The 72,089-nt window shown below is 41.8% G+C and overlaps 1 protein-coding gene across 1 annotated transcript; it reads right to left on the bottom strand.

Annotated features, from left to right (window-relative positions):
* Positions 1-19,278: 19,278 nt before the first annotated feature.
* Positions 19,279-44,881, bottom strand: LOC131231338 (uncharacterized). The gene is made up of 7 exons (XM_058227509.1): positions 44,540-44,881; positions 22,631-22,688; positions 22,248-22,553; positions 22,117-22,165; positions 21,940-22,034; positions 21,215-21,336; positions 19,279-19,589 (listed from the first exon to the last, which is right to left on the bottom strand). Exons 1-7 carry the CDS (start codon positions 44,692-44,694, stop codon positions 19,529-19,531), a joined length of 846 nt encoding a protein of 281 aa, XP_058083492.1. The 5' UTR covers positions 44,695-44,881; the 3' UTR covers positions 19,279-19,528.
* Between the last annotated feature and the right edge of the window lie 27,208 nt (positions 44,882-72,089).

A 72,089-nucleotide genomic window follows, 5' to 3' on the forward strand; every position in this document is an offset into this window, starting at 1 on the left:
AACATCACAAGGAACTCGTAGTGCCCAAAGCTGGTTCTGAACGCTGTCTTCTACACGTCCTCATCCCTAACGCGCAACTGGTAATACCCTGACTGTAAGTTGATCTTTAAAAAATACTATGCCCCTTTCAACTGATCAAACAGGTCATCTATCCTGGGCAAAGGATACTTGTTCTTCACTATGACTTGGTTCAACCTACGATAATCAATACGCAATCGCAGTGATCCATCTTTCTTCTTCACGAACAACACAAGTGCTCCCTAAGGAGCAGGCTAGGCCGTATGAAACCCAAATCTAGCAGATCATCGATCTGTCTCCTCAGTTCCTCCATCTCAGACGGAGGCATGCGATACGTCGGTAGGGAAATGGGTGTCGCACCAGGCACAAGGTCGATGGTAAAATCGATCTCACGCTGAGGAGATAATCCAGGTATTGTCCTGAACACATCCATGAAATCCTGAACTACTGGCGTGCTCCCAAGTGTCGGACCACCAATATTCTCTAACAAAGCAGCATAGCAACTAATGCGGTAGTATCAACTGACCTGAACTGGGAAAGTAAAGGTCGTGCCCTCAGGTCCATGGACTGTCACCACCCTAGTATCATAATCAATCTCTGCTTTCATCTCGGTGAGTCAATCCATACCGAGGATCACATCTAATGACATAGCGAGGCAATAATCAGGTCAACGAGTACTGTCCTGCTCCCTAAGTCTATCGAACAACCCTTACACACCTTGGTAGTATCTGAGAAAGTCCATGTGATGGTAAGGAGTCTCAACCCAACCATAGGACTAGTTTCCAACCCCAGGCGCTTAACTACCGCGCATGATATAATCGAAATAGTGGACCCAGTGTCCACCAATAGGAAAACTGGTGTACCTTAGATATGTGACGTGACTTTGAAAGCCAATGGTGCTGCAGTGGCTGTCTCGGATGCCTCAGCTACAAGTGAGTGCACATGAGCCTGTTGAGAACAGTTTGACTGTGATACCATAGGCCGTTGACGCGTGGCCTGTAAGAAGGTTGTGCAGGTAGTACAGAACATAGAGGTGGTGCTAAGATAGCTGGTGGCATCTGTCGGTTAATCTTCTAAGGAGGCATAAAGCCGTTGTCCCTCATCCTGCTGAAACAATAGGTGTCAGCATAGCCCAACCTTTTGCAGTAGGTGTACCATACATCAGGTCACCTCGGCTGTGTCGGTGTAGCCATAAATCGAGGAGGAGAATCTGCTCATGGCCTCTTACTGAGGAACGGTCGGCTCGGCAAGTCTGGTCGATGCCTAGGAACCATGGACACACACGTACGGGTTAACCTATCCCCATCCTGCTCAGCTCGCAGGGACATGCTCACTAGCTCAGTATAGTTGTTAATGCTAGCGCAACACATCGTCAAGCGGATCTCAGGCCGTAAACCCTCAAAGAATCGTTGCATCTTCATCGACTCGTTTGCTAGGATCAAAAGAGGGTATCTGACCAGCTCCGTGAACCGGTTCTCGTACTCTGTCACGGTCATTCCTCCCTGTCGGAGGCAAAGGAACTCTCCCTCCTTCTCATTACGGTAGGTGAGAGGGAAATACTTCTCATGGAAGCGTGTCTCAAAGGCCTCCCATGTCCATACATACTCAACAGCCACTGTCCGTAGGATGTTGTCCCACTAGAGACTGGCCTTCTTCTCGAACATGTAGGTGACCAACTCGACCTGCTCTGCCTCAGTGCAATGTAGCGGCTTCAGCATCTTAGAGATGCGGTCAAACCAATACTCTGCCTCCTCGGGTCTATGAGTACCCATAAACGTGGGAGGCCAGAAGAGCTGAAATCGCTCAAATAGGCCGCTAGCACTCATATTACCAGCAGGGTGCATAAGTGATGCAGGTAGAACCACACTCATATTCTGGGCAAGGTGTCACGCCCCAAACCCGAAAATCGAATTCACAGGAATCCCGATTGCCGAATCTGGTACCGACAGCCTCCGTAATACCCCATTCTCGGCTCCCAGCGCTCGTATGCCAGGTTCCGATCCTGGGATCCTACAAGGAGGATTTTTTTTCCAACGTACATTTATCTCGTAAGAAGCATAACCATAAGTTTACCCAAATCACAAAAGCAACATCATCATCACATATCCACTAATATAACTAGTTGAATACAGTGATGAAAGGGAAATACATATGTCAAAAATCAAAGCTCCATAAGTCCGCTGCACGCTCCAAGCTCAATGCTCCTGCAACCTAATATTACCTGCACGCATCTATCGTGCATAAGCTTATAGAAAGCTTAGTGGGTGGTGAAAGTATGTGCACAAGGTAGTGCCAAGTAAGCAATATTAAAGTAATCAGAGTAAGCAGAAAATACTGATAAGCTCATAAATCATACCATATCAAAGTAATGCGTAAATATCCTAATAGGCCTATAAATACCATCAGCTTTAAAAATATAATAAAGATAATATCATATACTGATGAAGCAATGTAGATCAACTATGCAATGCGGAGACAGCAAACCAAATATCAGATCCGATGATACAATGCAACACGCAAATCCTAATGAATCCACAAATACCGTCAGTCGTGTCTAGGCCGTATAAATGCATAGACATAGTAACCCAAAATACCATATGCCACAGATGTAATGCAATATGCGGTGCGAATAGAATGATTATGCTAGAGTGTGAAGTCGGGATGATAGTATGTAGTATCACAGGCTATGGGGTCCAGCACAAGGGACTTCTATCCAAACCAGTCCCATACCTAAATTTGGATAGTCAGACTTAATGTGGTAAACTCCTGATCTCAGGTTAGTCGCGCACTCCAACCGAAATCCTAGCCATTGCGAAGTCACACATAATAAATAGTTGCGCACCACCAGCCCGAGTGGATAGTGAATGAATGGATGAATGAGTATGCAACTCCTACTCAATAAGTCCACATATCAGTACAGTTCATCTCTGGGATCATCACCGAGGTTTAGTACACTCCAAATGGCACTACCGCTCTCCCAGCCGCACAATCCAAGTGAGCGTAACAAACCTCACTATCCACCTGGCCAATAGTCTACCAATACCTATTCGGCACGTCGATAGCGGAGCCATTCATGAGTTAGTCAAACTCAGCCTAGTATTGCCCCCTACGCTCGGGCGGATAAGGCCACACCCCCTCCCAACCGACCAAGACACAGTGGGAGACGGGGCCTCCTGGTATTCGGTACTCGGGCGCTCATGTATCCACTCGGTCTTGACGTTGGGGCATCTCCTGTCCTTAGAGGTTTAGGGACATTCACCCACGGACATTCAAAGTACCCAGATGCTCAAACCAAACATTTTTGGTATCCCATCTAGCCATCCACGACATGTCTGTGGAGGCTACGGCCCTGATGTCGCTAGGACGTACAGTAATCACAATCACAATGTAAGATGCATGAGTCATACAATTCAGTCTTGCATCAATCCTGCGCATACCGTGCGCTCATGCGAGACAATCTCCGCCTATCAGGGAGTCTCATAACAACCTGCCCAATGACATATGCAATGGTCAACCACATCTCATAATAAACATGCAGATGATGCGTATGGGCATGTACATGATGCTATGCTATCACATACTCATGAATTGGTATCAATAATCGGCATCGACAATCGTCCTCGACAATGTGGACATTTAACCAACATTGCCTCCAAGGGATGACTCACATAGAGTCTAACGTATGGTGGACCCATGGCCTCACAAAGGGCCTAAAATACATCACAATGGGCCTTCAACATGGGCTGAATATACATCACCATGGGTCTTGTCAGTTGGCCTCGACAATCAAAATCGGCCTCGGTAGTCGGCATCGGCAGTCGAAAACGGCCTTGACAATCGGAATCGGCAATCGGCCACGGTAATCGGCCTCGATTCGCTAATCGATCAATCGGCCATGACAATTGGCAATCGGTCACGATGATCGGCCTCGATCGCTATTCGGTCAATCGGCCACGACAATCAGAATCGGTAAACGGCCACGACAATCGAAATCGATCGATAATCGGCCTTGATACTCGGAATCGGCAATCAGTCACGATAATCGGCCTCAATCGCTAATCGGTCAATCGGCCATGACAAATCAGAATTGAAAATCGCCCTCGATCGATATTCGACAATCAGCCACGACAAATCAGAATCGGTAATCGGCCTCGATCGATAATCGGCAATCGGTCACGACAAATCAGAATCGAAAATCGGCCTCGATCGATATTCGACAATCGGCCAGAATCCTATCAACGCTTAAGGGAAGGTCACAATGTGGACATCTAACCATCATTGCCCATCAATGTGGACATTTAACCAACATTTCTCCCAAGGGGGTAGTCCACATAGAACCAAACACATAGTGGCCCCACGGCCTCGCACAAGGGCCTCGAATACATCACATCGGGCCTTACCCATGGGCCTCGAATACATCACATTGGGCCTTGCCCATGGGCCTCGAATACATTAAAAAGGGCCACGCATCATGGGCCTAATACATGTCACAATGGGCCTCAGATTCAAACAGGTGGGCCCCATCATAAGGGCCTTATATATATATATATCAAAGCGGGCCTCAACAACGGTCCACAAACACATCAAGATGGGCCTAATCACATGGGCCTTATATTTATCAAAGTGGGCCATTACAAATGGGCCGAGTCAAATGGGCCAAGCCGAATGAGCCCAAACCAACCACACCATTCATTTATAGATAGAGATCTTTTTAGAGTATTATCACAAAAATGAATCATATCCAAGGATCATCTGGACCATACCACAAATGGCAGTGATAATAATGATTTCCACTATTGAATTCCAGTGGGCCCACCGTAGTATTTATTTTCCATTCAATCTGTTCATAAGGTCACAAGGACTTGAACAAGTATTATACTAGTCCAAAACTTCTGTACCCAAAGGGTTTCAATGGTAAGTGTCTAAACCCACTGTTTCTGTAGTGTGGTCCGCCTGATAATTAGATCTGTCTCATTTTATTATTATTATTATTTTTTGTCTTAAGCCTTGAGACGAACTGCCATATGGATGGATGGTTTAGATGAAATGGCGGGACCCATGAGATTTGCCACCGTGATGCAGTGGCTGGCCACTGGAATTGGGCCACCCTTTGAACGGCGTGGATACAACACATCCCCACAGCCCATGCTGCTGCTGCACATGTGGGACCCCACTGTCCAGTGATGTGGACGGTGTAGACATGACACATACACCATAGTGGGTTCCACGTGGGGCCCACCATTACCATCCAATCTGTTGGTAAGGTCACACGGAATGGAGGTAGAGAAAAAACAAATTTCATATCTGATCCAAAACCTTTGTGATAACCCAAAAAGGGTTTCAATAGCAGCCGTTCAATCCTGCTGTTCCCTGAGATGTGGGCCACCTGAGCACCACGTACGGCTGATGTTTGGGGCAGCCCACAGCTAGAAGGGAGGCCCATCAATGAACAGTGGTGATGTTCAAAACCCATCATAGTGGGGCCCATAGTTGGGACCACCGTCCTTAGCCACCTATCTCTTTTAAATGCAGAAAGCTGCATGTATAGTAGCTGATTTTATTATATATATATATATATATATATATATATATATATATATATATATATATATATATTTCTGCGGCTTTCCCTGGGTGGGGTTTGCATCAAGTGGATCCACCCCACTCATTGGACTTTACGGCTCATGATCGACCAAATGAGTCTAATAAGCGACGTGTTTTTGGCGAATAAAAGAATCAATGTGGGGTTTAACGGTAATGGCACTATTTCCTATGGTACCCGCCTGAGAACCGGATTGGTCTCAAATTTCTGCTCAACGCCTAAAATCAAGTGGGGAATGGAATGGACGGCGTGGATTGGATTGATACATCAAGGTGGGGCCTGCTTAAGTGGCCAACCCAAAGACTCTTTTTTTTTCGTTAGTACACACCTATGGCAGTACACGCACTCCATGTTGGCCACCCCCAATTGCCTTCACGTCCAGCCTCCAGGGACGCTGGACGACATGGATAAACATGGCATCATGTTGGGCCCCACATGTACGTGGCCCACATTTTAATCAAGGTGGGTCCCACATAAACGTGGCCCACATAATTGGAACCAATCTGATACTTATGTTTTTCCTTCATCTTGACCATCCAATAGACCCGCTATAAGGTGGGCCTCACGATTGGTTGGCCAAGATCGTCTTGCATATGGAGGCCACAAGACATCTCACCAAAGAAAGAGAAAGAGAGAGAGAGAGAGAGAAAGAGAAAGAGAAAACCGGTGAGATAGAGAGACCCCGCCACTATGGGCCCCTCACTACATTACATGCATCATTGTGAGTCCCACATCAAGTGGTCTCTAAATAAAATGAAATCTAACAGTCGATCACCCACCTTATTGGCCTCCTACTTGCTCCCTTAGGCTTGTAAACTCCTTGCCTTCACTTTTAATGGTGGTTGATGGGGTTTTGATGGTGGAGATGAGAGATGAGAGGGTGGGGAAAAGTGGGCCACACTTGTTGCTTGCTTGGGAAGGCTTGGACGTATGGAGCTTGGGAGAGTAGAGATAGAATGAGAGAAAGAGAAAAAGAATATTAAAGGGATGGGTGATGTGGTGGTTATAAGGAAAAGGGGATGGGAAGTAAGGTGTTGTTTGATTTTTGTAAAAAGAGGAGTGGTGAGGGGAGAGAGAGGGTTGACTTTTGAAAAGGAGGGATGAGTTGTTGTACTTGGGGCATGGTGTGTACTTGACTTGGATGATTGATTCATTGATTGATGGGACATATCGTAAAGATTCCTTCGAAATTCGCAACGAGCAGCGTTTCTTCAGAATGAACGCGGACCATATCTCCTTGCCTGGGTATCGGTTCGGTGCATGAGTCGCAGCGTTAGAACTGCGGTGACGATGCGGTCGCTAAGGTACAAGTTTCGGGTCAAGCCGACTTCAGTATGCAAGACCCGGCTTAGGCTCGCGCACGAACGTCGGATACGGGTCGAGAGTTGCCAGAATTCAACCGGGAGGACCGCGGAAGCCTACGGAACGGTACGGACTAGGACACGGGTCTTACACAAGGGCCCTAGCAATGGTGGTCCAAATCTGCTGCTGCTGCTACATAAGGAGCATCATCTGCTCTAGCCTATCAGGACGAGGAGCCGCCTAAGGCATGTGAGACATCGAGGTAGACGTACGGTTCTGCTCTGAAACCGGTGGTACAACAGGTGTTGGTTCATCAGTGGGGTCAGTGGCCGGTAGAGAATCCGGCATAGTCTCGTGATTCGGACCCAAACTGGAGTCCATATGGCTATCGCTTAAGGGAGGTATCCCGTCAATCAACTTGTTAAGTGTAAGACGTGTCGTACTCCTTGTGGCCTTAAGTGGCATTCCTTATATACAACATAGGATGCAACACGTGTAAGATTTAGCATAACAACACTCAATTCCTCAAGCATTCTACATATTTCATGACAAAAGGTGCCACATGCATTTCATTAAACCAAAATTGTCGTAATACATGAGACGTATCTTTTACATGGATCATGACAGAAAATGCATGTGAGCTAATCTAAACAAGCTTTTAAACACTAACACATGCCAACCACTCTACCATATTACTAAGCCTATCAAAGCTATAATATAAAAAACAGGAAAACAAGGAAAACTCAAAGACGGCTACAACGTGGGACTAGTCATCCGAATCTGGTGATAGTGGAGGTGCACCCTTATCCTGCATACAGCACAGGATAGCCTTCAAGGTGCAAGACACCTTCTTGAATTTCTGTTTCATGAAGGCCTGACTCTCTTCAAGCTTGGCCCGGGTCTCACTGACCTCCTGTCGCAGGGCGACTTGGCCCTCCTCAATCTGAGCCAAGCGGGCTTCTATAGCAGCCCGATCATGGTGGGGCTCAGGTGTAGCAGGTGGAGAGCCCCCATCAGAGTCTTGGGCCTCCTCTTCTTCCTCTTCCTGCTCTTCCTCTTCCTCGCTTTCTTCCTCTATCTCATCTCCACCTTCTTCATCACCTTTTTTCTCTTCACTTCCCGTCTCATCCTCACTCTCATCTAGTCAGGGTTGACATTGTCGCGGACCAATATTCGTGTTGTTGAGAGTAGTGTCGTTGATGAAATGGATCGGCGCAAGCCTTTCTGAGCCAAGTCTGTACCCGAATTCACGAGCAAGCTTGCATATAAGTCAGTCGAATGGGAGTGAAATGTCTATCCTAGGAGAGCGTGCGGTCTGAACTATCTGTAGTAGTACATATGTAGGCAGGCATAGCTTGTCTCCTTGCCCAGCTCAGTATAAGAAGTCCACCATCAAACGCGTGCATTCGAAGCGATTGCTCCATCTGGGATACACATTGTGCGTGAATATGTGGTGTAGGCAGAAGTCATGAGTCATCTTGGTCGTTAGGAGGCAGTTGCCTCGACTCTAGTGGACTAGTCGGCCACAAAGAAATCACGTGCAGCGATCTCTTTCACGCATGCTCCTGAGATTTCTCTCGCTAGCATGTACCTCTCCACGCGGCATCCCCATGATTCGGGCTATCAAGTCCACATTGACAATGGCTTCCCGGCTTCCTATGAGGATAGAGGACTGTAGAGGCTCCAGCAGTGGGTCTCGTATATGGGCGTAGAAGGCTTGGACAGTACCCTCATTCGCACGAGACTTGCCCTCAAATATGGGACCCCACCCGGCGTCCAACAGGAGATCCATCGTCAGATAAAGCCCAAATAGTTTCTCGTCCATGTGTGCTTCAAAGAGGACCCTACGGCCTTGAAACCTTCCATGTGTCATATCCGCCAATGGAGCTCTTTCGATAGGAAGCTGGGGATCGAGATCTCACTTCATCCTTAGCTCCAATCGACGCTTATGCTAGCCTTGGTGGCTTTTTACATCCTTGAACGGGTAGGGTGGCTAGGCCCGGCTTCATCCATGGGAGCCCTCTTCTTTCCCATGAGGGAAAGAAGTGTGGAAAGGGAAAATATAGCCGCCATAAGCTCAAAAAGAGCCATGAGGGTGAAATAAAATGGAGGGATAGGATGGGTTGTTAGACCTTGAGATTTTTGAGACACAAAAGAGGGTTTGTGTGCTCAAATGGGAGGAAATGAGGGAGATAGATGGGTTTGAAAGGAATGGTGGGAGGTAGGTAGGTAATGAAGAAAATGAAAAAGATAAGAGAATGGAGGAGGATTTGAGAGAGAAATCAAAGTTTTGGAGGGGTTGGAAAGGCTTATACTCTAGGTGGGGGTAAAATGAAGCAAAAAGGGAAGAAATAGGGGTCCCCACATGAAAAACATGGCCCCACATGTGTGTACAAGTGCGTCGAGCCGCCCGGCCCGTCGGCCCGTTGTGGCTGGACCACAAGGCCTCGTCGTTGGGGCAATGCCATCGCGGTCCACTAGACCTAAGGCGATGACAGTCCCCCCGATTTGGGCCGTTAGGGCCCTTATCCGTTTGGTGCAGTTTCGGGTTTTATCTCACATATATTCACACTCTTCGGGTTATTTGAGTGTGGAATACATCGAATTATGGTCTAAACCAGTTGATTTACGGTCTGAAAAAGGATTGGGACCATCTCGAATGATCACAGATGCCTACGGGTCTGATTCCAACGGTCAGTTTCACCTGTCAGCGAAACTGGGAATCCTACGACTATTTGTATGTTTTAACGTTCCCTACTAAGTCAAAGTACATCAGAGTGCATCGTGTGACCATAACTCAGGTCCAGTTTAATCCAAATCATGTTCTAATACCAACTTGTAATGCCTTGAAAATCGGGAGTTGAGCAAAAGCTCAACTCCCGAGTTCCAACGCATCACTTATGCAACATAGATAATGATGATTAAATATTGTCCATATTAGTGCATTAAACATGAGTGGGATTGTACCAAATCAGCATATCATACTCCAGAAACAGTTAAATTACGCAAGCGGAAGACTGTGATAAATATATAGAGCATATAAGTGATTGTAAGTCCTCAGAGTGTGAATGTCACCAGGTTAAATAATTACATGTATAATTCTAAAATTTACAAAATGATAAAGTGTAATGTCATCTAATCCATATCCCTGTAGCCCCGGTGACGCAACTCCAGATCTATATAGACCCGTCAGAGAGTTGCAAATAGGAGAACTCCTCGTCGTCATAGAAGGCCGGCTCCAACTCGTAAGCCGCATCATCATCTATAACTACAATAGAGTCTGGTTAGTGTTTTAAAACACCGTCCTAGAGTAGGAATGAGTGATCAACTCAGTGGAGCTATAAGGCAAAGGTTAACATGTTATCAATTCAGTCAAGCAGTAGTGATAAAGCAATATAATAAGCATTCCTAAGTACTCTTGTTAATGCAAGGATGGGATGTGATAATGATGTATACCCTCGCCTACACTCCCTCTGTGACATCATCTCACGGTCGCGCATGCAATACTCCCGTTGTGCTCAACTACAATGCCAAAGGCACATGCAATGCGGTGCATGTGCGTGATTAGCCAAGTTTTTAATTAGACCTATTCATACAGCAAGTTTGGGAAGTTAAGGTACCTCCCTTTATATCATTGACTCAAACAATGATCCATCTAGGTTCGTCAATCCTAGTTAATCACATACGATAGGCAAGTTCGTGGGTTTACACTATATGTCGCTATGGGAGGCTCATCACCTTGGCGTAGGTTTAATTCACACTCGAGGTCACTATAAGAGGCTTGTCACCTAATCGTAGGCCTATTTTATACTCAAGGTCACTACGGGAAGGCTCGTCACCTTAGCGTAGGTCGACAACTCGAATACGGTGTCCCATACACCACCATATTCGGCTCATGAGTTTGAGTTACTCACTGGTCACTACGGAGAGGCTCATCACCCTAGCGTAGGCCGACAGCTCGACCACGGTGTCCCATACACCACCATGCCCGGCTCATGAGTCTTAGCGGATCGTGGTACCAAGGTTAAACGGGCTTTGCACTGGTAAGTGGTACCTTAGATTCAGGCAGTAGTGTTTATACATGGTAAACACACATTAGGCCAATCAGGTTACTTAAAAAGTCCGATTGGTATGAGCACACTCTAAGTTAATCGACATGGAGCGCATACGACTCCTCGTGGCCTAACCACTGTCGATAATCACTGTATGACTCGGACTCATTGAACGTGTCCTTAGTGGCGGAACCAATCCAGCCACTCTAACGAAATTTGTTACTGAATGCCTGGACTACGTCGTAGTCCCAATCACACTTCAAGATAATAGCATTCACATATGGTAGTCACAATAGTATAGAGTAAATAATTCAAGCATTGCAATCATTTGAGCATTTCATAAAAATACAGAATAAACATATTATCGCACATATGCATTTCGTACCTAAATCACGTAGTTAGATTGAGGTTACATAAAGAAATCAATGCATATAGTTAAGGTGGTTGAGAATATTATCTTCACACCTTTAATAAATGCATTTTATCAAACAATTACTCATTCAGACATTTTATCAAACACTTAAGCTACACCTTTCGACATACATGATATAACTAGGTTATAACATGTATTAGGGCAAATCCTTTCACAACGGAGTTGTCACACATACAACAATCATATATTCTTAATCAATAATCATGGCAAGCACAAATTATAATTCCAAATTCATTCAAACATTTCATCAAATACATGGAATGCATTATATTCAACTTAGTTCATATATATGTGTAATATATGGCAATCATCGTATCTAAGTACATGTGTAACAATCAAGTCAGTCATAAATCATTAACTGGCATTGAAAGCCTTGAAAACCATAACCTAAATGTTTATAGTCCACACCTTTCATCGGTAAACTCGTATCATACTCAGTTTGAATACTACGCCTCTGTTTACAGCAAAACGGCTACCTAAATCATGAAATAGGTTAGCTATTTCACTGATCCTCCTATTTGGATTCCTAAAACATATTAGGGTTAGGATTTTTTATCCAAAAATGAAGTCGAAATCACCGGTATAGCGATACAGGTAGGATGATTTGGCACGTGGAGCGGTGGGATCGAATCCCAGCAACGATCCCTCATTCTCTCTCTCTCTTCTCCTCACTTTCTCCTTCTCTTTTCTCTCTTCTCTCTCCTAGGGTTTGAAAATTAGTATGGAATGAGAGAGGGGTGGGTTAAGGCCCTTATATAGGCCCAGACCTGATGTCAATGGCCCCAAGGCCATGGTATACTTAGGTTATAGCCAAAAGTTGTCTGTTTCGGGCCAATGGAGCTCATCTGGAGTTTCATTTTCTGAATACGGTCCAGAGAAAGTTCCCTGACAATGGGTCTATATCTGGTTAAGTTTTTGGTCTGATCGGATTTACAGATCGACCGTAGAGGACCAGTTTCAGTTCAACGGTCATCGTCACTCGATCAGGGCCACAAGTACACTGACATGTGTTAGAAATTTTTCCTGATCTAAGGGTCTAGTTGGGTCGAAATTTGACGGTCTGAAACCTTAAATTTGGCTTGCAAGCGAATGGCTCAATTCACTTAAGTGTGAGTCTATTTCCTGAAGATATTCGTGTTTCTCACACACTTCGCTCCGAGCTCAAGTTGTGCATTTCTGGATACTATTTGGACTTGATTTCTGAGATGGTTGTCAAGCCCAGCAAGGCGGTCATAATTGTATAGTTTCACAGTAATCAGACTTTCGACGCGCGGTCCAGGTCCGATACGGAGTTTCAATGTTCTCCCGAGAGCAACTGGATTTTAAGATTGATCCTAGGTTTCTAGGTAATGTTGGATTAGCGATTCTAATGGTTTTAGGTCTTACAGTTCGTATATAAAGTGATTCGAGCTAATTCGCCGATTAATTCAGTTTAGTACTTAATTAGTTTTCGTTTAATTTCTAAAGGATTCGGTCCTTAGTGATTTTTACCGAAGGTGGTACTCGGGTATTTGTACGGATTTTTCCGAGACGTTACACTGTCACATGGCATCTTCTGAGTTGTTCGATTTGGTTGTGATTGGTCAAGTGTAAATGATGCTCTCCACATCTCTTTATATTCGGAGAAAGCATTTAGAGAATGTGAAGAGATGTTAAATGACTTTTAACAGTTCTTCGTTTAATTAGCTGTGGGAACAGCCGTTTTGGTCATTAAATCAAACATTCCAAATATTAATTTGACAATTCTGGGTGTATCCTAAAATCAGACAATCTAGCCATTAATTAAGCAATCTTGGTCGAATCAGCCTCGAAGTCAGTCGTTTCGACCACTGATTTAGACATTTGAATTTTCTTTTCAGTCGTTGTGGCCGTGATGTTTTTCTATGCGACTGTTGTAGCCTTGGGAACTTTCTTGTGTTTGGTCGTGGTGGACTTGATGATTATCCATGCAGCCATTGTGGTATCGATCTACTATATAAATCTTATGACTGTATCATTCATATAACATGTGCTTAGGCGACGCGTCTTTTACCAGGTTGTCTTTGTGAGGAATCGACTTTTGATGCAAATGATGCAACTATAGCAGTTCATTACTGAGCTTGTTTAGAATGTTACGTCAGTCAGTCGCATAGACTTTTTGGTAGAATCATTCGCATAATACGTGTCTTGGCAACATATCTTTTGGTAGATCTTTTTCACAAGGGATTGATTTTTGTCCTTAACCCCGGGTATCTCTAGACTTGACTTATCCATTTTATTTAGACTTTTTTTTTGTGTCCGTTGAAGATCCGGTAACCCTCCGATCATGAGATTGGGAAGTGGTAACTTTTACGTCAAATTGATTAGATATTTACGACCTAATTGTTGTGGTTGTGCTGCAAGCAGTGGACTTTAAGTCGTTGTATTCACGATTGATGGGACTCAGAGGCATCAAAAGTTGCCCTTCGGGTGAATCGGCCTTTATATATTTTTGTGGTTTTGTTATCAGCAACACCGGCGATTGCCCCCCTAATTGTTGGACTTCAGCATAATAATTTTATGGCATCAGTGGCAATAGGTAGTCCCCTAAGCATATTGGTGCCTGCAAAGAATTTCCGCCCAGGCATATGAATGTTTTGGAGGTCTCCATCCTGTTGACCATAGGGACAATCATTTCGGTTATTTCTTTTTGCAACCACCTGAGGAGGTGGAGGACGACCTTATGGTTCCACCTAGGTAGCTCTTGTTGGAAGATCCATTGGGGAACTGTTAGCAGGTTGAAGGTCCATCGTCATCTAAAGTCTCCCAAAAAAACTTTTGAGCGCTCTGGTAAACGTCTCTGGTTGGGCCCTATTTCCATCTGCACTCCGTCATAGATCTCATCGCATCTCAAGGATGCAATTCACAACGTATCCCAAATTGGTTAAGAAGAGGATCTTGCATCCACGTCAATGGGTTTGACTTGTTTTTACTCGTCTCATGGCTCTTCCACAACTTCATGGATAGAAATATCCTTTCTCGATTTAGTTATCATATTGTTTTTACTAAGAAACGCTGAAAATAGCACATCGTTATCCAACTAGGCGTGTCAAAAAATAGTATTGCAATTCAATCAGACACGAGACCACACGTGTTAAAAAACAGCCCGTATTCAGTCAAACATGTGCAATTAAGATAGTATCGAGCGTATTAGAGTCATACTCGACTCGAGTTTAATTGAACGATTGCAACCCCATGCACCAAATACTCTGTAGGATCAGACTTGTAATGGTTGACTTGATTGTCCAACCACTATTGTGCAACAATCAGGCGATTTGGTCCTTCTAAATGGGATATTTTTTTTCTTGAGCTAAGGACTGTTCTTGTAATGGTGATTGTGGTCCTCAGATTTTTCAGTAATACAATAATGGATTAAAAATTAAAAATAAATGATGATCATTAATTTTATTAATTTATAATAAAAATCAGTATAATCAACAAGAACATAAAGTAAGCAAAGAAAAATAATAATACTAAAAAAATACATGTGATCGCCTATGTGGACAAACAATTGACGTGGATGGTCAACAAGATGTGATTAGTGTAATCTTCCAAGTATAGACTCAGTTGATCAAGATACAACAATGGTGGGTCGTGAATACTTACATTACTCCTACGTATACTGTAGCAATGGCGTTAGACGATCTAAGTTATGTTGAACTCTAAACTTTCTACAATGGAGCTGGACATAAGTAGAAGAACTAAAGATAAAATTAAGATAAGTCAGCATTGCACTACGAGAGGGGTTATGTGATGGCTTGTTGGTGCTATAAACTCCTCATTGGGTGTTGTTTATATAGACTTTTAAGATGAGTTGTAATATTATAATTTCATGTGAATTTTGATTACGCATCGACATGCAAATCTCCTTAATTCTTTATAAGAGCATAGCCTATTGTATCAGGCCACCTAAATAAAACAGATCCCATGAGCCTCTTACTATTTTGGTTAAGCAATATCCAGTAGAAAGCTTTGTTAGAGTTTTGATGTGACTGAAAGCTTACCTATCGTGGAGTTGTTTTTTAAGGGGACTCTAACATTTAATGCTTAAAGAAAGACTTACTTTGACAGGACTTTTTGCATAAAGTTACTTTTATAAAACTCTATAATTTAATGCTCTCAGGAATGCAAGTTTCTAACGCTTTTTTAAGTCTATCTACACAATGTGTGACATGGCTACCGCATAGCAACTTCTAAGCCATACGATTTAGTCGTGATCGGCCAGGTGTAAAAACATGTTCCATATTCAACAGGAAAATAGGAAAAGCTAGTTATACGATGCCTTTCATTTTCCGATATGAGATACTGCTAATATAAGGAGAATTACGGTGAGGCCCATCAAAAGAAGGGTTCGGATCACTTAACCATGGGTCCACGTGTATAAAATGAAACCCCCCATCATTGCACAAATTCTCACTCAAGCAAGGTACTGATCATTTAGAACTGTCGAAGGACTAGATTTATGTGGACTTGGTGGATCAAAGTTTTTGTCAATCATTTGTACTGGGTATAGCACATTCTTCATCAGGGTCCTATTTCAGATCGCCTATAGAAGAAAGGATTGCATTGATCTAGTGATCTTGACCATCTGTACAATTTTGCCTGTTGAATGTAGGTGGATACTTTTTTTTGGTTTTACTTGTCCACTTGTCAGATACTATTGGATCATTGGAATCATCTGATCAAACTTCTGGACGATTGCATCTCTAATGAAGGTTATTAGATGAATGCCATGCATCCAAGCGCAGGATTCAAAGTCTGACATACAGACTTCTCCATGCGCTGAGGAGGCAGACAAAGCACGTGGATTGCGTCCTACCCCCGCCCGTCTCCAGCCACGAACGGGCAGTTCTGTGGGCGGGCCCACTGTGAATGGACACGGATTTGATACTGACTGGTTGAGTAGCGAGTCCGCTACTGAAGTGACGTCACCAAGTTCTGTAGGCCCCACTATGATGTATGAGTTTTATCCACACCGTCCATCTATTTTGAGATATCATTTTAGGGCATGCGCGAAAGAATGAGGTAGATAAAAAATCTGTAGTGAACCCCACCACAGAAAACAGTGGGGAGAGTGATTCCCACAGTTGAAACTATCCTAAGGCCCACCATAAAGTTTATTTGAAATCCAACCTGTTCAAAAGTTAAAAAAGACATGAAAAAAAGGAAAAACACAAATATCATCTTGATCCAAAACTTTTGTGGCATTTAGAAGTTTTTAATGGTGGGTGTTATTGTCCCACTGTTTTCTGTGCTGGGGTCCACTGGAGCTTTGGATTTAACTCGTTCTTTGAATATTACCTTAAAATGATCTCTCCAAGTAGATAGAAGGCATGGATACAAAACACACGTCATGGTGGGGCCAACAGAACTTGGTGACGTCACTTCAGTATCGCTTCAAAACCTGTACGTATCTAATCCGCGCCCACTGTGAGTCGGTGACTTATCTGTTTATCTACGCCGAAGCGGATTGGCTGGTGTACCCCACACCAGCTATAGAGCTGCTATATTTACGTCAGCAACTTCTGTGGGTCTTATCATGAGGTATGTGTTATATCCAAACCGTCCATCCATTTGGTGAGCTCGGCTTAAGGCTTGAGACGGAAAAGTAAGACGGATCTAACCCACACTGCAAAAAGCAGCGGGGGATTGAACGTCTACCATTGAAACCCTTTTTTGGGGTCACAGTCACAGAAAATTTGGATCAATATAAAATTTGTTTTTCCTCTTCATTCAGCTCTTTGTGACCTTATGAACAGATTGGATGGAAAGTAAACGTTACGGTGAGCCCTACGAATTTTTTAACGGTGAAAATCATTATCTCTGCTGCTATTCGTGGTTTGGTCCAGATGATCTTTGGATATGATTCATTTTTTGAATAATACTCTAAAATGATCTCTAAAAATAGATGAACGGTGAAGATATAATAAATACATCACTGTGGGGGCCATGTAACTTTGATCTCATTTGAACCGTTGGTACAACTTAAGCTCGAGGAGCGTCGCTCGTCTTTGCACGACAGGTACCTACAGCAGCTATATAGCTGGTGTGTGGTACACTAGCCAATCTGTTTCCGTCCATCCCTGATCTGGAATCATTTTAATGTATGTGGACAAAAATGAGGAAGATCCACGCTCAAATGGGCCACACCAAGTAATAAGCTTGTCTGCATTAAATGCACAAAGCATGAAATGCAGACTGCATTAAATGCATGAGTCATCTGTGGTGTGGCCCATTTGACAGTTGGATTTGCCTTATTTTTGTCCACATACCTTAAAATGACCTTAGATAAGGGATGGACGGTGTAGATAAACAAATAACACAGTGGACCCGCCCACAGAACTGCCCGTTCGTGGCTGGAGACGGGCAGAGGTAAGACGCAATCCGCGTCCGCAGACAAATCCCATGTGACTCGTCCGGGTCAGCCTGGGCTCGATCAGAACCAATCCGAAGAACCAAAGGTCAAGTCGGCCGGACCTATACAAATCCCTAGGCCTAAGTTGCCAAGGGGGCTCAGGCCATATGGCCCAGTTAGGTCGAGTCAATCTGAGAGACTTGTGATCCTATTATTGTAACCCACTTGACACTTCTTGCCATTTTTTTGCCAAAGTATATATTTCAATAGGCTTATTATAATTATTCTGTCAAATGTCACATACATACACTAATTTGATATATTAAAGTTAATTAAGTAATCAAATTTAAATTCGTGTGAATACACTACAAAGTTTTAGTGCATTCCTGCTTTTGGATTATAGTGCATTCGGATTACAAGCTGCCCAACACAACTAAGGATTCGGAATCACCTTCATTTGTGATTTGGATTCCAATGACTTTCAAATACAAGCTCCCATACGAGCCCTCAGATTTCTTTTATTTCTGGCAAGTAGGTTCCATAGTTTGGCAATCCAGAACATTCATGCGTTGTCCCAGTGTGGATAGACTATGATCAATATTTTCCTATTTAAAGAAAGCTAGCCTTTCAATTTTTGGCCTACAGATACTGTTAAGAAGAGAGCACACATTCAACTAAAAAGGGTCCAATGTCACTGGATTGATTGAATTTGGGTTCTCTTTAGTAAGCACATGCTCCACCATGCTGGCCGTCAAAATACCAAGGGCCTGGATTACTGAACAATGGGTCCCATCCATCCTAATAGGAAATAGGGGGCGAACCAAGCTCCCTACCATGGTTGGACAATTACTAAAAAATTGCCCAAATTGGGAAATTCTAGCCACCGATCTCCAAAAGTTTTCAATTGAATGTGGACAGCTGTTGCATTACTATTCTTAATCATCTACTTGTGGGACGAAATCAAAAGGCTATAGTCATTCTATCAAGGAGATTTTCAGTGCATGGTCCATCCATGATAGGGCTCAAAAACTAACATTTTGGACCACTGAATCATGGGCCCACTTACACAAACAAAAACCAATCTGTGAATATCCTCAGGTAGAGGATCTAACATTTTGAGGCAAACCAAAAAGTACTGCATCCGAGGATTTGATCTGAATCTGAGGATATGCACAATATACTTGGGTGCAACAGATGCTCAAGGATCAGTGATCCAGACATGCATGTGGATGGAGCATTTCCCAAATATCTCACAGATTGGAAGTTCCCACTTTGGTGTGGAATGTTGCTGCCTTTCTCTTTACAAGTCTATCTGCACACAGCAAGTTACAGCACAAGTTGAAAGAATAGGATTGTCCTACGAAGCAGAATTTTTGGAATATAGTCCATCCACAATGTGGCCCTAGAGACCAATGGTCTAGGATCATTGAACCATGGGCCACACTTGAACAACCTGAAAACATGCATAGATTTCCTCTACATGGAATAAACATACCCATACAATGAGAAGTTCCTTTTTTCAAGAAAGAAAAAAAGGGAAAGGAAGCTTACCATCAATATAGAAGTGCAAAGGCATCTCCAGACCAGAACACGTACATACATTTTGGTTAATTTCTATCATGATGAACATTCAGAAATGCAAGCCTGTATATCAAAAGACAGTCGAGAAATTCCATCTTGTGTGATGAGAGACATCATCAGGAGAGAACGGATGAAGAACCAAAGTGGAAGATAAAGAGCCGGGTCTTTCATCCATCTAGCAATGTTGTTTTTGAAGCTAATCCCTTGATTGTGTGTCTGCATTGAAACCTATAACAACAAACCAACTCTTAAGTGGCTTTGATAAAGAAACTGTAAAAGAATCAGCAATCTTCAGCTCCTAATCTCTATGAACAGATGAGTGTTGGTTTTCCGCACATGAATGTGATGTGTGGCACCCTTAGAAAGTGGTAATAAAGTTGTAGATGATGCAAAGGAAATCACACTTGGATTATGAAAGAGAAACACAAAGGCTGCACCCTAAAATAGGATTTCAAATCCTACTGCCACACATGCCAATTTGACATGCATGTCAGGTCCAGGCTATTCATCAGGTGGGCCCACCTATGCATGTTTTGACGTTACGGCCTCATTCAAAAAGATGAGAAAAAAGGGTGACAAATGGTCCAAATCGAACCTAAAGACCATGGAGCCCATCTGATGACCGGGGTACCTGATTTTTGGGCCAAGGCATTTACATGATGAGTCCCACCAAATACACAGCAGAGATCTCACACATCATATGCAGCAACAAGTTGCAGGTAGCCTTAGCAAGGCACTCTATGAGAAACCGCTGGTACAGTGAGTCTGTCAAGCAGCCGTAAAAATAGATAATGACAGGTGAAGCCAAGTTGGTAAAACTAGGTCCAGAGAAACCAATATTTCATCCACAATGACAAGCCTGCAGTGTAGTCAGAGGCCAGCAGATTGACATGAAAGCACAACTTGTATTACAAATTCTTATGCCCCAACAAAAGAAAATTCAATCTACCTTTTTAAAAGTAAATTAACTGTGTTTTCACAGAAATCTTAACCCATGCATGCATAGGAATAAAAAAGGAATATATATATATATATATATATATATATATATATATATATATATATATATATATATATATCACAGCTCCATCGTGCCATTTGTCCATTTGGTGTTATGTGTAAGAAAACAATGGGAGCATTACGCACTATGCATACAATAAAACCCAAGTAGAACATGTAGATCCATGGCACAGTGTTTTTCATGGAAAGAAAATAGTCTATGCCCCTATGGTCATTCTTTAACAATTGGAATTAAATAGGAGATACATTTCAGTACAAAATACGCTCATTTCTGAGTGCAAATGGTATTACAAATTTACTGATGTCAGATATGGCTTCTGCAGATTATTTTGGTACAATGATCTCCCAGATCTGTGACCTTTATTCTGTTAAACATGCACCGATAGTTGTTTCTTCTCAACCACATATTTGAAAACCTGAAAGTTGAACGGTTACAATTGTCCATTCAAAGAGATCTTTGGCCGGGCACTCCAGTCAAGATTCTGGATCTCCAAACCATGGGTCCCACATGTAGGACCTTAGGCTCACTTGAGAATACAATGCATATCATATGGCCAATTATCATTTAATTCCTCCATAAGGATGAAGTTACCTATAGAGTAACCAAAGATGTAATGATGGAATAGACTAGTAAAAAACTAACAATTTTTGGATGGTAAAATGGCAGAAAGTGGTAGATGAAGGGTCAAGGAGTTGGATGTTTGGCGGGTAGTGAATGAATAAAGTAAAAACAATCGGACATTTTGTATAAGTAATACCTTCAAGGTACACAAGATACAATATGTTTATACATTAGCTTCAACCAAAATATTAGGCAGCTAAATAATACATACCAGATCATATCATTTGAAGCAGAATCCAGAATACTGATGGAGTTGGACTGAGAAGTATGATGTGACTCATCCATGTACTGATATTGCGTCCTGCATTTTATATGTAATCTGAAAGGTACTATCTGTAACAAAAAAAAAAAAATGCAAGTGGAAGCACAATCTTTGTAAGTACACAATTGACATGAAATATTGTAATCAAGAGTTAGATACATGCATGTGTGAATACTACACACATAGATTCACCCATCTAGTCCACCACACATGCATGCATGCATAAATGACATGAATCTAAAGAATAGAACTTGTAACTAATGTTATAAGTTTTGTGAGGGCCATATGCTGCTTACACATAAATGTCCAAGCCATGCAGCAGGTAGGCCAGATAATGTAGATGACCTTGCCAAAAACAGGTAGGTCAATGATCAGGGAGGCCAAGTGTACATTGAAAATGGACAGATCAGTAATTTTGATTAAACTGTACCTTGATTCCACACATCCACAGTCCACCTGATGAATGGATGCCTGACTTTTGGGTAGGTCATCTTCATGGTGGGACCCATCTGGTACACAGCTTGGATGCTACACACATGTCAGTCAGCATGTGCAGCCACATGTGGAGGTGCATATGGTTTTAGCTAACCTCTTGTTATTATTACAACAGCAAATATGTCAAATATTGGGAAAATGAGAAAATAAAACATTGTGTACATAGGCCAATACCATACCTTCTTGCTGTATCTGAAGTCACGTTTGGGAAGAAAATGTTGTGACAGATTCAAAGTAGCAGGAGCTTTGACCAGAAGAAAGAGTTTTGCAGGGCCTGAAAGAAAAGTAAGAATGCTTTAAGGTGGAGCAAGTTAATCAAAACAATATTCAGTTACAAGACAAGCTCAATTAATAACCTGCATAAGAACCAGCACCAGCACCATTTGATACCAGTGCTCGAATAGCCTGTAGACAAAATATCCAATTTAATTGCAGAAAAGAGGACTCCCACGTTATCTGAAAACAATTGCAATAAAGAGAAGAGCACCTTCCTCGAAAGAGCTTCTGCAGCTCTGCTTTTAGTGCAGTACTTCTCGCTTTCGGATGCTACTCTTCCACGTGAGAAGAACATCTCATAGACATACTGAGGACGTATAAGACTTCCTCCAAGAACCAAAATAACCCCCTCGATATTAGGGGTTTCATCGAGCATCAGTTGAAGAGCAGAAAGTAGAGTAGAAATGGAATTCATCAACTTCTCCATCCTCTTGATTCCCTGTTTTACCTCTCTTATTCTTCCATTATGCCTTCTTCGGGAAGTTGCATTTAGCCCTGTTTGTGTTTGGACAGAGTCCTAGAGATTGCAATTCTCAGAATGTAAAATATTACCCAAAAAGCTAGAATCAACAAAATATTTGTCGGCAAACGTACCAGATTTTTGCTTTCTTTTTTCAACATGTCAAACTCATTCTCGAGTTGCTGCAAAATGCTGCCAAAATAGGAGAAAAGCAAAGAAAAACATGATAACTATGGTCATTATGATGGAACAAGAAACAAATCCTACCCTCATTAGAAATGTAATGTTGGGCCATGTTTGCACTTTGTTGGGATGGTAAAGTTCTTTTTTTTTTTTTTTTTTTTTGGTATTAGAGGAGTCAAATGCCCTAACATTGATATTCTGAATAAATGGAATTCAATTTGGTCAATTTTAGTAAGGTACCAACCATAGAATGTTCCAGTTGAAGAAACCCTAGAGACATGGATTTCTTTCTCCTTTGTATATTCTGGCTTGGCCTTTCTTTTTATAAAATTTTTCTCTTTATTGCTCAAAAAAAAATGGACTTCTTTCTTGTTTTCTTATATGCAACAAAACATCAAGAGAAGACACTAGAAGGAGAAGAAGCTATAAATATCAATTAAAGCAATAGAAAAACATTTCTTACACAGCTCAACTTTATTCACACCCCTTTGGCCAATGCGTCTGCCATATTATTATCCTCTCTAGAAACATGGGTGACGGGGACATTATGTGCACACACACGCCCCCCTCCGCACGTACGCAAGGAGGAAGAGGACCCCACCGTCGATCTAGATCAATGATGACGTCCGGGGAGGGCCTGCTAGTTAAAGGACTGCGTTTTGGTTCGTTGGAGTGGACCCGATAGTCATGTGAATCCCGCCATGGGTTCTCATGATTGTGGCCCACTATTCTAATTAATCTAGTACTTTAGGTTTTATTTATTATTGTTATTAGGAATATCATGGACAATTTAGATTGCTTTGATTAGTTGTTATTTTTTATTACTTCATCTCCAAGTAATAGGTTGCACACATGGCGCGAGTTTTGGGATATAAGGATTTATTATAAATAGGCACCCCTTGTAGTCTTTTTTATTCATGAAAAATTAATAAAATTTCTGCATTTTTCTGCTCCTTTCCGAGTTATGAAAACCTACTTGGGTGCAAAGCCCTCCCTTCTTCGAAGGGCTGACTACCGTGGTGCGAAGCCACACGTATCCCGATTCGCCCCCACATTCTTCCATCCATATTTCTTTTCTCCTACAATCATCTACGCTTCAAATCCATCCTCTATTGCAGTCGTTTTTCTCTCTACAGCAGATTTTCAGAATCTGGCCCTGCAGGAAGCCTGAAACTTCGACGGAACACCACGTACAAACCGTGCGTCGGATCGAGTTGAAATTTGGGGGTTTTGGAGTCCACCCCTGGCCGACCAGGGTCAAGCTGGCCTTTTTCTGAATAGTGGGCCCCACACACGTGCGTCCGAGATCACACGCATGTGCATTTGACCATTATTGTTGTCCCCACGTGCGGTACTTCTCTGGTTTGTCTCTCTTCTCTCTTTCACTCCTCTTTCACCCAAAATCCCTAGACCTAACCCTAAATTATTCAAATCCCCAATTTTATGCCCATTCTTCAACCTTAGGATTCCCGGAATTGAAATTTCTGAATCCCTTGAATTGGGGGAATTATTTATGTGCATGTGTGGATGAATTTACCCTCCTTTAATTCTTGTTTGGTCTATAATTTTGATTGATCCAGCCTTAGCATGTGTAGGCCTGGATCCGCATAAGATTCCCCTTGATTGAGTATTTGAACTTTTGTGTGGAATGTGGAATTTTGCGTAACTGTTTCTGAACTAGTGTGATCTAAAGCCTAAAAATCTTGCACATCATACTTGAATTTCATGTCCTATATCAAATTTGGTATCAAAGCACAAGGTTTTTATAGGGAAATGCAGTACATGTTTAGGGTTTAGTTTATTTGTGTTCATTATGCATTAAGTATCATCATATAGAGTTGTTTACAGGTCCATAATTTCTGATATAAGCTACTAAATTTTCTGCTATCAGAAAATCCATATATCTCTTTTGCTAGATTTTCTGTTGATGGATTTTTTTTGACAGATAGGTTGTTGGAAATTGAGTAGTATTTTGTCGTTTCCCCCATATAGAGTCCTGTAGGAGCATTTAGTCCCATCTAGGCGCATATAGTCGTATTAGAAGGTCCTTAAGTTGAGTTAATAGTTGTATGCCCACACGTACGGGTCGTGGTTTTGGCTTGCACCCTACACTAAATATAGAACAATTGCAAGAGTCAATGAACAAGCTGACCCAACAATTTGAGTCTTTGGGTAAGCGCTTGGAACAGCGTATGGACCAACACTTTGAACAGCTTGATGTGCGCATTACAAGGTATCCCGTATCGGTATCGGTTGGCGTAACGGTGCCCTCCGAAACCGATACGGATACGGGAGCGTAACGGCGATACGGGGGCGTAACGGCCCGTAACGGCGCAAATTTTTTTTTTTCCCAAAAAAATATGAAAAAATATGTATTAAATCCAGAATATTCTAAGCATTCCAAATATGCATTCATTTATAAATTGGAACATGTTTATGGTGGTGTAACGGTCCACTCTTTGGTGAGAAGTTGTATCGGACTGTCTGATTAATTTTTTAACCAGGTAATTTGAATATGACTACAAAATTCATATATTTAATTTTTTAAATATGTAATTTATATACTTAACATCTTGATATCATTTCTCCCAATAGTTCTTTAAAAAAATGAAATTAAATTCAGGTAGATGGCGTTGCTAATTTGGGGCTGACTTGGAGGACCAATTTATTCTCCAAATCAGCCTCAAATTCATGCCATTTATTGTCATTATCCCACTTATAAATTGGTAGACATTTATTGGATAGTGAATCATAAAAAAAAATAAAAAATCAAAAGGCCCTATTTTAAAAAATAAAAGTTCACAAATTAACAATTAAAACTATTCAAATAATTTGATTTTGGCATTGTAAGTTAGCAATTGCAGTCCATAATTTAATTGTCAAATTTCAAGTTAATATATGTCTCGTGTACAATTTTTTAAGGCTTGAATTAGGAGGGACTTGGATGTAAAGTGCAGCACACGTGTCAAAGTTTTTTGGGCCTCACCCGTGATGAATGTGTTATATCTACACCATCCATCCATTTTGCCAAATAATTTTAAGGCATGAGCTCAAAAATGAGGCACATCCAAAGCTCGAGTGAATTGCACCGTAAGAAACAATAATAATTAAACATTCACCGTTAAAAATTTATTGGGGGCTAGAAAAGTTTTAGATCAAGCTAGCATGTGTTTTCCCTTCATCCACGTCAATATGACCCAATTAATATGTTAGATTGAAAATAAACATTACAGTGGATTTTAGGAAATTTTTAATGGTGAGCATTCTGTAACCACTATTTCCTATGGTGTGGTCCACCTGAGATTTGGATATTACTAATTTTTTGAATCCTCACTTAAAATGACGTGGCAAAATGGATGGACGATATGGATAAAACATATATATTATGGTGGGGCCACTCGGGTCTAATCTGATTGGATGGAAAATAAACGTTACCGTGCGCCCGGTAAATTATTTAACGTGAAAATCATTATCCCTGCTGCTATTTTTGGTGTGGTCCACATGATCTCCTGATATAATTTATTTTTTGGCGGGTGCTCTAAAATGATCTCTGAAAATAGGTGAACGGTGTAGATGTAATAAATACATCACTGTGGAGCCCATATAACTTTGATCTCCTTTGAACCGTTCGTACAACTCGGAGCTCGAGGAGTGTCAGCGCTCGTCTTTGCGTGACACGTACCTACAGCAGTCACCGCTGCAAATAAAAAAAAAAAAAGGAGAGAGAGGGAAACGAAAAGAAAAAAAGAGGGAAAGAAAGAAAAGAAAAAAAGAGGGAAAGGGGGGAAGAAGAGATTGAGAGAGCGAGAGAGAGAGCGAGAGAGAGAGAGCGAGAGAGAGAGAGGAGGAAGAAGAAGAAGAACAGGAAGCAGAGCAGCCGCAGCCACAGCCGGGCGCAGCCGCAGCTGCTCGAGAAGAAGAAGAAGAAGAAGAAGAAGAAGAAGAAAAGAAAGGGAAAAAGGTAAGGTTTTTTTGTTTTTTGTTTTTTGTTTTTTTGTTTTTTTTCAGGGCCCTTTACAGCCGTTACGGGTCTGTAACGGCCGTTATGGCCCGTAACGGCCCCGTAACGGCCGTTTCGACCCCGTATCGCGTAACGGGTCCCACCGTTACCGTTACGTATCGGCCGTTACGGCCGATACGTAACCGATTTGGGATACCCTGGCGCATTACCCAACTAGAGACCTCCGCCAGGGAAAACCCCAACATTAGGGAAGATGCCTAATCTCAAGCAGGTGGTCAGGAGGATAGACCAAGGAATAGAGGTAGTCAAAGAATTGGTTATGGGCGCACACCCGTGCACCCACCCCGTGAGGGACATCAAGACCACTATGACCCTAATGCGCAACCTCTCAAAGGAGTTAGAGTAGATGCCCCCACGTTTTATGGCCACTTAGACCTTAAAGCTTTTCTAGATTGGTTGGCAGACATGGACCACTATTTTGAGTGGTACAACATGTACGGCCTTGTGGCTAGAGAGAGTGCACCAAAGGCTAGTGTAGAGTTACCCACTGAGGCCATTCCGGTAGTGGATGAGTTTCGTGATATCTTTCCTAATAATCTACAGGATGAGTCTCCCCCTATGAGGGATATAGAACAAACCAGGACGTGGGACACTATACTACCTATAACTGAGTTTGCGTTTAATAGTTATGACGATAGGTCTATAGGTCTAAGTCCTTTTGAAGTCGTTACTGGTTATAAACCTAGGAAACATATTGATCTTGTCCCTATGTCACTGTCTTATAGGCCATCAAAGTCTGCAGAGTCTTTTGCGCATCACATTCACTCATTGCATCAAGAAATCAGGAGAAAGATTACTACTAGTAATAAACATTATAAAATTTCTGCAGACCAACATAAACGATTCAAGGAATTCAATGTAGGGGACTTTGTGATGGTCCGCATCAGGCCAGAGCGGTACCCTCAGGGAGTCGTTCATAAATTACACGCGCATAGCACTGGACCATTCAAAATTATAAAATGAAACTGATGTAGGATACATGTGTGGATGTCATGTTACACAGGAGATTATTCAAAGGACAATTCAAAGCATGCAGGTTATGGGACAAGCCCACTAAACAATAATTTCAGCAGAACAGTTCACTAAACAATAACTTCAGCAAGCAAAAATATATGTCGTTTCATTAGAAATCATCCCCACATGCACACATTCATATAAAGATTAAATCGCAGGATGTCAAGGTTGTTAGAACAACCCCTTAGCACAGAATATCAACAAAATACTTATGGGCAGATTCATACACACATAGAATTTACTATACTCAGTCACCACATAAACTGTGTTTAGAGGAGATGAAGATCACGTGGGATATGGGGTGAGATAAATCTGTAATTTGGGAATTGAGGATAGTAGGAGGAAATTAGGAGAGGGTCTAGGGTAGGTTTTATGTGGGAGGCAAGGACATAGGATGTCGAGGTTTTGGGCGCAATGGATTGAAGGATTTAGGCTAGATAGGATCAAAGAGGTTTTTTTTTTTTTAAGAGTAGAAGGAGAAGGAAAGACCATACCTTGCAGAAGATAAACACGTGAGCGAGTCGCACGCCCACAAAAAGATGGAATCTCACCACCTTGCTCCAACTCTCATGGAGGGTTCTTCCAAGTCGCATGGAAGAAAAAAAGGCTCCTCTTTAGAAAACAAACGTGTACTCTTCATTACCCTAGGGTTGAACGTTTCCCCCCCTTAAATAGAGTTTTTACATTAAAAGTAAAATGACCAACATGTCCCTTTTAAAATCTAGCAAATTAGGGGCCCACTAAGAAATTCAAACCAACCAAAATATGTAGAAAAATAACAAAACATAAATGGACACTAAAAACTAAAAAAGGACTTGATCACATGGTGGGCCACCATGTGATCGGACACAATCCAACGGTCGGATCTCAACCAAAACTCTCAAAAACTATCCTGGCACTCCAAATAATGCAGCCCATGTGCATCCTCCCAGTTTGGGGCCTTCATGATGCACATCCTATGCACATGGGGTCTTCAAAGTGGCCCACGGGCCAGGCCCAAGTAGTGATCACCCAAATAAAGTGTGGGCGGGGTTGGGCCAGGGTGGGCTCTCCTATGGCAACGCTGGTACACTCTGACGTCCTCATCAACTCTCCACGGCTGAGAAAGTCTCACCGCTGGTGAGACAAAACTCCTGTAACGCTCTAGTAGATCGGGGTCAAGTCGTTGTAGCTCTGCCTCTGCAACTCACGTGCAGTCTGATGTCGGTCGATCCTTCCACTTGACGAGAAACTTCTGGAATCCACCGTGGTGGGTAGACACTATCTGCTAATCCAGAATGTCTTTGATCTGCTCTCTCATGTGTACAGATGGTATGGGGGGTGCAAGCTGAGAGGAAGGCTCAGGTATAGGCCATGGGTCAGGGGATTGATCAGTGGGAGGCTCAAGGTGTGGATCATGAGGTGGGCCTCTAAATGGCACGAGATCTTCCACGTTGAATGTAGAGCTGATATTCAATGTAGGTGGAAGCTCGAGAACATATGCATTGGGACCCATACGGTTGAAAATTTTATATGGTCCTGCGCTGCGGGCATGTAATTTCTTAGCAGCACCAGGTGGTATCCGCTCTGGCCTAATACGGACCATGACCTCATCACCCACTTGAAATTCCCTGAATCGACAGTGCATGTCTGCTTGAAGTTTATAATTTATATTACTTGACTTAATCCTTTATCTAATCTCCCTGTGTACATCATGCATGTAATGTGCAAAGAACTCAGTAGACTCAAAAGGACGACATGACACAGACATGGGAATCAAATCTATAGTTCTCCTAGGCTTATAACCAAGAACAATCTCAAACGAACTCTTACCCCTAGACCTATTTACTGAACTATTATATGCGAACTCTGCAATTGGCAAGACTGCGTCCCAAGTCTTAATATGATCACCAACCAAACATCTTAACAAGTCGCCTAGGCTCCTATTCACCACCTCAGTCTGGCCATCAGTTTGAGGATGGTATGCCGAAGAAAACTACAGACGAGTTCCCATAGTATGCCACAGTGTCTTCCAAAAATAGCTCATAAACTTGACATCCTGGTCAGACACTATGGTAATTGGCAAACCATGCAATTGAACAACCTCATCCAAGAAGATCCGAGCAATGTGTGAGGCGTCCGACGTCTTGGAGCACGCAATGAAGTGGGCCATTTTGGAAAAACGGTCCACCACGACAAATACGGAATCGTGCTTCTTGATAGTCTTGGGAAGCCCCAGCACGAAATCCATACTAAGATCGTCCCAAGGGGCATATGGCACAAGCAAAGGAGTATACAATCCTGTGTTTTGTTTCTTTTGCTTTGCCAGCTGACATGTACGACATTGCCCTACAATTCTAACCACATCTCGCTTGAGACTTGGCTAGTTAAATCGGCCCTCAACAAGGGTTATTGCTTTATCCCTTCCAAAATGACCAGCTACACCACCTGCATGTAGCTCCCATATCAGGAAATCCCATTGGGACGTGCAAGGAATGCAGAGCCGATCTCCATGAAACAGGTAATAATCATGAATGACAAACTCACCGTCTGTCCTCGCGGGATCCTCTAGAAGTGACACATATCTCTCTCCAAAGTCCGGGCACTCAGGATATTCGTCTTTTAACCGCTCAAAACCCGTAACCTCTACTCTCAGAGAATAAAGAGTCACAACCCTATGACTAAGGGCATCCACGTGTTTGTTCTCGACTCCAACCTTGTGCTTGAGAACAAACGAATACTCTTGAAGAAATTCGACCCATTTGGCATGCCTAGGGTTCAATTTCTTCTAAGAGCCTAAATATCGCAAGGCCTCGTAGTCAGAGAACAAGACGAACTCATGAGGGAGTAAATAGTGGCGCCAATGCCTCAATGACTGCACCACTGCATAAAATTCCTTATCATAGGTGGAGTATTTCTGTCTTGCCTCATTCAATTTCTCAGTGAAATAGGCAACTGGGTGTCCCTCCTGACTTAGTACTCCCCCTATTCCCACACCTGAGGCGTCACATGCCACTTCAAAGACTTTAAGAAAATCTAGAAGTCGCATGACAAGGGCCTCAACCATCTTGCCCTTTATGTCTTTAAAGGCCTTAGTGGCTACACTGGTCCACTGGAACTCCCCTTTTTTTATGCAATCAGTAATGGGAGCCATAATGGAACTAAAGCATTTAATGAATCGACGATAAAAGGTAGCTAAGCCGTGAAAGCTATGCACCTCATGAATGTTCCGTGGTTCTGGCCAACTCACTATGGCCTGGACATTTTCAGGATCCGCACACATACCCTCGAACGACACTATGAACCCTAAGAAGATAACTCGATCTGACATAAAAGCGCACTTATTCAGGTTCAAATATAATTGCTCCGTCCTAAGGATCTCACAGACCTGTCTCAAATGGTAGAGATGTTGTTCCTTAGTGGTACTATAAATGAAAATATTGTCAAAATAAACCACCAGGAACTTGCCTATGAAGGGCCTCAACACCTGGGTCATCACTCGCATAAAAGTACTTGGGGCATTAGTCAACCCAAAGAGCATGACCAGCCATTCGTACAACTCATCCTTCGTCTTGAAGGCTATCTTCCATTCATCACCTGGGCGAATGCGAATTTGGTGATACCCGCTCTTACGGTCAATCTTCGAGAAAATCGTGGCACTGGCCATCATGTCGAGCATATCATCAAGCCTTAATATAGGAAACCAATACTTGACTGTGATCTTGTTAATTGCGCGGCTGTCCACACACATGCGCCGTGTGCCATCCTTCTTGGGTGTGAGGAGTGCAGGCACAGCACATGGACTCAAACTCTCTCGAATGAACCCTTTTCTTAACTCATCGGCTTGCCTCTTCAACTCGACATGCTCGGTCGGGTTCATTCGGTAGTGAGGAAGGTTCGGGAGAGTAGACCCATGGACTAAGTCAATGACATGCTGGATGTCCCTCATGGGTGGAAGTTCATCTGGTAAGTCCTCAGGAAATACATCACTAAACTCCTCTAGAACTGGACTCACCCTAAACGGGATCTTTACCCTAACCTCTGGTGTAGCCTCTCTTGCCACTAGGGCATACACCTCCAAACTCTCTGTAGCCTCTTTCTCAAATTCTTTTGCATTAATAATTTAGTTTGGGATTTCCTCACTTCTTTTCCATCACCCTTCTTGACGTCTCCCCTTTTTGCCTGGGTGTTCTTGGGAGGCAGAGGCTTCATAATAATCTTTCTGCCTTCATGTAAGAATGTACACGCATTTGAACGACCATATATCGTGACATCCTTATCAAAGAACCAAGGCTGACCCAAGATGATGTGTCCCACATCTATGGGCAAAACATCACAACACAGTGTCTTTATAGGATCCGAACTCCAAAGGCACCAGACAACACTGGGACACTGGCATGGAAGAGTCGTCAACCCAAGAGACTTTATAGGGTTGAGGGTGGGGAGTGGGCTTCAGGCCCAAACGATCCAAGGTGCTAACAGAGACCACATTTGCACAACTTTCACTGTCGACAATGACTTTGCAATTCTTTTCCCCACTTTTGGTGTAAGTATGGAAAATAGTAGAACGATGCCAATCATCCTGGTCCTTAGCCTAAGTTAGGATAAGTCTAACTATATAGCAAGTGGGATAGTCTCCTCATCGTCTTCATCACTAGCACCCACATTAGGGCGATACTCTTCTTCTTCATAGTCGCCCTGGACATTATGATCTTCCCCTTGATCTTCAATCAGGAGGGCCTTTCCTCGCACCTTTTGTGAACGCTCACGTGTGAAATGACTCATTTTGCCGCACTGGTAGCATTCTGTAAGCTCACCTCCTCTTGAGCTAGATCCCTCAATGGCCTTACCCTTGAAATCTCTAGGATTGGGTCGACTAGAGGATGGTTTGGACTAAATCCCATAATTAGGTCTCATACCCTGAGATGGAGCCCTAGAACTGGGATCTCGATAGTCCATACGTCGAGAACGCTGGAGTGCTACATACCGCTCTAACTCAGGCACCAACTGGTAGGCATGATCCAAGGTTCCAACATCACGAGTGAGCAGCTCGTGCTAAAGATCAGGTCGGAGCCCCATCCTAAATCTGGAGAGTGTCACAATGGGGTCCTCCTGAATATCACACCGCAACATATGCTCATCAAATTTAGCAATATAATCTGTGGCCAACATGTTCCCCTGGCGAAGGGACTGCCACTCATCCATGAGCTTCTGTTGGTATGCCAGAGGAAGATACTTCTTCCTCAGGGCCTCTTTCATCTCGGCCCATAGTGTGATGGGAGGTTGCCTAGACCTCTCAAGTCGGCGCTCATAATTCAGCCAAAAAGACTTAGCCTGACTAACAAGCTTCATCTTGGCGAACCGCACTCAACAGTCATCAGGCATGTCATGCCACTCGAAAAAGTAGTCCATGTCTGCCAACCAGTCGACAAAGACTTTGGGGTCTAGCTGACCATCAAGGCTCGGTGCGTCAACTTTCACACCTCTCATGGCACGGTCTTCAACATCATGTCAGTCGTGGTACTCAAACTGGGGTGGTTGAGGACGTACCCCTGCACGGCCAACTACTGGGCCATGCCCCCTCACATAATCCCTAACAGGCTCTCTCTGAGGGGTAGGACGTGCTATGGGAGCCCTAGCTGGCTCTACTGGGGGTGTGGGATCCCTCCTAGCACCATTCTCCAATACCTCAACCTGAGGCTCATGCTCGTCACCAGGACCCTCAAGGTCAGCCAGGCGCCGCTTATTGGATTATGTCGCTGTGCGCTGCTCCTCAATGGCTGTTTCAAGACGATCTAGCCTAGATGTGATGGCTTGTAGTTGTGCTAGGATCTGTTAAGATAACTGGTCGAGATCACGACTATTACATGCGGTTGCCATACTGCGACACACCTAAGACAACTTTAATGTAAGGACTCACTCAAAAGGAAAAAACTAATTCTAGGACTGACACGAAAACTGATTCGATGGGGCACGGGGTGTACCCAATGTAACCCTAGACTCTAGTTCAGATTTACTATCCTAATGGTGTGGCCTAAACACTATATGAGATGCAATCTCAACCTATATGCATGCACACAAAAGACCCTAACTTTATATGAGACTCAAAAATACTCTATGCTAAACCTTTTCTCTGATACCAAAAAAAAATGATGTAGGATACATGTGTGGATGTCATGTTTCACAGGAGATTATTCAAAGGATAATTCAAAGCATGCAGGTTATGAGACAAGCCCACTAAACAATAATTTCAGCAGAACAGTTCACCAAACAGTAATTTCAGCAAAAATGCATATCATTTCATTAGAAATCATCCCCACATGCACACATTCATATAAAGATTAAATCACAGGATGTCAAGGTTATTAGAACAACCCCTTAGCACAGAATATCAACAAAATACTAATGGGCAAATTCATACACACAGAATTTACCATACTCAGTCACCACATAAACTATGTTTAGAGGAGATGAAGATCACATGGGATATGGGGTGGGATAAATCTGTAATTTGGGAATTGAGGGTTATGGGAGGAAATTGGGAGAGGGTCTAGGGTAGGTTTTATGTAGGAGGCAGGGACATAGGGTGTCGAGGTTTTGGGCACAATGGATTGAAGGATTTTTTTTAAGAGTAGAAGGAGAAGGAAAGACCATCCTGGCACTCCAAATAATGCAGCCCATGTGCATCCTCCCAGTTTGGGGCCTTCATGATGCACATCCTATGCACATGGGATCTTCAAAGTGGCCCACGGGCCAGGCCCAAGTAGTGATCACCCAAATAAAGTGTGGGCTAGGTTGGGCCAGGGCCTAGGGCTCTCCTACGGCAACGCTGGTACACTGATGTCCGCATAAAAAACAGTCTCAATGCGTATGTGGTAGATCTTCTACCTTCCATAGGAATTAGTTCTACATTTAATGTGGAGGATCTAGTTGCATTTCGGGGGACCAATGATACATTATCCGGCCTTTCACCTAACCATCCTGATTCCCCAGACCTTTCCCTTAATCCATGGTCCCTCCCGACCCATCTTCCCAGCTACTACGTCCTATACCTATCCTTCCCGACCCATTTCCCAACCTCTACCTCCCATACCTACCCGTCCCAACCCATCTTCTCAGCTTCTACCTCTCATACCCACCCTTCCCACACTCAGAGAGGAGATAGGGGATATCCTAGACCATTAGATAGTATCGAAGACGGACGACGCATTTCAAAAGTTCCTAGTCAAGTGGAAGTCACTCCCAGCTTCAGACAGTACGTGGCTCACTGAGGACCTTTAGAGACTTGATCCTGACATCTTGAGGCGGTTCAGGAGTTTTGTTTCGCTAGTGGCGAAATCTTCGCAGCTGGGGAGAGTTGATGGGGACATCACGCCCACACGCACGCCCCCTACGCACGTACACAAGGAGGAGGACCCTACCGTCGATCCGAATCGATGACGACGTCCAGGGAGGGCCTCCTAGTTAAAGGACTGCATTTTGGTTCATTGGAGTGGACCCAATAGTCATGTGAATCCCGCCATAGGTTCTCATGTTCGTGGCCCACTATTCTAATTAATCTAGTACTTTGAGTTTTGCTTATTATTGTTATTAGGAATATCATAGACGGTTTATATTGCTTTAATTAGTTGATATTTTTTATTACTTCGTCTCCAAGTAATAGGTTGTGCACATGGCGCGAGTTTTGGGGTATAGGGTTTTATTATAAATAGGCACCCCTTGTAGTCTTTTTTATTCATGGAAGATCAATAAAATTTATGCGTTTTCCTGCTCTTTTACGAGTTATAAAGACCTTATTAGGTGCGAAGCCCTCATTTCTTCGAAGGGCTGACTACCGTGCTGCGAAGCCATACCTATCCCGATTCGCTCCTACATTCTTCCATCCATTTTTCTCTTCTCCTACAATCATCTACGCTTCAAATTCATCCTCTATTGCAGTCATTTTTCTCTCTACAGGAGATTTTCAGAATCTGGCCCTGCAGGAGAGCTGAAACTCCGGCGGAGCACCATGCACAAACCGTGCATTGGATCGAGCTAAAATTTGGGAGTTTTGGAGCCCACCCCTAACCGTCTAGGGCCAAGCTGACCTTTTTCTAAATAGTGGGCCCCACACACGTGCGGCCGAGATAACACGCACATGCGTTTAGGTCATTGCTGCCGTCCCCACGTGCGATACTTCTCTAGTTCGTCTCTCCTCTCTTTCACTTCTCGTTCACCCAAAATCCCTAAACTTAACCCTAAATTATTCAAATCCCCAATTTTATGCCCTTTCTTCAACCTTAGGGTTCCCCAAATTGAAATTTTTGAATCCCTTGGATTGGGGGAATTATTTCTATGCATGTGTGGATGAATTTACCTTCCTTTGATTCTTGTTTGGTCTATAATTTTTATTGATCCGGCCCTAGGATGTGTAGGCCTAGATCCGCATAAGATTCCCTTTGATTGAGTATTTGAACTTTTGTGTGGAATGTGGAATTTTGTGTAACTATTTCCGAACTAGTGTGATCTAAAGCCTGAAAATCTTGCACAACATACTTGAATTTCACGTCCTGCATCAATGGGTAAAGAATACATTAGGGGAACATAGTAAGCCATTGATTTCATTGACTTTAAAAGGAAACTTCCACAAGAGATACACGAACTGGTGCTCAAGCAATGGTGGTAGAGAAGAATCACCTTCAGTAATCATAGCCATCACCATTGAAGTGCTCATAGAAAAGAATAATGCCAACTTTAGTAGGACCTAATTGACACAAGGATGGACGTGATGAAGTCGATCATCGTCTTCCTCAAGAGGATAATTACTCCGAATCCACGAAGTGTCTTTGGACTCCTCACAAAGATTGCTCGAATCCAGGAGGAAATTTAAATAAATAAATAAAAATAAATAAATAAATTCTAATGAATTCCAAAATAAATTGATTGATGATAAAAACAAATTTACAATCCTCTAAATAGTGATATCAAACCTTGGAAGAAGTTTCGGAATCAAAATCCAACTCAAATTCCCTAGAAAACGTGACTTACTATAAATAGTAAACTTATTATTTTATAGACAGCCATGATTTCTACTAGACCTCATGTTTTTCGGCCAAAAATAGTAAGTGTCCAATTTGGCCTAACCACGTTATTCTCCTAAATTCTCTAAGCCCTTTTCATGTTGGGCACGACTCTTAAAGCTCAAAGGATTAAGAGTTATGATCGAACTAAAACTCACCATAAATAGTAAAAACAAAATTAAAATGGACTTTCAGCCGTCGATCTAATGGAATCTCGCAAATTCGGCGTGGGCAACCCAGCGTAGCAGGTTGGTTGGCTAAAGTAGATTCTCCTACCCCAAAATCATATATTGTACGTCAAATAACTCATTCTAGTTTGCGAGATACGCCTGCTTTAGGGTTCTGATGATCCTGATCACTTCCACCTCTGACGGGCCTTCTCTGGCCCATCTTGGCCATAAAAGTGTTCGCGACCCTCTCTACATCAATCCCCTCCACTTCAAAATAACTCATCATCAAGTTTTCGTCCCGCTTCGATTCATGATACTCGGTCAGGTCCGCAACGTTGAAAGTACGTGAGATCTCCATGTCATCCAGAAGACCAACAACGTAGGCGTTGTCATTGATCTCACGGAGGATCGGTACCGGTCCAATCTTCTTATTCTTCACGGAGGATCGGTACCGGTCTAAGCTTTTATAAACCTAAATGATGGAGTGTGTAGTAAAAAAGAGAATGAGGATTGCCTAAAAATATTTAATCTACTATTGTTCTTCTCCAAACCACTCTTCACAGTATCAAACTACCACGTTAGTGAACATCTGCAGGACCGGTTCGGGATTCCAGCATCAAATCCCTTACGCGAGGACTTGTCATCTACAAGGATGAATTGGAAAATATATCAACAATAACATTCAATATTTAATGAAGCATGGTGTGAAAGTTGACTTGTTGTGGTGAAAATTATTAAGTATACTGTCGGCTTCCCAAGTCGGCGGTCATTTTTGGCGAATTCCAAGTCAAAATGCCCGACGTATGGGTGAATCTCAACAAGTTTGCGGCCTGTTTCACTCAATTCTCGGTCAATTTCCCAAGTTATATGTTGCATATTAGCCCGAGAACATGTGAAATTGACCGCGACCTGAGTGAAATTGGCCACAAACCGAGTGAGATTGACCGCGTACTGACTGAAATTGACCGTGAACTGAGTGAAATTGACCACAAACTGATTGAAATTGACCGTGAAGTGAGTGCAATTGACCGAGAAGTGATAGTCCTTTCTCTTTGATACATTCTTTCGTTTGGGGTCCGGTACGTACTACTAGTTCATTTGATTTCAAGTAGTTCATTATTTTTTTAACGATTATTCACACATGATATGGTTATACTTCATGAAAGATCACTCTAAAAGTGTTTCCTTGCTTTAAGAAATTTCATATGGAAGTGCAAGCACAATTCAATGCTAAGTTGTGTATTCAAAGTTCAAAATAATGGTGGGGAATATTATCTCATGAACTTAATTCAGATTTCTCATCTCGTGGCATTATTCATCAAACCTCATGTGCACACAAGCTACAAGGAAATAATTACCTCAACCTAAGAATCATCATTTCCTTGAGGTTGCTAGAGTGTTGCTGCAAAATATAAAGGTTCCAAAAATATTTGGGAGTGATATAATCTTAACCACATGCCATCTAATAAATTGGATGCCTTAATCTATTTGAAATAGTAAATCCCCTTTTTTTGTTTTATGTCCTAATTTTCCCATGTTTTTCGTTCCTCCTAAAGCATTCGGTTGTGTATTTCAAGCATCAATTAGATTATATTCTTGACGAGTTTGAACCGAAGTTCATCAAGCGTATCTTTCTTGGATACTCAAATACCCAATGAGGATACAAAAGCCACAATCCAGTCTCTCATAAACATTATGTATCAACTGAAGTCACATTCTTTGAACATACTACTTTTTTTATAACAACAAGGTGTCCCTGCCCCTTTTGAAGGCGAGATTATTCCCTGCGGATGCACGCAATCACTAAAGGTGACAAGTCCTTACAATTTGAAAAGATTTCTATTATCCTTCTCATTATGCACAACCTTCAGTGGGTGAACTGTGATGGTTTCATATAAGGTTTCCCATTATTATTATTGAGCTGAAATGTGTATTAGAATAAAGTTTAGACCTATGGGCTTTTCTTATATAATAACTTACATATGAACGGGTATTTTTGTACTTTTGAATTTATTATAAAAGCCCTAATAATAAAATAGAGAGGCTAGGGGTGTGAGGCTATTCTAGCCCTTCATTCTCCTCTTGCATTCTCTCATACTTTCTCCATTTCTTTCTCTCAATCCTACTCAAAAACAATTCTCAAGGACTAACATTCTTAAAGATCTAGTTCTACTTATGTTTTTATGCTTGATACGAAGAATAAAAAATCAAGTAACTCTCTTGCACACTCAACTAGGTCATTTATAGTTACCATCTTTGTGTCTTCTATTTCTCGGAAAGTTTAATAAATATGAAAGGTTGTAATGTGAAATGTGTCAATTATCTAAACATTGTAAGACTACCTTTCCTTCAAGTAATACAAACACTTTATGACCATTTCAACTTACTCATTCTTATGTGTTGGGACCAGCTCCGCTTATCTTCATATTTGGCTTTAAATGTTTTTTATCCTTGATTGATGATTAATCACCTTATACATGGGTTTACGGGTTAAACAGCTAGGACAAAGTTCTGAGGATTAAAAAGGTATTTCATAAGATGGTTTTGACCCAATGTGGTGCAAAAATTAAAATCATTCGATCTAACAATGCCCGTGAATACTTGAGAATGATTTACAGATATATTTTATAGAACATGGTTTTGAGTTTCAATCCTCTTGTCCATATACTCCACAACCAAATGGCGTAGTTGAAGGAAAAAATTGTTATCAATGGACAGGAAACCCGATCTTTAATACTTGGCATGTCAATACCAAAACCATATTGGGATGAAACCATTCTTCTTGCCACTTATATGATCAATTGGACTTATGTTAATATACTTCGAGATAAATTTAGAAGAGACTTCTTTTGGAAGGGGGCCAGAGACAAAATAAAGTTCCATTTACTTAAATGACAGTAAGCCAACTTCTGAGGGAGGAGCAGGTTTGAAAAGATTGGATCTTATGAACGTTGCTCTTCCTAGAAAATGGCATTGAAGATTCAGTTCTAAGGCAGGCAAGATGTGGAGGGAACTTCTTGTCTCCAACTATGGTACTAAAACTGGTGGATGGGGCATAAAACTTTCTTCTCTACATCGCACATCCTATATTTGGAAGGCTATTGTCACCACTAAGCACCTTTTTCACAAGGGAATTTCCTTCTCATTGGGAAAGGGAAGTCATATACGCTTTTGGCTCGATATTTGGTGTCAGGTTAGAGTCGTCAACACTTCTTTGAGGTTCCTAGATTCTTCCATTAACAGGGCTTGTGTGCGTCTAGTTCAGCTAGACATTCATCCGTCGAGGATGAATGGGCCTAACTAGTCCCTGCCATAGAGACTGTCGCTCTCATACTTTTTATTATCCCAATAGGGAAGGAGTAGATGAGTACGTCGTTAATGGTGACGTTAAGGAGAATGATATGTTGCTTGATTCAGAATGAGTATATCGCAGTCTTGGCGAACTAGCTAATCCGGAATAACTTGTTTTTTTGAGATGGAGTTTGGAGTGAGTTTTTTGTTGTCAACTTCATAGGAGAAAATTCGCTAGTCACAAAGCTTTCCCTTTCTCTCTTTGGGCTTGCGATGAGGTTGCGACGAACATATTCTTCGTTGTGCTTGGCAGTGCAAGAAAATTTTATGGCATGAGAAGGATCTCAACCCTTTGCGGATAAAGCGGAGGCGAAGCCAAAGCAGGATGGCATTTTGCAATGTTTCTCGTAATTGGCCCTTTTACTGTTCCCAACGGGGTCGGGCTTTTAGAGGGAGACTGAGTTTTTCTCCACCTGGGTGTTACCACTGTCCATCCTTCATCTGCTTGTTGTGCCAAGGGCGAGGTGGAGATTACCCCGGCTGTTGGTTATGGCTGTCCATTTTGCATTACAATTCTCTTGCCCTAGTTCGACGTATCCTTTGAAGGTGGTTTGGTTTTATCCGTGTGGGCTATAACAAACCCATTAGAAGTGAGGTAAAAGGTCACACTGGCAGGAAACGAAGTAGCCATTGCAGTTATATTAGAGTATAATACCTGGATCCAAACAGCTCGCAATTAGTTATTATGATCAATTTGGATTGCATCTTATTTTAGAGATGAAGGGGGGAATGTTCCTATCGAGAGTTGCATTTTGGCGCCTTCGCGGCGCCTCTGTGGCAGCGAATATCTTCTAATCATTCCGTTCTCAACATTGTCATTAAGATACAAATATTCCAACCAGAGATTCTAGGTTCGATCCCCAGTAGAGTCGCCATTTTGTTTTGAACAAAAACATGGTTATGAGATTGGAATATTTGCATTATATGAATAAGGAAAATTCGAGTAAAAGAATATTCGTTGGCACACAACTTTATTGATCCGAGTTCTTATTACACTCCTTACATTGCCCTTGTTTCTAAAATAAGATGCAATTGATATTGAATGATGACTAAAAAGAATAATTTCGGCAGCATTCCGTTCCCTGCTGGATATTAGTCGAAATGACAGGAGAGTTGTACGGGTTTTGGGCTCTTTCTGCATACTTCCGAATGAAGTTATCCCGAGCTTGGAAAAGTGATATCTCTCTCTTCCTTGGGCAAAATCTCCATATGGCTCTTAATTATTCAAAAAGTCTCAAATAAGAGGACAAGAGGGGTATTTATAGGCATTCACACGTGCGACACCCAACTTCTGCACAATTTAATCAAATTGCGCCGAACAATTCTCATGCTTGTTAACTTTATGCAGCCACGCAACTTGGTTGCACAGTCACGCAAAAAGCAAAATGTCCTTCATTGCCTTCTTCTTAACTCATTTCCTCACGGCCACGCAGCGTTTATTAGTTGCACGGCCGCGCAACTTATACCTCAAATAGAGGTTTTTATTCCTACGCAACTTATACTTTAGATCAAAGCTTTTACTACCTCAATAGTTGCCCAATGACTGTATCAAGGCATCGAAAAAGGTGATTGGCAAAATGACATCATCTCCACCCAACACCCTTCTCTCCCTATCAAAATGGCATCACCCTTGAGTAGTAATCAAAAGAGAACCCCAACTCAACCTTGACATACCTTGAGATTGTGTAGTAAATCACACCCTTACTATCACATCACTCGTCACTCATCCAATGGTAGAGAGACAATCATTCAACCACGTCGATAGATGCTACATTACCAAGAATGTTCCCAACTTCAAAATAATCCCAATCACCATGAGATCATATGGTGTTGTTACATAGATGGTCGCACCAACATAAGCTTGAGACTCAACCAACCCCACACAAAGGGTCAGTTCGCTCAAGAGGGGATGAGGACCTATCGGCTCCACATCGTGGATTAGACCTTGCATGCCATCGTTGTAGAGCATTTGTCAATGGCACCATGAAAATCTACAGGCTACATGTTATAGACCAAGTCTCCTAAATATGTCATGATAATCGACTAGCACCGGGTCATGGTTTGGGTCTTCCATGATATCATGAGGTTCTCCTGACCCCACAACATCTGCCTCAATGCTTCAAAACTTGATTAGTTCATCACCAGCAATTGAACCACACCAGAGATCACATGAATCATCATGGGATGTGAAGTCATCAATAGTGTCATGTGAATGAATGAGACTCCCATTGGAGAACAGGTTTTTCTCAAATTTCGGCTCTCCAACACACTCCCACATGTCAGCCAATGTCATGTTGATCAAGATGCCAATACTCCCCATCATCATTAAGAATGGAGTTCAAATTGCCTTTGAGTTGTCGATCTACCACTAGGTGGAATCGCCCAGTTCCCTTCATTGACGGCGTGATGACCACACGATCTTGCACCATATCGAGCACCTCACTTGCTTTTGTTGGCTATGTGAGGACCAAGCTACCTTGCAATACCGAATGGTCAACTTGCCTTTGTTGATAGTGTTAAGAATTGAGGCTTGAGCAATCTTCTACCCAAGAGGATGTCAATAAGCACCACTTGAACACATAACATTCAAGTGTTTGGACACTAACTAGAGAACAAGTTTTCTCCAATATGGGGAGTCTAATATGGGCACATAGCCATGGCCAAATCAGACAGGTTAGATCACATTAACTGTGATTGGGCCCCAAGAGGCATATGTGAGAAATAAGGTCAAGTGGGATATTTTTGTAAATTTTGGAGTATGGAAGTTATTTTTGTAATCACCTTCTTGTGTTAGTCAATTGTTAGCTAGGGCATTATAAAAATTTGTTAGAATCAGTATTTGTTTGTTGGGGTTAGTTTTAATTAGCAACTAATCACCATGATTTGTTAGTATAAGCATATTTAATTCGGTGATTAGTTGGAAAAGTTGTATTTAGTTAGGAGTTTGTAGTAGGAGGTCCATAAATACATTATAATAAGCATTGTTATGTAGCTTTTACTTTTGTTATGGAAATTGAGAGAATTGAGAAAAGAGGACGAGCTTTTGTGTGTCTGTGTTTGGATGCCAAATTGCGTTTCATTTCCCTCAGATCCCTAAATCTTCCCTCCTTCCTCCTTCCTTTTCTAAGTACAAGGCAAGGTTCCTTCAAAACTTGTTCAAGCAAGCAACTCAGGTTACAAACAATCACCATTGTTTGCCGTGGTGTGGCCCACCTGAGATTTGGATCTGCTTCATGTTTGGGCCCAAGTGCTAAAATGAGCTGGCAAAACTGATGGGCAGCGTGGATATACCAAAAATACATTAAGTTGTGGGCCCCACTATCACAGCCTCAGGCCCACTTCAAATAAAAGTTTATAGGAAAAAAAAAAAAAAAAGACCTCATAACCCTAACTACAGAGAGGGAGAGAGGGGAAGACAAAGGCATGTGGCGACCCTAATTGCAAAAAGGGAGAGGGTGCTGATTGCACAGAGAGAGAGAGAGAGAGAGAGAGAGAGAGAGAGAGAGAGAGAGAGCTTAATGGAGCATTGTTGTCATGGAGGTGTGTTTCCCCCCTCTTTCCCTCTTTTTAAAAATCAGACCGTTGGCATGTAAGTCACTTACAGGGAAGTGACTTCTCACCCCCAGCCCCCGAAAGTTTCCTGGCAATTTTGCCTATAAGTAACATACAGGTGAATTTCCTCCCCAAACACCACCTGTAAGTCACTTCCCATTGATCCAAGTTACAGGCATCCAAACAGACCCTAATTAAAAATCCTAATAAGCTGCCAAACGACCCCTAATTACTTGGTTAAGAAATTACGTCATGTAAAAGGAGGAGAAAAATAAAATGAATCAATAGGCAGGAAATGGAGTCCAAAAACCTTCGCATTTTAAAAGATCGAAACCTTTATAAATGCATATAAAGAGGAATTCTAGGAGGCTCACCCCCCTAGATACATCCCAAGATGTTTGCCTCTTCTGGCCCGCCATGTATGATCTGGACCGTTTACCTGGAAGGCAGAAGGTCCCACCAATATAAGGACCCATACGGATGTCAGTTTGCGAATCTACATGTGTGAAATTTAAGAGGGACGGTAAGGGGCCCTTATGAGTGGGAGTTTTCCATGTAGCCCATCAACAGTGGGACCTAATTATAGATAAACGCTCTGGATCAGCATGTGGCGGGCAGAAGGTGCAATCGTCTCAGGCAAGCACTTTCAGCATTTGTGGGGAATGTGTAGCAGAGGCGTCAGAGATTGAACGAGAGAGAGAGAGAGAGATTTACGCCGGGATCTGATGGTGCATGTAAAGGACAAAGCCGACGATCTCCTTGACGAGATGGAAGACTGCGGATCTCTCCAATCCCTCGGCAACCGTCTCAACCTCTGCAAACCCTGACCCTAATTCTCCACCTCCGGCTGTGCCGCTGCTCGACTCCATTCTCAGACGCTCTTCTGATTGGGATTGGGAACGGAAAAGGAGTACCTCTGAAATATGTCCATTTCGTCTTCTTGGAGATGGTTAGTTGTGCAATTTGAAAGCCTCTTTTAGCGGGACGATTTACTTTAGGCCGTATATTCGACTCGACAGGAAAGCTATCTGCAGCCGTTGTTTTGGACATCTAGCCATTTGAGGGGAGCGGATTCGGTCAAGTTGGTTAACATAGTTCGGTCAGGCTGTGACCGTGGGGCCCACCTTGATATATGTGTTCTATGTCCACGCCGTTCATCCATTTTTCCAGCTCATTTTAGGACATAGTCGCAAAGTGAAGCAAATCCAAATCTCAGGTGGACCACACCACAAGAAACAGTGGCGAATGACCATTAAAAACTTCTCATGGGCCACAAAAGTTTTTAGATAAAACTGATATTTGTGTTTCCCTTCATCCACGTCTGCGTGACCTTATCAATAGGTCGGATGGCAAATAAACACTAAGGTGGACCTGGGAAGTTTTTAACGGTGGGTGTTTAATCACCACTGTTTCATGCCGTATCCACGTGAGAGTGGAATCTACCTCATTTTTGAGCTCATGCATTAAGGAGGTCTTTAATTTTTCAAATCTTCCGTGAATATCAGTACATAAATATAAATAGTTCATTATTATTAATTATTATTGTTATTCATGTATGTTTGATTTTCAGGTATATTTTCACTTTGAAACTTAGTTCAGAAAAAAGTTGATTTAAATACGTGAGTCCACTCTGATTAGAGTTGCACAAGAGCCGAGTTAGCTCAGTCAACTCACTCACCTCAACTCAGCTCCAAACTTGACTTGAACTTAACTCATTTCAAATTGATTAAGCTTAGATCGAGTTCACTTAATATAAATATTGTATATAAAAATATTTATATATTTAAATAAATTATATTATATTATATTATATTACATGTATATATATTAAAAACCCTAAAAACTAATCTCGAACTCAATTAGTATGCTCAAACTCAACTCGAAAGATCGAGCTCAAACTCGGCTCAAATTGTCATGAGCTACTGACCGAGCCAAGTTTGAGCTGGGTAGCCTGTTGGTCGAGGTGAGCGAGTTGGCCCATGCTTGACTCGGTTCAGCTCGTGTACATCTCTAACCATGATGTATGTGACATACCCATGTCATCCATCCATTTTGCTTGAACATTTCAGGGCATGAGCCTAAGAATGAGCAAATCCGATGCTCAAGTGGCTGACACAATAGGAAATCGTGGCCGTAAAATATTTTTAACGATATGCGTTCAACCTATTGTTTCATGTGGTATGGTCCACTTGAGTTTTCAATCTGCCTCAATTTTGGATTCATGCCATAAAATCATCCTACAAAATGGATGGACAACATGGATAAGCCACATACATCATAGTAGGCCCTACATGAAATTCGCACTTTAGTATCAAAAAAGCAATCAGTCATTGTCAACATAAAAAAGTGCAAGATTTATATTAGTAATTAATCGTTATCCATTTACATGGGGGATTTAAAAAACAAACACACCCTAAAACGAGCTAGCAAAAGGAGTAGACAACATGATATACAACACATACCTCGAAGCAAGCCCCACAATCACAGCATGAATGAACTATGTGTTACCCAACTAAACTAAACTCTTGTGTTATCCTAACCTGATCGAATTCGCTCCCCTATACTGTGCCGACAATGCATGTGACTCTTGACATGTAAGCACTAAGAATTTATATGCGTAACATATATTAACTCAAAGAGTTTTCTATTTCCTAACATTTGCATTTTTCCCATAAATTTTATAATTCTCAAATTCCCTATGCACTTCACTAACAAAACCAAATGCATCCCTTCATCTTGTGAAATGGTGAGAATGCCCCCAACTTAATCTCACAACCACCTCTCTCTCTCTCTCTCTCTCTCTCTCTCTCTCTCTCTCTCTGTAGCCCTACAATGAGAGAGCTCTCACACTCTCCTCTTGATAAGAAGGCATTATCATCGATGTAAGACCCGTGTCCTAATCCGTGCTGTTCCGTTAGCTTCCGCGATCCTTTCGGTCAAATTCCGGCAACCTTCGCACCGTATTCGGTATTTGCGCCCGACCCTGCCCGCGCGCCGACGTCGGCTTGGTCCGAAAGATATATCATAGCGACCGCGTGCCGCGGTTCCAACGCGGTGACTTGCGTACCGAACAGGCAAGAAGATGCCGATCAGCGTTTATTCCGAAGAAACACCGCGCGTTGCGGATTTCGAGGGAATCTCTACAATTAGTCCCATCAATCAACCATTAAAGCATCCCATACCTCAAGTACAACAACCCATCACCACCTTTTACAAAAGTCCACCATTCTTTCCACCTCACCACTCCTCTTTTCCAAATTTCAACAACAACCATACCTCTTTTCACAATTTTCAACCCAAACCATCCCCCATCACTCCATCACCCATCTCTTTCTCTCTCTCTCCCTCCCTTTACAACTATCTCTCTTATTCTTTTTTTCAAAAAAAATCCAAATCCAAGAGAGAGAGCTCCATACGTATGAGACCCTCTCCCATTTTCTCCCAAGTTTCAAGTGTGGCCCATCTCCTACCCCTTGATCTCTCATCTCAACCATCAATTTCCCATCTTCCTCCATCAAAGGGTAGCACAAGGAACCAAGGAAGCCTAGGGAGCAAGAAGATCAAGTGGTGGGTGTCTTAATAGGGTAGATTTTCATATTTTTAAGATGGACCAAGTGAGGCCAACCGATTAATGGTTTGGATCTCACTTTGGACTCTAAGATGTGGCCGATGGCCCATTTGGATCATCATGATCATTCCATGATGGGGCCATTCTCCATGGACCCCATCATGATGTTTATTTCTTTACATGCTTAGGGTCATCTAGACCATTTATTTTAGTGGAGAAGGGATCTTCGCCGTTGGATTTCGATTTCATGGATCCACATGTAACGGGACCCACTTGATGTATGATTTAGTGCAAGGGAGGGCCCATAGTGCCGGGGTCCCTCCATCACGCGGTCTCACTCTCTATCTCTCTTCCCTTTTTTTTTATTTATTTATTTTTATTATTATTATTTTTTTTTGTTGTTGTGATGATAGTGAGGTTGTGTGGCCCACTTGAATGGACCCCACCACAAGGTATGGGTTCCATCCCAACCATGTTCAAGTGAAGCTCACCTTTTATGAATGGTACCCACACAACTTAAACATGTGGTGGCCCACTTGAGCAGGGCCCACCTCACCGTTTGTGCTAGCCCAAAATCGTCCACTGACTCTGGACGCTGGATAAAGGGAAAATACAAATATCAACTTCTTCATGAGTTTTGGGGTAACCACTCATGTAGGCCCCACCTTGATGCATGTTTTCAATCCATACCATCCACTCCCTTCCCAACCATATTTTAGACGTTGAGCCGAAATATGGGACCACTCAGACCTCTGGGTGGGCCATACCGTGGCAAAAGGGGGTTTGCACCATTGAAACCTTTCCTAACCCTTCTATACGCTGAAACAGGCCCAATATTGGGCTTGTTTTGACTGTCGCGAGGCATGGGGAGCCATTGGATGGAGCAGATCTGCAAGAGGTGGACCCCACCTGCAAAATCCATGGAAAGATGAAAAATCGAAAAAAATAATAAATTTTCCGATTCATCGGCGCCGGGTCTGGGGCGACGGCAAGCGACCACCCACGGCTGCAGCCGTGGGCCCCACCTCGATGATTATATGCTATCTAAACCGTTCATATGGTGGGCCCCTACCTGACGTGGGCCCACCCCAAAAATCAGCTTGATCCAAGACTCAGGAGGCCCACACCGTAGGAAACAGTGGAAAGGAGCCCCTACCTTTGAAACCCTTTTCGGGCCCACAGAAGTTTTGGATCAGGGTGAAATTTGTTTTCACCCTTCATTTGGGCCCATGGGACCTCATCAACGGGTTGGATGAAATATAAACATTATGGTGGGCCCCACATGGAGCCCACAGTGATGCAAGTGTTTTATCTCCACCGTCCGCCTGGACGGTGGAGCCCACTGTGTGTGTGTGCGTGCGTGTATGGGTGGGTGCGTGCGTGTGTGGTGTATGTGTGTGTGTGTATATTTATATATATATATATATATATATATATAGATATATATAATATCATATTATATATAATATTATATATATATATATTTAGATATATATATAATATCATATTATATATAATATCATATATATTATATTATGTTTAGAGGCCCACCTTAGTTGTTGTGGCCTGTGATTGAGGCCCACCCTGATGTAGATGTAAGGCCCATGGGTCGCGGCCCATAGATGTATTAGGGGCCCATGGGTTATGGCCCATTAATAAGTGTTTGGGGCCAATGGGTTTAGGTCCATTTGATGCACATATGGGGCCCAATTGGCGAGGCCCATTTGATACATATAAGGCCCATGTGAGTAGGCCCATTTGATGCATATAGGGGGCCCAACTGTCGAGGCCCATTTGACACATGTAAGGCCCATAAGGTTAGGCTCACTGATACGTTCTAAAGCCCACGGGTCATGGTCCATTGCAACGCACATAAGGCCCATTGGTGTGGCCCAATGATGTGGCCCACTTGATGAATATAAGGCCCATATGATAAGGCCCATTTGACGTATTTAAGGCCCAATGGGGTGTACCTAAGGTCCATTGCAATGTACGATCCCAACATGGGTTATGTAATGATGTTTACATCGGGCTGTGCCTTGGGAGCAATGGTGGTTTGACGTCCACATTGCAAGTATAGTGCGGTTAAATGTCCGCATTATGACTTTCTTAGGGCCCATTGTTAGGTTCATACGTCTGATGTGTAGGCCGTCTAGGCCCATCTTTGTTATGATTATCATCCATCCTATATAACATGCTTAGTTCCACGATTCATGATCATATGCATCATACGTATGCTTGATATGAGAAACGACTGATCATAGCATATGCCTTCGGGCAAATTGTCTAGGGGCCCTGTACAGGGGTGTTGCCCTACATGAGCGCACGATACGCGCAGGATTGCTGCATGACTGGATAGTGTGATTCATGCATTCGCATTGAGTGATATGGTTACTATACGCCCTAGCGGCATCAGGGTCGTAGCCTCCACAGACGTATCGTGGTTGGCAGGATTGGATACCGGAAATACTATTCTACATGGGGTGCGATAGATATCCCTGGGTGAAAGTCCCTAAACCCTTATGGTACCAGGAGGTTGCTCCAACGTCTAGACTGAGTGGGTGCATGAGCGCCGAGTGCCGATTACCAGACGGTTGCGCTTTCCACTGTGTCGTGGTCGGTTGGAAGGGGGTGCGGCCTTACCCGCCCGAGAGTAGGGGGCAGTGCTAGGCTGAGTCTGACCAGCTCGAGGAATGGGTCCGCTATTGACGAGCCGAGCCCGATATTGGCAGGCGGATAGTGAGGTCTTTTCCACTCACCTTATTGCGCGCGATGGGGCGGCAATCTGGCTTGGAGTGTACTAGACCCCGGTGATATTCCAGATTTGAGCCGTATTGACATGTGGACTTAGATGAGGATTTGTATGCTTGACTTGCATTTTGCATTGCATGGCCTTGGTATGGCCGACATCATTCTTTGCACCGCATGGCCTTGGTACGGCTAATGGGATTCTTAGCATTCATCAGCATGTTCCGCATTACTCTGATACTGCATCACTACATTATCACCTTGAGCATACACTTTCACCACCCTCTAAGCTTTCTATAAGCTTATGCACGACCGTTGCGTGCAGGTGACGTTGGATCGCAGCAGCGCTGAGGCTTGGACGCGTGGCTGATCTTCTTTTGGAGTTTTGGTCTATCTTCATTGTATTTCCCTTATGCTCATTGTACCTGTAAAGTTTTTGATTATAGTGGAAATGTGATGGAGTTTTTGGTTGTTGTTTGTGGGTTATGCCTTTGGTTATGCTTATTACGAATCAAACGGATGTTAAAAATCCTCCTTGTAGTATCCCAGGATCGGAATCTGGCGAATGGGCGCTGGGAGCCGAGAATGGGGTTCTACGGAGGCTGTCGGCGCCACTCTCCTCTTGTTCACAACCCCAAGTGCAGGGTCGCGATGTAGTAATAACTTGATGAGACCGAGGTTGAATCCTTAGGGACTAAACTCGTACGTATTCTGAAATTGACCAGAAGTAGAATTAGAACATGATCTAAAACTGAATTCTGAAATAAAATAGAATAATTGTAAATGAATTATCAATAATCAAAAGGAAACTAGAGCATCAAGGATCAACTTGTAGCTATCAAGATGCTACCTTACTTGATTCAGAAAACACAATTGGAATTAAAGTCCAATCTTATCCAATTGGAAGATGAAACAAACAAATCTTTGAGCTTTTTGTTGAACTAATCCACACATGAAGAAGTATTGTAATGGTTAGAAGGGAATTCATCTATCCACCATGCCCGGGAGACAATGGCGAATCACAAATTTCTCCAATCTCACAATCTTATAACGGAAAAGAGTATATTCAAAGCTATTACAGTATCTATTGTAATTTCAGTCACAATAAATCATAGAAAACTAAAAATATTCCTTAAATTCAAACTAAAAATCAATGAAGTTCAACATAAACAAGAATCAAAGCAAGATAAACATCTCAATACGCTACAAGCTTCACCGCTTAGCACTAGCTAAGAGGTTTAGTTAACCATCAACATGATTAAAACTAAATCTCTTAAACAAAACATGAAAAATAAACTAGGGAAGAAGAAAAACTCTTGAGAGGCTACCCCTTGGCTCTACTCCTTGTAATCTAATTCATGTTTAGAACTCCTGAACTGATATTTATAGTCTTTGTCTGATTGACTTTGAAAACCGCTTCAATTTTACGCAGCGGAGTTACACTTTGGTCAGACTGAAATCACCTTCGGTTGAACCGAAGTTGAGTTCAAGTTGTGACGAGATTCTGTTTCAGCAATTGCTCCATTTTGGTCATACTGAGCTTGGGTTCGGTCGGACCAAATTAACTCCTTTTAGCACTAGAGCTTTTTGTGCACTTTCGGTCGCACCAAATCCTTCCTTCGGTCGGACCGAATTATCCTTCAGTCAAACCGAATCAACTCCAAAATTCATCGTTCTTCGCTAGACTATTTTATGTAATTTCTATCGGATCGAACTGTCGTATTTTCTGCTACGAACTTTGTAATCTTCTCTAGTCTTTCTCCATCCTTTGTACTTGGTTTTCTTGGATCTTGAGGTTTTGAAATCTTCAATCTTGGTCTCTTAAGATCACTCATTGCTTTGGTGATTCTTGAGCATCAAATTCATGCTTTTAACATTCTTTTCAATCCAAGCTTTCAGATTCACCTCGCAATACAAACATGTATAAAACATACCAATTAAGCATTATCATGTTCATAAAATCAAGATATAAACAGGGGGAAATATGCAATATTTGACACTCAACACATCTTTTGTATTCTTTATTGACCTTGTCTCTCACATTCTCTCCCTCGACGTCTCTCACACCATCTTCTCTTACGCTCTCCATCCATCCTTGGTGTAAGCATCCATACTTGGTGTAAGAAGAAAGAAGGAAAAGTAGTAGTAGTAGCGTAGTTGTTTCGACCAGAAATGAATGTGTTTCATTTGGGGATTATCTTATTCAATCATAACAAAGAGAAAATAGAAAGAGAACAATCATCATATTTATTCATTTTGGGTTCGTTTACATCCTATGATTTCCCTTGATTCTAAGATAGAATATTCAGAATGCAAGTATTGAAAGGGTTTGAATATCAAATCTGGATATTATATCCGGCAACGTTTGAGCTTGTAATTTGTTCATCTCATTGAGAGGAATATTATGTAGATATGATCTTCCTATATCTCCTTCTTGAGCTCATATTCCTGTATGGAAGAAAGATTTGATTCCACCCGATCATTTTGTTAGCAATCTAGCCCCCCCTTTGTATTTATTATCTTGCAACAACATGGTGTTGTGCGGTCCCAAAAAGCCTTCTCCTTCATCTTCCTCCCTTCTCTTCTTAATACCTTCAAAGTCTTCTTCTTCTCTTTTCGTAATCTTCTCTTCCAAATGAGAGGGGAAGTGGGGTATTTATAGGCTTCCGCATGTATGGACCCTCGATCTTCGTGCCATGGGACCCACTTCACATCAAATCTCAGCCATATGATTCATCCTGATCGAATTGCCATTGAGTAGATGCGCACAACTAATAACAATGTTTGCGCGTACCCGTGCAACCAACATGCTTTTGCGCAGGTACGCACACCACCATGAATTTCATATTTCCTTTATTCTTTTGTTCTTATACCCTTTCTCTTGATTTTTCTTCTGACCCTTATTTCTCTTCATTTATCATTTTTTGTACCTCAACAAATGCCCCCTTGATCCTTTGTTTGTCATCTCTATGACAAAGAAATAGGATCAATCAAACTTATCATCCTCCACCTGTCATTGCGCACTCCTGCACAAATGTAACACCCCGTACCTCTGATACTTGGGTGTTACCCCTGATTGAGATTAAAAGACAATTAAAACTCTGCACGTGTAGGTCGAGACTCTCGTTCAACAGTAAAGCCAACCACCACGATTCGAAGGAGCCAAGTCGAACCCAACACCAGCCGGAAGGTAAAACTCAACAATTCCTTAGATTCAAACACGTTATGAACACAATTGATCAAATTACATTGTCACCATGAATCCACTTACCACCCTAGAATAAATTACTACGGCCAACTAGGCACTTGGAACCCCCTTGAATCCCTGTTCCACCGTTAAAACAAAACCTTGTGCCCATCTGACCATTGGATCACAACCTATGGGCAAAGTGAGGCTCTGAATGGCATAACATGGCCCACCTGGGCCTAACCTGTGCCCCAAACAAGACCAGGGGCCCTATATAGGGGACCCCTAAATGAATGATCGGTGTAAATTTATCACAAACATCACAATAAACCCTACACAAGGTGCATGTGCACCTTGGGCTATTGTGCAGGATGTGCACCGAACCAAACAGCTCGGTCAAATGGCCTTTGACCAAGCCAAAAACGAGAGATGTCCCTCCCGCCATTAAAATTTTGAATCTGGAAGATTTTGAGCCCCAAAGTGGGCCACCATAGCCACTTTCTGGACGATCCAAACCGTCCATTTTAATCACGTGGGCCCACTAAACAAACTGATATAAGATCTTAGACCCATGCAATGAAACTATGAAGATCAGTTCCAACCGTCCAAGCCCTTCAAGCGTGGCTAATATTCAATACGAAACTTGAGATGCACGCTAGCATGCCGTTATCCACGGATTTCAGCCGCCTGGCCGCTTGCACGCGAGCTGCCAAGGTTCCCTCATGGTCTGAAATGGCTAGACAAAGCCAACTAACGATTTCCTTTTCTAGGTTGGGGAGGGCGGCGACACAGCTGTTGTCTCCTGGCTGCATTAAAGACCCACCACCAAGCCTCCTCTCTATCTGCCTATATAAGGAGAAGCCTAGCCCTCTCAAACCTCACACAGAAAGAAACGTAAGGGAGGAAGCAGGGAGAGAAGTGAAGAAGAAAAACAGAGGGAAGAAAGGGCGTTTTTGGTGAGTCTGACGCTCACTGCCCCAACTCAGTCCGTGAAGAACGGACCGAGCCGAGTCAGTGAGTGCACACAGCAGCACCATTTGAGAAAGGAAGAAAAGAAGGAGAAGAAGTAGGTGAGACTGGTGGGTGTGTGCGTAACAAACCAAGACCGGGTCGAACCCAACTGCACCAGGTAAAACTTCTTTCTCTAGGAACTCTAAAATGGTCTGAGACTAAAGCTCCACCATGCCCTTCCTGCACCTCAAACAAACCACCAAACAGAGCCCTGTTCGTAGCTGAAGAACACCCATAGCAGGAACCATACATAGGGCCGAAACAGGCTCTGTTTTAAAGCTCAAAATAGCCCGAGTGCAGGCACTGTGTCAGGACCGAACGTGGCCTGAGTTTCAGGACCTGCTTAAGGTCAAATAACATCATGCAAATGGCCCTAGCTAGGGGTTGAGACTCCATCCAGAACCGGCTCACGAGCGGCTCTATTTGAGCAACAACGAGCGGACTGATATCAGTCCAGAAACTCGACTAAAAATGCCCCTGTTTCGGGCCGTTCTTTGGCTGAATGAAGTGGCAGCCACTACGCCACCATTTAGGCATCGACATGAGCATAAAATGGCCGAGAAACGGGTCGTGTTTGGGCCAGAAAATGGTGGGAGCAACCTCCAAAACGGCCTGCTGTTTCATGTCATTACAGGGGGACAGCCATGTGCACTGCAAAAACAGGCGGGCTGCACATGGGCTTCACCAAATGCTGGTGGGCCCTGTACAAATGCAAGTGGGCCTCACCCAAAAACCGGTGGAATGACTTGGTTTTGGGCCTTGCACACATGCAGGTGGGCCGCACCCTGCATCAGCAAGTGGACCCCACCTTACTACAGTTGGTGGGCCATGTATATGGCCCCACTTTGATGACGTGGCACAGCCAGGTCGTCCAGCAAAGGACGTCAGGCCTGGACATTCTTTTTAATATGTAGATATTTATATGGATATACTTAATATTATATTGTGCATGCATGTAATCTGTGGGACCCAATAAGATCATGTGTTTCATCGATGCCGTCCACCCATTTTGGGTTCAGACCGTCCATCCATTTCAACGGCCCTGAACACCACTGCATGCATAAAAGAAAAACAATATATATATATATATATATATATAAATATACACACGAATATATATAATGCATGCATATGTATTTTATAATAATAAATGCTCTTATATTATAAGATAAAGCTATGCATATAGCCTGTGGGCCCCACATGTGTGGACCCACCTCTGAATACACGCATCCCTTCCACGCACGTGGAGTAGATGGACGTTCCAGATTGTCCAGTGCTGGATGTTTCTGCATGGAAGAAAAGGAAAAAAATAATAATAATAATAATACATGTACATGCATCTGTACATGCATGAAAATTTTAAAATATGGTATCATATAAAGTACCTCAGATGCATGAGATATGGTGTACGTGGATTGCATCCAGGACCGTCCATCAAACAGCACTGGACCTCCTTGTTTCATCTTGGCCGTCCATCAATGGGCAGGCAGTGCTGGACGGCTACTGTACAGGTTTTAAAAAAAAAAAAAAAAAGTATGTGTATAATATTAAATAACACAATGCTATATGTGGTGGGCCCCATGGAACCCACGTTGATATAATATTAAAATATATATCAGATGCGTATAATGTATAATATTTAAATATATGTCAGATTCATGTGATATATAATATTTAAATATATATTAGGAGCAGGTGGTGTTGATATATTTATATACATATTAGACACATGTGGTGGGCAATCACATCTGCACCATCCCTTTGTACCGTGTTTGTGAATCCCACCAAGTGCAGGTGCTATATCCAGATCGTCCAAGATCTGGACATAGTCACCTTAATGCATTATCTATCCACTCCGTCCACCTGCCATGGGCCTGATCTGGGGATTGCACCCAAACCATCTACTTTCAGCCCCACCCTGATGGTGGTGTCTTATCCAAGCCATCCACCCATCTGGTGGATTTGTCCTAAAGGCTGAGGAGATAATAAGACGGACCCCTACCTAGTAGGCCACATTGCCATCTACAGTGGCGAGTTAAACACCCTCTAATAAAATCCTTTTAAGCACCAGGGTCCTGGAATAGCGGGGCATTTGTCTGACCTCTTAAAGCAGGGCCTGGTGACCCTATGAGCAGCTTGATAGAAAAGAAAACCCCGGGATGGGCCCCGCGGAAATTCCAACAGTAGAAATCATGGCCTATTGATATGCCCAAATAACCTTTTCAGGCCAAAAAAATTAATCCCTTGGGGAAACACTCTATCGATGATCCCTTAAGAATAGCTAAGGGTGTGGGTGAGTGCATCCCATTCATAAGGGCCACCTGATGCATGTGAGGTCCATATGGTAGGACCTGTCCAAACCACTGGTAAGGATGAGCTTGAAGCACTATTGGACCACCTTGAGCATGGTGGGTCTAACACAAGCCTAAAGGGCCTTGTGTTACATTCCTTTGAACATTAGTACAAAGCCATAGAAATTCCTGACAAATGCAAGCTATAATTTTTAGGAGAATCTTTGAGTGACCCCGGACCTCAAGAAGACTCGGGTCGAGTTCGAGAACACTACCATACAGGTGATGACTTTCCCCTTGGGCTTTCCATTTTCTAAATTAGCTAAACCTAGTTTGTATTAGACCACCATCATTATGATACTTGCTCACATGCTAGTTCATCCTTGATCTTTATTCACCTGACTTGGTAATATATTCTCCTTAGTTATTAATTCATGATGCTTCCTTACATGCCTTACCTGAAGTTATATATTGTCACATGTTAACATGATTTGCCTCTGTACATAACCTCTTGATGCGACACATGGAGGATTCCATGATTGTATGTAAGCCACACTTGGGATGCAATTAGACAAATGTGTGGAAATAGGGACCTTGAACCGGTGTCATTTGATCAAGGTACCCTATTAGAACATCCCAAGGTGGAGGACCTCATGAGCCGGGGATGGTGGTAATGGGACACTATGCTCGAGCTGTCGGCCTACGCTGGGTGTTGAGCCCCCCGTAGTGACCATTGAGTTGCTTAAGTTGGCTGATTGTAATTGGATTAATAACGGCTGGCTAATCATGCATTCATAGCATATTGGCGATGACGGATGGCTAATTCTGGATGCTGTAGCACCTGCCCCAGAGTTGTTGGGGTATCGTTTCGCTAGCTCCCAGACCATCGACTATTGACCCCTGTCCGACTGGATGATTTTCCCAGGTCGATGATTTGCATGGGTGACGAGCCCAAGTCCGGCTGGATGTGCATCCCCAGGCCGATGTGCATTCATGCATCCATGCATGTAATAAGACTGCACATTGCCTGTTTTGGATTATTGCTTGTTTTTCCTTTTAACTATGTTTACTAAGGCGGAGATGTGAAATCTTGAGGGGAATTCACACTGAGCTGGCCACTCATTCATCAACTATCCAACCGTACAGAACATGCAGGGACGAACATAGAAGGTGTCGATGCCAGCCTTGATGATGCCACCATGGAGCCAGAGGAGGAGTATTACGAGGACGAGCAGCATCAGGATGCAGCAGCATATTTTGGTGTTAATCAGTAGTTGATACTTTATATTTTAGTGGTTTGGTATTTTGGACTTATGGATTTTTGTAACTAAGACCCCCATCTGAGTGGGTCAAATTTTGAGCTCTCATAATATGCATGTTTCTTTTGGCTATCACACTCTGAGTTTACATTCCGCTGTTTCTCTGATTCGTTAACTCCCGGATTTTTGAAAACGAGTCTCGTACTCGGGTTTTAGAAATCGGGGCGTTACAACAAAGGATAGTCGAGTACTCTAATCGGCTCTAGACTCCCTATAAATAGCAAAACTGACCCTTTCTTTATACGTTTCACATTTCTTGCGGAAGCTCTACTTCTCTATTAACCACCTACGCAACAACTCATTTTTGTGCATGTTCACAACCCCAAGTGTAGGGTCCCGATGTAATAATAATCTCGGTGAGACCGAGGTCAAATCCTCAGGGACTAATCTCATGTGTATTCTGAATTTAACTAGAAGTAGAACTAGATGAAGATGTGAATCTAAATCTGAATTAATTGAGAGAGTAATTGTGATTAAAGTGATTAAAACTAACAAATCCAAAGGCAGTAACTAGGGTTTCCAAGGATCTACTTGTAGAGATCAAGGAGACCTCTTACTTGATTCAAGTCACACGATTGGAATTGGAGTCCTATCCTATCCAATTGGAAGATATACAATTAAGATCAATCTGAACTTTCCTTGAACTAATTCTCAATGGAAAAGAATTGTGATAATTGGAAGAGATTCCATCACCAAACCATGCCCATGAGACGATGGCTAATAATAGGATTTACCAATCCCACAATCTCAAAATTAGGAAAAGAAGATACTCAAAGCTATTGCAGATCTACTATAATTTGAGTTACAATAAACCATTAAGAACTGAAAGTATTTCTTTAAAATCAAACTAAAATCAAAGAAGGTTCAACATAAACATGAATCAAAGTAAAAGAAACATCCCATCACGCTACAAGCTTCACCTCTTAGCCCTACCTAAGAGGTTTAGCCAACCATAGACATGATTGAACTAAAATCTCTTAAGAAAAGCATAAAAACGACTAAGGAAGAGGAAGAAAAACTCTTGGTGGTAGCTTCTCTATGCTTTTGCTCCACTCCTCAAACCCTAGAAGATGCGTAGGAACATTCTAGGGACTCCTATTTATAGTTGTGCATCACCTCCTTTCACACCGACTTGGAAAAATTTGGAAACCGCCTCAAATTTACGCAATTCGTGCAAAATTTGCATAACCTTAGACTAGTCGAGGACAACCTTCGACTGGTCGAGGATGACGGGATTTCAGAGGATGTTGTTGCTGGAGTTCGAGTCGAGGAATCTTTGACTAGTCGAGGAACTAGTCGAATGAAGCAGATTTTTAGGGTTCTTTTTCTTCACTTCAATTCTTCAATGCTCTTCATCCCTCACTTGGTTTTCTTGGATCTTTGGCATGTGAATTCTTCATTCTTGATCTCATAAGATCCATCCTTGGCTTTGGTGATTCTTGAGCGTTAAATCCATGTTTTTAGCATCATTTTCAATCCAAGCTCTTAAATTCACCTTGCAACACAAATATGATTAAAATAAAACACTAGGCATTATCATGTTCATAAAACCAAGTAATAAATGGGGGATAATATACAATATTTGACCCTCAACACAATCCCAATCATCATTTTGCTAGTCCCAAGCAAAGTATGCAAAAATTATTTCGAGAACCACAGGACAATTTCTATAAGCTCTAAGTGGTTTTTTAAAATAATCTAGATAATAGAATTCTAAAATACATCAATGTTAAACATTACCTTCTCTTAAACTCTAACACTTAGCAGACTTCATAATCAAGTTCAAAGTATTAATCCTCCAACTAGAACAATTCCAAACATTGAGTTTCATGGGTGCGTATTGAAGTTTAGACTTATCACAATCAAACGTTCAATTTTTCAATTTTATGGTAACATTGACAATCAAGAGAGCATTCAGGACAACCAGAACCTAAACCAAAACTTGCCTTACAGTTCATCTTTTCATTCTTCCAACTTTTCATTTTTTTCATCGATGGCTTTCATGCTATGTCAACCTTTTTAAAGATCTTTAATAGGTAGTTGTTTTCGACGATAACTATTTTTTTAGCTGGGTATTTTTTTTATTTTTTTTTATTTTCAATTATTCTCATTAAACATGATGGACAAATTCCCCAGGTTGGTTCCTTTCATGCTTAATAATCATCAAGTTAACAATTTAATATCAAAGTGATACTTTAATATGTAAACTGGATGTGACATGTGAAATCATGACAATCAATGTTTAAAACTTCTAATCAAGGATTAATAATTCAAACTGAACTTTAAAATATCCAAGTAACTGAATCCAAAAAACATAAATCATCAACATTAAGCATCTTGTACTTCTAATTTTAAAATTTTTTTCAATTTTTTACAACTTCGCCCAAAGACTAAGAAAATAACTGATTAGCCTGCATAATCCACACCCACAAACCTAAAATCTACATTGTCCTCAATGTAAAAGAGATAAACATTCAATGTAAATGAGGCAATGAAAACAAAAGGGAAGTTGTAACACCCTAGATTTTTTGCCAACTTGGAGTTAGACATACTTGGGTAATGGGTCGATCCTAACACCTTATTAACTTCTCAAAACTAAATCTCAAAGTCCAAAATCCATTTTTTACCCATTTCCTTCAAAATCTCACCTTTCACCACCTTATTCTTCAAATTTTTCCTAATACTTTCATATTAGACATGAATCCTAAAGTTTAGGTAAGGAAGAACAATACTTAAACTAAAACTTACTATAAATAATAAATAAATAAATAAAATGGGCTTTTCACTATTAACCTTTTGGAATATCATAAAATACATAGGTTATTTGGATAGATCAGCTTCTCCTACCCCAAAATCATATATTGCATGTCAAATAACTCATTTCGATTTGTAAAATACACCTATTTCAAATATCGGGTAGCGAAACCACCCCAGATAGGACAGCGAGCGGTGATGGCCTCGCCGTCCAGCGGGCCGGGAGGGCCATTTTCGGCCATTTTCTGTAGTTATTTCATCCGATTTCGAAAAGTCATATCTCCCTCGTTATAATCCGATTTAGGTGATTCAAAAGCCAAATTGAAGCTTGATAAGTCTAGTTTCATATAAAAATAAGTGAAAAATATAATAAAAATTTTAATATAGTCAAATATATGTTGTTGTGACAACTATTTAAAAATTATTAGTTTGGACAGTTGCTGCTTCTAAAATTTTTAGACTTTTTCTATGATATAAAATCTAATGAAATTTGGTTGAGATGAACTAGACTTGATGACAAACTACTAAAAAAATAATTAAAATAATATACTAATTAAAAGTGCCAGAAAGGGGCGTAGAACTACCCTAGGACCATATTCTGTCGTAATTAGGGCATAATTTAGTTAAGTGCTAAACTGAATACTTAGTAGAATTAACTTGAACCACTTTAAATACGAACCGCAAGACCCAAAATGAGTAGAACCACTAGTGCTATTTTATCTAAAAACTTAGGATCCATCTATAAACCCAATTGCTCACGGGAGCGCCTTGAAACCCCATATCAGACCTGGACCGCATATCAAAAATTTGATAACTGTGAAACTACACGAATATGACCTTCTCATTGGACTTGACAACTATCCCGGAAATCAAGTCCTAATAGTATCCAGAAATGTACAACTTGAGCCCAGAGCGAAGTGTGTAAGAAACGCGAATACCTTTAAGAAATAAACCCAAACTTAAGTAAACTAAGTCGTTCACTTGCAGGTCCAAATATGAGGATTCAGACCGTCAAAATCTGACCCAATTACACCCTCAGATCAGGGAAAATTTCCAACACATGTCAGTACACTAGTGGCCCTGATCGAGCGCCGGTGACCATTGAACTAAAACTGGTCCGCCACGGTCGATCTGTAAATCCGATTGGACTGAAAACTTAACATGACCTAGATCCAATGTCAGGGTGTTTAAGTAAGACCGCACGCAGAAGAAGGGCCACCAGAAGTACTCCGTTAGGCTGAAACAGACGCCCTTTGGATATAACCTAAGTATACCTTAGCCCTAGGGCCATTTCCATCAGACCTAGGCTTATATAAAGGCCTAAACCCACTTCTCTCTCACCACATACGAATTTCCAAACCCTAAGAAGAAAAGAGAGAGAAAAGAGAAGGAGAAAGGGAGGAGAAATAAGTGAGAGTGGGAGTTAGTTGCCGGGATCTTTCCCTGACGCTCCACGTGCTTAACCACAATCCCTGTATCGCTATACAGGCGATTCCGATTCCGTTCTTAGGTAAGAAAAACCTAGCCTTAACCTGTTTTAGGGTTTTAAATCATGTAAGTGATGAAATAGCTAACCTATTTCATACTGTAGGTTGTCGTTATGTCGTAAACAAAGACTCGGTATACAAACTGAGTTCGATACTTGTTTACCGGCGTAAGGTGTGGACTATATACGTTTAGGTTATGGTTTTCAAGACTTTCAATGCCGGATAATGATCTATTACTGTCATGGGTGCCATTTCACATGCCAGACGTGATGTTTGTTTTGTTTTACGAATACGTATGAACTATGTTAAGTATAGTGTATTCTATGTATTTGTTGAAATAATTGAATACGTATGGTTTTTGGATTCATAGTCGACATGATTATCTATCATGCATATATGCTTGTTGTATATGTGACAACTCCTTGTCGAAAGGTTTTGCCCTAATACATATTATAACCAACATACGTTATATATGTTGGAATATGTAGACTAAGTGTTTGTAAGAATGTCTAAATGAACTAGTAGTTAGTTAATTGTACTTTGTATGGGTGTTGAGATATGATTCTCAAATATGTGTATGATTTCCTCCATGTGTTTTATACTATAGTGTCTGTTTAGGCATGGAATGCATATGTGTGAATTCATGTTTAAGTTATATTCCATAAAATGCTCGAATGATTGTATGATTTGAATTATTGATCCATTACTACTTTGACTTTCTCATATGATTACTTATTATAATTGAATGCGGTTGGGACTATCATATAGTCCAGGCAATTGGTAACAGGTTTTGACCAGTTGGCTGAAGTTGTTTCGCCATACAGGATATGGTCGATGAATCTGAGCCGTACTTGGGGTGTCGACAGTGGTTAGGCCAACGGAGTGCTTACGCACTCCATGTCGATTAACTCTACGTACGCTCGTACTAGTCGAGCTCGTCAAGTAACCCGATTGACCCAATGTATGTTCACCATGTTTGGACGCTACTGTTTGAATCTAAGGTACCAAACTCACCAGTGGAAAGCTTGTTTAACCTTAGTACCTCAATCCGCTAAGACTCATGAGCCGGACATGGTGGTATGGGACACCGTGGTCAAGCTATCAGCCTATGCTGGGGTGACGAGCCTCCCTGTAGTGACCAGTGAGCAACCCAAACTCGTGAGCCGAATACGGTGGTATGGGACACTGTATTAGAGCTGTCGGCCTACGTTAGGTGACGAGCCATTTGTAGTGACCTTAAGCATACTCTAAGACTGCGTAGAGGCGACGAGTCTTTCCGTAGCAACTAGAGTATAAACTAGGCCTACACTGATCAGGTGACGAGCCCTTTGTAGTGACCTAGAACCGCAACATTGTATGATATTGGCTAGGACTGATGACCCTAGAATGGATCATCATTTGGAAAATGATATAAGGGAGGTACCTTAGCTTCCCAATCCTACTGTATGAATAAACCTAAGTAAGAAACCTGGCTAATCACGTGCATGCACCGCATTACGTGTGCGTTTGGCATAGCACACTAAGGAAGTGTTTCATGCCGTGATCGTGCGATGAAGTCACTGAGGGAGCGCAGGCGAGGGCACGCATCATTATTTCATATTATTCTTGCATTAACAAGAGTACTTAGGACCTGATTGTTGTATTGCGTTATCATTACTGCTTGACTGAATTGATAACATGTTAACCTTTGCATTATTATTCCATTGAGTTGATCACTCACTCCCACGTTACGGGACGGTGTTTTAAACACCAACCAGACCCTGTTTTAGTTTCAGATGATGGCGATGTTTGCAAAGCGGAGCTGAAATTTTATGATGATGAGGGTTTCTCCTATATGCAGCTATTAGGCGGGTCTATGTAGACCATGTTCTGATTGATGGGGCTACAGAGATGCTGATTAGATGCCATTACACCTGCTATTTTGTACCTTTGGAACACCCATGTATCTTCATTTTATTCATTTTTGGAGTATACATGTATATATTTAACCTGGAATCATGTTCACACTCTAGAGACTTACAACAGTTTATATATTTTATATATTTATCACAGTCTTCCACTTGCGAAAGTTAATTGTCTCTAGAGTATGATATGTTGTTTTGGTATAATCTCACTCATGTTTAATATACTAATATGAACAACATTCAATCATCATTATCTATGTTACATAAGTGATGCGTTGGAACTCAGGAGCTGAGCTTCTACTCGACCCCCGATTTTCAGGGTGTTACAGAAGTGATGAAGAGATAATACTTGAAGAAGGAATTTTGAGGCATTTCCAATGGATCTCAGTGTGAAGAATGGGTTAGCACAAAAGACTCAAACCGATGATAAGCAAACTATCCCAAAATAGCTGAAAGTAAACTATTCTAAATTCTATGAAAGTAATAAATTAATCTCAAACTAGGAAATCAATGAAAAAGCTACACAGTCATGCCGCAAGGTTTCTCCTCCGGTTAATATCTTGATAAATTTCTCAATAGGTTTCTTAGCAAGATCATCCAAAAATCCTTTTTGCAATAGGCTTGGATGCCCTGGAGCATAAATTTTTATAAATTTTCAGAGAAATTTATGGACCTCAGCATAAGATTTTCTTTTAATCTTCTGAGGTGTCAAAAGTACATATGATTTACTTGTGATAGAAAAAGTTTCAATGTTAGTATAACATGGTGAATCAGAGACTACATGTAGATGAAATTCAGAAAAAATTTCAGAAAGTGATGTACTCTCAACACATTCTGAAGTTTCAGACTCCGGTTCAATTTACAGCTACTCCTCCTTTAATGGTAAACATTTTGGATCTGGGGAAGGAGGGGCTTCAGAATAAGGGTTCTCTCGGTCAGTGACAACTATCGAGGTATTGTCTTGCGAGGCATCCACTATTTCTTTTATCGTGGAATCGTTTGAATCTGCAAAGTGTGCCAAGCAATCGTCCCAAGAGTTGGTAAAATTAGTTGAAAGTGACTCATTTTCCATATTGAAGTTTGTGATGATCTGCCTAAGGATTCCATCGTCTATGGAAGTGGATGGAAGTATGATCTCTTGCTCTTCATCATGGTGAGAATAAATCGTCACCGGATGTATCTTGTCTTGCCTTACATAAATGATTGAAGATCAACAGGTGAAGAATTGATGTGAAGACTCTGTTCATCGGTACTACTCAGTAAAGGCATTGTATTGTCAAGGGTTGACAACTCAGATGGTGACCTCAACTGGATGGTTTCAAATTCCAAAGTCATATTGAGAAACTCGTCCATCTCCCGAATCATATCATCATTCAATTCATGGGAGTGGTCTAAACATACCTCATAAAATTTGAAAGGGTTAGTTGAAAGTGGTTCATCCTCCACATTTAAATTGGTCATGTTAGATAGGTGGAGTAGATCACTATGGTCGACAACTTCCTGAACCTCTTGATCATTGATATGAGCCGAACTTGAGATTGAATCCATGGGGATTTGATCTGTACATTCATGATTATCATCCCAATACTCATCATCTTTCAATTCAGTGCAGTATACGCGTGGAATGAGATCGCTTTCCTCACATTTTGTTCCTAGATTGGGTTGAGTTTGAATAAACTAACCTCTTCCTCATCATTGAAATCAGGCTTGTCAATATCATTATATCGGAAAACTAACAGTGTTTCTTGATCATTTCTTTGGACGTTTATCGAGATTGACTCTTTGGGAAACTGAACTGTGCGCTCATTATCAGAATGCAACTCCCCATTCTCAATTTCAGTGTGTTCCACAAGCACACAAGGTGAACTTATCTTTCATACATCTTTTATAAGTTCTTGTAATGCTTGGAGTGTGTTTTGCTGGGTGAGCTCTAGATTTTGCATTGAATTCTGAAGTGAATTCTCTTGGATTATTTCTATTTGGATCTTAAAGGTAGGAAATCTAAGAGAATAGCCACCATGATCGATTGTTGGTTCATCTCTCCAATGCTGCGAGTTGAAATCACTTTCCTCGCATTGTATTTCTAAATTGGGTTGCGGTTGGGATGAACTAGCCTCCATTAGCCTATCGAAGCATGATTCAGGCGCTTCTAATAATTTTCTCATGTCAGTAACATAGTCTGTGTAACTCTGAGGTGACTCTTCTTAGATCGTTTCTAGTTGGAATTTAAAAGTAGATGATAAGAAGATTTTCACCATGATGGTTTACTGATTCAACTTTTAAATATTTTTGTTTCCACTGATCATAATCATACGGTTCATAGGTCGGGAGTTGATGCGCGTCATCATTCCAATAATCACGTACTGTTTTCTTAATTCGTGGAGTGCAATTATTCTCCTGCCTATAATCACCAAAGTCTTCTTAACCGATGGAGCATTATTTTGGTTGATTCTCGATGATAATTTTCGAAAAACTTTGAGACATAGGCTATTTTCTATCATAATCATCATACATCCCTACCCAATATCTCTTAGTTATCTCAGCATACTAACATTCCTGCTCTTACATGGTGAAACCCTAATCCTAAACCTAATCCTAAAAAAGAATAAAAGAAAAATCCTACAGCAATATGGAAAGTAAGTAGAGGAGAAGTTAGAAAGAAGTTACCGGATTGGAGATGATCTATGTTAGGATCCTACAAAAGAAAAAGGAAAGTGAATTAGTTTCTAAACAAAAAGAAATAAGAAAGCAACCTAGTTTCTAAAAATGAAAAAAGGAAAGTTTCTAAAAATAGAAAATAGAAAGTTTCTAAAAAGAGAAAAAGTTAGTTTCTAAAAACAATTAGGAAAGTTCTAAACCTAGAATTAGAAAGTAAATTAGTTTCTAAAAATAAATTAGAAAAATCCTAACTTAAAAATAGAAAGTAAACAAATCCTATGTTTCGACAAGAAAATAAATGCGTTTGATTTGGGGGATTTATTTAGTGATAACAAAGAAAGAATGAGAGAATAATAATCACATTTATTCTGAGTTCATTTACATCCTCGGATTCCCTTGATTCTGAAAACAGAGTGCAATCAATCAAAGCAATAAATGAGAGATAAGACAGTCCGATGGCAATTTCGGTAGCATTTCGAAGCTTTTTGATCACATCTCTAGGGGAGATGGGTTGTGCGGGCTTGAAACTCTTGATCTGACCATTAAGATCAGTTCTGATCATCTTTTCGTTCATTCTTCCTTGATCTGACCGTTGAGATCAGTTCTAATCATCTTTCTGTTCATTCTTCTTTGATTTGACCATATAGATTAGTTCTGATCATCCTTTCATTCATTCTTCCTTGATCTGACTGTTGAGATCAATTCTGATCATCCTTCCGTTCATTCTTCCATGATCTGACCGTTAAGATCAGTTCTGATCATCCTTCCGTTCATTCTTCCTTGATCTGACCGTTGAGATCAATTCTGATCATCCTTCCGTTCATTCTTCCTTGATTTGACCGTTGAGATCAGTTTTGATCATCCTTCCGTTCATTCTTCCTTGATCTGACCTTTGAGATCAATTCTAATCATCCTTCCGTTCATTCTTCCTTGAAACCCTCGAAATGTGGAGCGGTGATCATCCCTTGAAATGTGGAGCGATGATCCCTTGAAATGTGGAGCGGTGATCATCCCTTGAAATGTGGAGCGGCGATCCCTTGAAATGTGGAGTGGTGATCATCCCTTGAAATACGGAGCGATGATCATCCCTTGAAATATGGAGTGACGATCCCTTGAAATGTGGAGCGGTGATCATCCCTTGAAATGTGGAGCGGTAATCATCCCTTAAAATGTGAAGCGAAGATCCCTTGAAATGTGGAGCGGTGATCATCCCTTGAAATGTGGAGCAACGATCCCTTGAAATGTGGAGCGACGATCTCTTAAAATGTGGAGCGATCCCTTGAAATGTGGAGGCCATCTGTCTGAGGGTAGGAGTACACAGGCCTAGACAGGGAATGTAAAGTGCATGGATCTTACTTTGGGGAATATGGAGTGCATGGAGCTTACTTCGGGACAAAAACCATGCATCAGGGCAAGTCTCCTCACAAGGTGGCGCATAGAGTTTCCTTTAAGACAACATAAGGCTTGTCTCAAGACAAACTCCTCTTGATGTGGTGCATGGAGTATCCTAAGACAACATAAGGCTTCCCTTAGGACAAGCTCCACACAAAGTGACGCATGGAATTTCCTTTGCAGAAGTGATTGCAAAAGACTTCTTCTGCAAATGATATCCGTTAGGACAACATAAACCTGGCGTCTGGACAAAATTCCAAGAGAAGTGGTGCATGGGGCTTTTTCAAGTGGAGGTTGCGTGGTTCGCGCAATGACTTTTCTGCAAACATGGTTACGCGGTTCACGCAACGGACTTCTCTGTTGCGCGGTTTGCACAATAGACTTCTCTGCAAACATGGTTGTGCGGATTGCGCAAAGAACCTTCTCTGCAAAAGTGGTTGCGCAGATCGCGCAAAGGACTTTCCTTGCAAAAGTGGTTGCGCGGACAGTAGAAGGCTTTCCTTCATTGCACGGGTAAGGGATGATCATCGCTCCACATTTCAAGAGATGATCACTGCTCCACATTTCAAGGGATCGCTGCTCCACATTTCAAGGGATGATCGCCGCTCCACATTTCAAGGGATGATCACCGCTCCACATTTCAAGGGATGATCACCGCTACATATTTCGAGGGTTTCAAGGAAGAATGAACGAAAGGTGATTAGAACTGATCTCAACGGTCAGATCAAGGAAGAATGAACGAAAGGATGATCAGAACTGATCTCAACGGTCAAATCAAGGTAGAATGAACGGAAGGATGATGAGAACTGATCTTAACGGTCAGATCAAGGAAGAATGAACAGAAGGATGATCAGAACTGATCTCAACGGTCAGATGAAGGAAGAATGAACAGAAGGATGATCAGAACTGATCTCAATGGTCAAATCAAGGAAGAATGAACAGAAGGATGATCAAAACTGATCTCAATGGTTAGATTAAGGAAGAATGAACGAAAGGATGATCAGAACTGATCTCAACGGTCAGATCAAGGAAGAATGAACGGAAGGATGATTAGAACTGATCTCAACGGTCAGATCAAGGAAGAATGAACGAAAAGATGATTGGAACTGATCTCAACGGTCAGATCAAGGGTTTCAAGCCCGCATAACCCATCTCCCCTAGAGATGTGATCGAAAAGCGTCGAAATGCTATCGAAATTGCCATTGAACTGTCTTATCTCTCATTCATTGCTTTGATTGATTGTACTCTATTTTCAGAATCAAGGGAATCTGAGGATGTAAATGAACTCAGAATAAATGTGATCATTGTTTTCTCATTCTTTCTTTGTTATCATTGAATAAATCCCCTAAATCAAACGCATTTATTTTCTTGTCGAAACATCTTAATCTTAACCTAATTCTAAAACTAGTTAATCTCAGAAAAATGTAACCATTAGTCCCCGGCAACGGCACTAAAAACATGTTCACAACCCCAAGTGTAGGGTCACGATGTAGTAATAATCTCGGTGAGACCGAAATCGAATCCTCGGGGACTAATCTCGTGTGTATTCTGAATTTAACTAGAAGTAGAACTAGATGAAGATGTGAATCTAAATCTAAATTAATTGAGAGAGTAATTGTGATTAAAGTGATTAAAATTAACAAATTCAAAGTTGGTAACTAAGGTTTCCAAGGATCCACTTGTAGAGATCAATGAGCCCTCTTACTTGATTCAAGTCACACAATTGGAATTAGAGTCCTATCCTATCAAATTGGAAGATGTATAATTAAGATCAATTTGAACTTTCCTTGACCTAATTCTCAATGGAGGAGAATTATGATAATTGGAAGAGATTCCATCACCAAACCATGCCCATGAGATGATGGCTAACAATAGGATTTACCAATCCCACAATCTCAAAATTAGGAAAGGAAGATACTCAAAGCTATTGCAGATCTACTATAATTTGAGTCACAATAAACCATTAAGAATTGAAAGTATTTCTTTAAAATCAAACTAAAATTAAAGAAGGTTTAACATAAACATGAATCAAAGTAAAAGAAACATCCCATCACACTACAAGCTTCATCTCTTAGCCCTAGCTAAGAGGTTTAGCCAACCATAGACATGATTGAATTAAAATCTCTTAAGAAAAGCATAAAAACGACTAAGGAAGTGGAAGAAAAACTCTTAGTGACAGCTTCTCCACGCTTTTGCTCCACTTCTCAAACCCTAGAAGATGCCTAGGAATATCCTAGTGATTCCTGTTTATAGTTGTGCATCACCTCCTTTCGCACTGACTTGGAAAAATTCGAAAACCGCCTCAAATTTACGCAGTTCGCGCAAAATCTGCCTAACCTTAGACTGGTCGAGGACAACCTTCAACCGGTCGAGGGTCACCTTTGACTAGTCGAGGGTCTCCTTCGATTGGTCTAGGATGACGGGATTTTAGAGGATGTTGTCGCTGGAGTTCGAGTCGAGGAATCTTCGATTAGTCGAATGAGGCAGATTTTTAGGGTTCCTTTTTCTTCACTTCAAGTCTTCAATGCTCTTCATCCCTCACTTGGTTTTCTTGGATCTTTGGCATGTGAATTCTTCATTCTTGGTCTCATAAGATCCATCCTTGGCTTTGGTGATTCTTGAGTGTTAAATCCATGCTTTTGGCATCCTTTTCAATCCAAGCTCTTAAATTCACCTTGCAACACAAATATGATTAAAATAGAACATTAAGCATTATCATGTTCATAAAACTAAGTAATAAATGGGGATAATATGCAATATTTGACCCTCAACAATACGTGATCTCCTCGCAAAACATCTTCCACTCAACAAGTCTCGCTTCTGTGCGCTACGACGCAATGAATACTCATTGCGCGTGCCCGCACAATCATCCTCCCTTCAGAATTTTCCAAGTCTTGAATCCTTCCTTTTTTCTCAATCACTTTTTACTCGGCTTTATAATTCTTGGTCCATAAGTATGAAGCGCTTAAAAGCTTCGTCTTCAAGAAGGAAGAATCATTCATCTTCTTCAAAATCTAGGCCAAGTTTCCAACACACTTGGGATTGCGTTGAGATAAATGAAGATGTCTTGAAGTTTCATGATCCTTCTGAGAATGAGATAACCACTATCCTAATCAATTTGTGGTGTCATTGGTTGATTCTACACAGTGAACCAGTTGACCAAATGGTCCGAACAAATCTAGTTTCCATAAATGGATTATGAGGGAATCGAGAATTCTAGAAGGATGTTAGAAGGGAAATGAATCTCGTCAGAAGGTCGGCATGATCTATAAAATGTGATTTCTGCTTCCTTGTCATAGTCCTCATCAGCCATTCCTTACTCATTTCTTCGAAACTACTCAACAATATTTCTTCAACAGTCGTACAACCTGGAGGACAGTCGACTTTCTAGCCAAGGGTCTTCTATCACCTCGAGATTTCTATAGTGCTTGGGCTCGGGCCATTACTCGAAAACATATTGCCATCTTGGAACAGATTAACCTCTTCAATGCAATCATAGCCACATCAGAACATTTTTACGGAGATGCAGCTTTCTTCAGGGGTTTCCTCAATCACTGTCGCCCAATCACTAATTCATTTCACCTTCCTTTGGGAGAAATGAGTATAACCTTATGGGATCTTCTCTACATATCAAGTCTCCCCATCTTGGGCAATATCTTCGATGCCTATGTTCCTTCAAATGAAGAATTTGCTCTTGTCTCTACACGAGATAGTAAATCTAAGATTTCAAAGACCACACTTGAACTCTTCAGAGAACTGGCCAACTTCCCTCAACCTAAGCATATTAATTCTCTTGAATGGCTTGCTCACTTTTCTTGAAAATTACGGTATATTTTCTTTCTTCTTCTCTTTGTGAGTCTTCATCTTTCTTTTAATAACCATATTATTTTACTTTGACTTCTTTACAAACCATAATCATTGGGACCACAAGATTATTCGTGAGAG

This window comes from Magnolia sinica, chromosome 17, assembly GCF_029962835.1.
Source record: "Magnolia sinica isolate HGM2019 chromosome 17, MsV1, whole genome shotgun sequence".
Lineage (NCBI taxonomy): Eukaryota > Viridiplantae > Streptophyta > Magnoliopsida > Magnoliales > Magnoliaceae > Magnolia > Magnolia sinica.

Bases quoted from the DNA above. Each gene is read 5' to 3' on its own strand.
- LOC131231338 (XM_058227509.1), bottom strand. From the start codon at position 44,694: ATGGAGTCGAGCAGCGGCACAGCCGGAGGTGGAGAATTAGGGTCAGGG. The intron at 22,166-22,247 runs GTGCTCTTCTCT...TTTTGTCTACAG, and splicing joins CAGAAGCTCTTTCGAGGAAG to GCTATTCGAGCACTGGTATC. The intron at 22,035-22,116 runs GTTATTAATTGA...CTTTTCTTTCAG, and splicing joins TGGTGCTGGTTCTTATGCAG to GCCCTGCAAAACTCTTTCTT.